The following is a 72,089-nucleotide window of genomic DNA, read 5'->3' on the forward strand; positions in this document are numbered from 1 at the left end:
AATAGTACAATGAAAAAGTGTCCTCTTATTTAGGGATTTTTCGCATTGGACATTTGCCTGTTTATTTTGACATCTCATACGCTAGGGGAGTTGAGAGGGAAATGGCCGCCAGTCAATGAGAGTTCACTGCGTTCACTATGCAGGCCATGAACCCACCGCCACCATCATCTGGAAGTAAAAGTGGTCGACAATGAGCAGCTTTAACCTAAAATAGGCCACATTTAAATGTATTATTCTCACATGACTAGCTGATGTAATTAAACGATTTTGGCAGAGATTGATAGCGGGCCACTGCATCGCGCCCACAGCGGAGCGCTGCTTGCCTACTGTTTAACTCTGGGACTGGATGAGAACGCTGTAGAAGATGAGGCTGGAACGCCCTGAGGGGCTGTAGGAGAGGTGACGGGGATAATAGAAATGCAGAGAAGTTATTACTGTGAGGAAAATGTTTGATCATGCGTACGGCCTTGATCACACTTTTCTCCTTGAGGAGATGTTTGTGATCCATGTAGCTGAATGTACAGCTGATGTGTGTGTAGGAGCACAGCGTGTGTGTGTGTAGCATCCGTTAATGTCACGTGTGTGTCTGGAGGAGAAGCTGCATTCCTGGTCTTTAGGTTTTCGACATTATTTCTAATTTCTCTAAAACCAACAAACAATTAAAATCGTAAAAAATATAAAAATGCGTCTCTTGTTTCATGGATGAGTTAAGGAATACGTTACAGAACTTAAAGATAAGAACATGTTTATTTGGTCTTTTTGAAAAGTGCATATTATCTTTGGTAAAAGCTGTACAGTACTGATGATGTGTACTCAATCTTACACACACGCACACACACACTCACGCACACGCACACACACACACACACACACACACACACACGCACACACACACACACACACTCACGCACACGCACACACACACACACACACACACACACACACACACACACAATCTCAGCTATTGTATATCTAATAAAAATGAAAAATAACAAGGGGTATAAAAATAAAAAGCTTATCCCAAAAATATTGCATCATCGGCAGCATCATTTCTCATCTGAAACATTACGCTAATGTGTCTGTGTACTACATAAGTATGTCTGTGTACTACATCACCAGCCTTTTCTTTGGAACATTCAACACATCCTGACGAAAATACATTCCAATTGTGATTGGACAGTCTGTCGTATAAAAAAAGTCACTATTTTATTTGCAAGTCTAAATATGTACACTTCACACAGAAGGGGTGGGTCAGGGAGGCAACAGGGGTGGAACAGGGAGGGTCAGGGAAGTGTTTGGGGGGGGGGGCGCGGTGGGTTGGGGGAGGACAGGGGTGGGATGAGGGGAGACAGGGGGTGTTGGGCGGGACCGGGGGGGTTGGGGGGGGGCAGGGGTGGGTTGAGGGGAGACAGGGGGTGTTGGGCGGGACCGGGGGGGTTGGGGGGGGGCAGGGGTGGGATGAGGGGAGACAGGGGGTGTTGGGCGGGACCGGGGGGGTTGGGGGGGGGCAGGGGTGGGTTGAGGGGAGACAGGGGGTGTTGGGCGGGACCGGGGGGGTTGGGGGAGGACAGGGGGGGGTTGAGGGGAGACAGGGGGTGTTGGGCGGGACCGGGGGGGTTGGGGGGGGGCAGGGGTGGGTTGAGGGGAGACAGGGGGTGTTGGGCGGGACCGGGGGGGTTGGGGGAGGACAGGGGGGGGTTGAGGGGAGACAGGGGGTGTTGGGCGGGACCGGGGGGGTTGGGGGGGGGCAGGGGTGGGTTGAGGGGAGACAGGGGGTGTTGGGGGGGACTGGAGGGGTTGGGGGAGGACAGGGGGGGGTTGGGGGGGGGGCAGGGGTGGGATGAGGGGAGACAGGGGGTGTTGGGCGGGACCGGGGGGGTTGGGGGGGGGCAGGGGTGGGTTGAGGGGAGACAGGGGGTGTTGGGGGGGACTGGAGGGGTTGGGGGAGGACAGGGGGGGGTTGGGCGAGCCGGGGAAGGGGGGTGTGTGTGTTGGGAGGACTAGCGAGCCGCCTCCCCTATCTCTGTCTCCCCCGGGGAGAACAGCAGCTCCCTGAGGATCGGAGCGTAGAACGGACCGAACACGGACCGGTTGAAATGGACCGTTCGGCCGAAGGACGACCCCAACTCCGCCAGCTCTGCACTCAGCAGCCCCAGGCCAGGGGGGGGTGCCGGAGTCCTCTTACTGCCCCCCACTTCCAGCAGGGAGCCCAGGTACGCCTGGATCCTTTCTCCTGAGGGGAGAAATGTTTCAGGCTGCTTTAGAACCAGGAAGGACTATGTTAGAACCATGGAGGACTATGTTAGTGCTGTCCTGTCAGATCTGTCTGGCCCTCTGATTGGTACAGCAGAGAGAATGACTGACCTATCAGAAGGCAGAGTGAATGACTGACCTATCAGAAGGCAGAGAGAATAATTGACCTATCAGAATGCCTGAGTGAATGACTGACCTATCAAAAGGCAGAGTGAATGACTGACCTATCAGAAGGCAGAGAGAATAATTGACCTATCAGAATGCCTGAGTGAATGACTGACCTATCAAAAGGCAGAGTGAATGACTGACCTATCAAAAGGCAGAGTGAATGACTGACCTATCAAAAGGCAGAGTGAATGACTCCTGGGCATCAGAAGGCAGAGAGAATAATTGACCAATCAGTATACCTGAGAGAATGACTGACCTATGAGAAGGCAGAGTGAATGACTGACCTATGAGAAGGCAGAGTGAATGACTGACCTATCAGAAGGCAGAGAGGCTAATTGACCTATCAGAATGCCTGAGAGAATGACTGACCGATGAGAAGGCGGATGGGGTTGTTGTCCCTGGCGAGGTCAGAGATCTGACCCTTCAGCAGGTCCTGGCTCTCCCGAGGTAGAGGTGCTGCTCTATGATTGGTCAGCGCCTCCGTCACCTGCCCCAGCACCTGCTCCCCAAGCCCCTGCAGTGCCCCCTGCAGGTCAAAGCCCCTGTGTGCACCAGAGAGAGCTGTCACTCATCCACTCACAGCCACTCACACAATCATTAGATATGGAATTAATAGTTGTTCAATTCTAAATATTCAATCTAAATACAGAGACATTTTGAGGTGAATATATTTCTTTGAAAAGCAGCTTCTTTTCTCAGCGTTGCTAATGACCAGCAGTTCTGGTTATCTGGTCGACATTTGATGATATCTTAAGAGCATTGGATTGAGTGATTACCGACTGCAAAGTTAGCATGATCCATCTCTGGAATCTGCCGAATCTGTCAACTGGCTTGTCCGTCTGGTTCTCTGATACATTACCTGCTCCTAGTGACAGCCAGACCCCCCCCCCCCCCCCCCCCCCCCCGCGCACCCTCCACCCCGCCTCCTCTTACCTGCTATGACTGCCCTCCAGCAGAGCAGCGATGGTCTGCTTGAGTTTACCTACAAACCCATGCAGGGAGAAAACAGCGCCCCCACACTGTGTGGAGGTCAACAGCAGTACTGACGCCTCCAGAACCAGCAGCCTCAGTTTCTGGCCCAGTGAGTCCAGGCGGGCCCGGTCCATCAGAACTGTCTGTGGAGGGAAGGGGGAGAGGGTCTGGCAGGGGCTAGAGACATCATACATCTCTATAGATGAATATAGTATCTAGTCTTTGTGTGTTCTGGTCTCAGAGATCAGAGAGCATAGATCATATGATTTAATAAGTGTAGATATATCGTGAGCTTAGAATTATAAGGTTCTATCTCCGTTTAGAGTAGTTCAGAGATATTGAGCGTCAAAGTTTTTACATTCCATTATGTTTTGTGAGATGGAACCTTTGTATTTTATTAATTACTAACTCAAACATTTAAACATTCGAAAAATAACACCACACAGGCATTAATAAACACCTAATGGATCAGATTATGTAAAAAACTCAATTTTGACAAAAATGGAGATAGAACCTTATAATTCTAACGTCACGATTTGTGTGTTCTGGTCTCAGAGATCATAGAGCATAGATCATATACATCATGATTTAATACGTGTAGATATATTGTAAATAGTTTTGATAATCCTCTCCCTGGATTCTTTTCCATACTAAACATGAACTCTACACTTTTCAGTGGAGGAAGACATGGGAGGACAGGCTCATTGTAATACATGGAATGGAATAAGGAATGGTATCAATCTGATACTAGCCTCCCCTGGTGTTCTACCTCCACCAGCCTCCCCTGGTGTTCTACCTCCACCAGCCTCCCCTGGTGTTCTACCTCCACCAGCCTCCCCTGGTGTTCTACCTCCACCAGCCTCCCCTGGTGTTCTACCTCCCCCAGCCTCCCCTGGTGTTCTACCTCCCCCAGCCTCCCCTGGTGTTCTACCTCCACCAGCCTCCCCTGGTGTTCTACCTCCACCAGCCTCCCCTGGTGTTCTACCTCCACCAGCCTCCCCTGGTGTTCTACCGCCACCAGCCTCCTCTGGTGTTCTACCTCCCCCAGCCTCCCCTGGTGTTCTACCTCCACCAGCCTCCCCTGGTGTTCTACCTCCCCCAGCCTCCCCTGGTGTTCTACCTCCCCCAGCCTCCCCTGGTGTTCTACCTCCCCCAGCCTCCCCCAGCCTCCCCTGGTGTTCTACCTCCCCCAGCCTCCCCTGGTGTTCTACCTCCACCAGCCTCCCCTGGTGTTCTACCTCCCCCAGCCTCCCCTGATGGCCCCCCCCGCTGTAAACTGACACACAGAGCAGAGTCCGGTTCTTTACCTCAGGATAGGTCTGGTCGCTAAGTGTGTCCCAGCTGAGCAGCCGTAGATAGGCTCTGGTCAGCACGGCTGCAGGGCTTCTGCAGGTCCCGGTTCTGAAGCCCCCGTCTGGGCCAGGACCCCCAGTGGGCCATGCCTCCTCCTGGGCAGCCAATCCCAGCCAGGCGCTGGTGTTGACCAGGGAATCTAGGAGGAGGAGGGACACATGAGATGGCAGGAAAGAACGGGATGATCATCAATAACATACATACCTCCCCCAGCCTCCCCTGGTGTTCTACCTCCCCCAGCCTCCCCTGGTGTTCTGCCTCCCTTGGTGTTCTACCTCCCCCAGCCTCCCCTGGTGTTCTGCCTCCCTTGGTGTTCTACCTCCCCCAACCTCCCCTGGTGTTCTACCTCCCCCAGCCTCCCCTGGGTCAGAGCCCATCACCTGGCTGCCTTTCCAGGATCTGCTGGAACTTGGCGCGTTCGTATTGGACGGCCTGCTGTAGGAGGCTTGGCCTCAGAGTCTGGACGGTGTAGTTGGCCATGTCCATCTTCATCAGACCCAGGACCCTGAACATCTCCCTGGCAACAACAACAACAACAACAACATTATTAGAAACCAGAACATCTCCCTCTGGTACCTGTCTGTCATGTACCTGTCTGTCTGGTGCCTGTCTGTCAATACCTGTCTGTCAATACCTGTCTGTGTGGTGCCTGTCTGTCTACTACCTGTCTGTCTACTTCCTGTCTGTCTGGTACTTGTCTGTCTGGTACCTGTCTGTCGTGTACCTGTCTGTCTGGTACCTGTCTGTCTTCTACCTGTCTGTCTGGTACCTGTCTGTCTGGTACCTGTCTGTCTTCTACCTGTCTGTCTGGTACCTGTCTGTCTGGTGCCTGTCTGTCTACTACCTGTCTGTCTGGTACCTGTCTGTCTTCTACCTGTCTGTCTACTACCTGTCTGTCTACTACCTGTCTTCTACCTGTCTGTCTACTACCTGTCTGTGTGGTGCCTGTCTCTCTCACCTGAGCAGGTCCACCGGGTCAGAGAGGGCGTGTAGGGCCCTGATCTCCGGGTCCCTGACCGGGGCGCAGAGGGAGGCCATGGTTCTGGTGACGTAGCCCGCCAGCGCCGGCAGGTCCAGGGCTCCGTGGTCCGCCTGCTGTTGGATCAGAACCGGGTCTAGAACCTCCTCCACCTGGGCCTTCAGACGGGCATGGCCCGGGAGCAGCAGGGACAGTAGGGTCTGAAGACACACACACACACACACACACACACATATGTATATGCATACACACAAACACACACAGACACACACACACGACGCGTGCGCCCGTATACGCATACGCATACACACACACACACACACACACACACACAAACACAAACACACACATACACACAACCATTTTAATATCAGACAGGATGTAGTGTATATGACTGTTTGATGGTGTGATGGAGGGGAGGAAGATGACAGCTACACAGCCACCTACCACTGGCCGACCTGACCTCTGACCTCTGGGCTGTACGTACCGTCTTGACCTCCTGCAGCAGAGTGACGGCGTGGGTGAAGTCTGGCGGCGTGGAGGAGAGCTGCTGCTGCAGACAGTCCCAGAATGCCCGGTGCATGACCTCCATCACCCTGCCCTCCAAGCTGACACACACACACAGGGAAGGAAGACCAGTCAAAATGGCTGACATGGTGGAGCAGGGATACATGTTGGGTCTTCTAGATGTTTCGTAAGATTCAGGGTTCCTACAAGTTTCAACAAGTAAGATTTAAGACCTTTTTAGTCCTTTTTTAGACCTCTTTGGATAGAATTTTAGCCCTATTCGTGACAAAATATGATAGCGGGAATTACTAGATTACTGAGATTACTAGATGTAATTCGATTTTTATTCAGTTTAGTTCGATTAGTATTATCATTATTATTATTATAATCATCATTATCATTGTCATGTAAATGTTGGGTGTTGTAGAGTGTTCCTTGCCTGTCTTTGGGAGGGTTGTTCTGTCGAAGGCGGAAGTCTCTGTTCACCACTATCTCGTGAGCGAGACTGAGATTGGAAACGCAATTGTTCAACTCCATCATGTCTGATAGGGAGGCTGGCGAAGGAGGGCTCCCTGACACACAAACACACAGACACATGAAAGCACACACACACACACACACCACACACACACACACACACGCACGCAGACACACACACACAGACCACACACACACGCACGCACGCACGTACGCACACACGCACACACACACACACACACACACACACACACACACACGGAAAAGGCATTCAATAATGAACTACCACGTAGCCTACACTATACGGTATGTCAAAACAAATCATTAACTGACACTTTGGTTGTCAATCAAGCATCTCATTGTAACCTGTATACAGCATTTTGCACTACTCATTTTGCACTACTCTTCTACTGCAGTACGACTGGTCCCGCTGTAGTACAACTACCATCACTTTATCACCTTATTCTACTACTATTAAAACATGAATTACCTTACTTATTTTTACTTTATTCTATTATTGTTGATTTTTTAAAAATTATTATTCTGCTGCAATGCTAATGTCGAAGAACCTGAGCCTAAGAATTTTACTTTTGTGTGTATAAGGCCGTACATTGGCATAGCACCAGAATATCTGAAAGACCTTTTGCTAGCATATCAGCCCAATAGAGCTCTCAGGTCTTCTGACGCTGGTTTTCTCTGTGTACCACATGTACAAAAGAAGAGATTTGGTGAGGCTGCATTCTCATTTTATGCACCCAGATTGTGGAATGCACTGCCAGTTTACATTAGGGATGCAACCTCACCTCAGCAAATATGTTCAAGTCAAGACTAAAAACCCATCTTTTTAATATTGCCTTTAAATGACTAAATAATTAAATTATGATTATATAATGATTGGGAGCACTTTGAGCTGCAACGTTTGCAGGAAAAGCGCTGTACAAATAAAAAGTTATTATTATTAGTATTGGATATAATATAATAAAAGCAATTCTGATTCTGATTCTGATTCAAACATCTCACCTGAGGGAGAGTCAACTCTCTGGAGACACGGTACGTCAGAGGGCGTGTCCCTGTGCGCCTCCTCGTCTGGTCTGTTTGCGTTGGGCATTCCAACTATACAAATAGATCAATATGACATATATTAATATAAGGAACATGTTTTTCTATACCAACATATCACCCTAGTACCCTAGGCGGTGTGTAGGCAGGCTGTTCAAACCTTTTTTTTTCAAGTATTTTTATTCAAAAGTTACACAATACAATATGATTAAACATGTTGTTTTTTTTATTTTTATATACACATTTCTGCCCACCACCCCCACCCAACCCCAAACATTTCCTGCAGGGCCCTAAAGTTCAAACTTTGTTGTTGCCTTTTAGAGAGAAAAGAAAAAGTGTTCTTACCAGCGCTTTGAGTTGCATTTCATGTACGAAAGGCTCTATATAAATAAAGCTTTACTTACTTACTTACTTACCAAAACTTGGTCTTCAGATAAATGTTTGAGGTTTGAAAATAAATCCAGATTAAAATATGTAAATGTTTAAAGCTTAAAGCACCTACAGCTGTTCCAGAGGTGCGTGTGTTTGAATGTGCTGCAGTGACGTCAGCGCTCTCCCGTTCAAACAGCGGACTGAACCATTACTGAACACGGGGGAGGACCTCCATGTCTCCAACGTCTATATGACACACATATCGATACTGTGTTCGTTTAATTACACCAAATATGTTTAACAATCTGACCATGCCGTAAACAATGCGCCGTATGTGTGTTTTTACTGTGTTTTATTGTTTATTGTGTCCTATTCGAGATAAGACACCCCCTGCCATGATGGTTCGTTCCAAACTTGAATCATAACAGAGGGGCGTGTTGCAGTAACCCAGCAAACCGCTCGTGCTGATGTTTTGACAGTCATTTGGACATTTTTTTTGGACCAATCCGTGACGTTAGAATTATAAGGTTCTATCTCCATTTTTGTCAAAATTGAGTTTTTTACATAATCCGATCCATTAGGTGTTTATTAATGCCTGTGTGGTGTTATTTTTAAAATGTTGACATTTTTGAGTTAGTAATTCATAAAATACAAAGGTTCCATCTCACAAAACATAATGGAATGTAAAAACGTTGACGCTCAATATCTCTGAACTGTCCTAAACGGAGATAGAACCTTATCATTCTAAGCTCACGAATCAGAATATCAATATTCTGGTAACATCACCAGTCTACCATGCATCCCATCCATATTAATAATATATATATATATATATATATATATATATATATAACACTATATGTAGTACTGATAGTTGGCTTACATGTAGAGGTAGAACAACAAGTCTATTGTACCAGAGACTCTTTGAATGTGGTATTGTTTGGTCACATTTCATTTGCTACAAAGTTCTCCTTTATGCAGAAGGTAAGGTTACACACAAGCCCACCAGAACCTGCACTGTTGTTCTAAACTTCTTTGCATTCTATGAAAACAGCCCCTCCGTCAAGCAACCAGAAATGTCCTTTTTTTTTTGTCCGTTTGAATGTTTTTGGAAGCATGCACGCACACACACACACACACACACACACACACACACACACACACACACACACACACACACACACACAATAAAACGTAGACTAAGTTAAGTTGCAGATTATTTATCATTGAAAAATGTTGCGTAACAAATTCGGGTTATGTGATAAATACAGGCATTTGACAAAAGCATTATTATCTCTTACAAACAATCCAAACACGACTGACCGTTCATCACAAGACAACGACGCACACGTAAACAAAGTCAGGTTTTTATAAAAACACTAGACCCTCCCCCCCCAAAAACATGATATTTACACATTTGCATATTTCAAAAATATTAAACAACTTTTATATTAAAAAAAATATTGTTAAAAGCAAAATCCAGGCATGTAAATTACTTACAGATGAGAGAGAGAAAGAGAGAGAGAGAGTGTGTAAAAGACACAGAGAGAGAGAGTGTAAAAGACAGACAGAGAGAGAGAGAGTGTGAAAGACAGACAGAGAGAGAGAGAGAGAGAGAGTGTGAAAGACAAACAGACAGACAGAGAGAGAGAGAGAGAGAGAGAGAGAGAGAGAGAGAGTGTGTGAAAGACAGACAGAACATCTAGGTTGTTGAGTCTACAGGGGACGATGCGATGAGCAGCTGCTGTGAAGACAGTCACACTGAGCTGAGAGGGACAGCAGAAATGAAGTCATGAAGACAGGCTGACAGGCTTTTATCTGTCCCCTGACGCACACACACGCACAGACACACATATTCATGATCACACTTAGGCATAAATTAAATAGGACAAACAGACATGATCACATGACAGAGTCAAAACTCTTCATTCAAACTCTTCTTCCACCACCGAGGCTGAAAGGTGGAAGTGAAGTACTGTCAGGTAGTCATCAGTCTCTCACACACACACACACACACACACACACACACACACACACGAGGGTCCGTCCTGGCTAAGAGCTGTCTCTGAGCGTGCTGATGCGGGCGTAGATCTTGAGGGCGGGGCCTAGTTTGATGTTCATGGTGCTCATCAGGTGGTCCTCCTTCAGCAGCAGCAGCGCCTGGCCGTCGATCTCCTGACTGCGGAACTCCTCCGCGATCTCCTGGCAGCCTGGCGGAGGAGGGAGAGGAGGGGTTACACCACCACACACTCACCCAGGACCAGAGATGGAGCGTGTGTGTGTGTGTGTGACAGAGAGAGAGAGAGAGTTTGGGTGTATGCTGGATGTGTGTGTTACACATGTGTGTGTTACATCACACCTAAAGCAGAACCCGACAGCAGAAGCTAACCCTAACACTTCTCTTGACACCCCAGCAGCAACGCTGAGAGATAGTAACAACTATAAGAGAGGATGGGAAGAGAGGGGAGGGGAAAAGAGGAGGGGGCGTGTCACTGACCAGGTGTAGAGCGGATGAACTCGTACACTTCTCCCACGTTCCACTGGGTGGGGTCGTTGGGCAAGAAGTGCTGGTTGAGGGGGGGCAGCTCCGGGTCGGCCCCCCTCCCTGGGCCGTGCTGGGCCGGTGGGGCCGGGGGTGGGGGGGCAGAACTGGCGGCTGACAGAGGGGAGGGGGGGTCCTCGTAGCTGGACATGTCAGAGCAGGGGCTGGACTCTCCCTGGCTGGGCTGGGAGGGGGGGGGGGACGCCGGCTGGGCTGGAGGAGACCGCTTCTGAAACACAAAACCAGTCAGTCAGTCAGCCAGTCAGTCAGCTAGCCAGCCAGTCAGTCAGTTAGTCAGTCAGTCAGCCAGCCAGTCAGCCAGCCAGTCAGCCAGCCAGTCAGTCAGCCAGTCAGCCAGCCAGTCAGTCAGCCAGTCAGCCAGCCAGTCAGCCAGCCAGTCAGTCAGCCAGTCAGCCAGTCAGTCAGTCAGTCAGCCAGTCAGCCAGTCAGCCAGTCAGCCAGCCAGTCAGCCAGCCAGTCAGTCAGTCAGCCAGCCAGTCAGCCAGCCAGCCAGCCAGTCAGCCAGCCAGTCAGCCAGCCAGTCAGCCAGTCAGTCAGTCAGCTAGCCAATCAGCCAACCAGGAACACCGTAGAGTCATACAGACTAGACAGCAGTGGCCCCTCTAGGTTTATAACTCTGTAGTCTTACCTGCTTCTTAGGCTCTGCGCCGGGGCGCTCGCCGCCATGTGACCTCCTCCGCCAGCCATTGGACGGTTTACTCCTCTCTGGACGGAACAGGCCAATCCGCTTGGTGCATCCGACATTGTACCTGTTCCACAACGAGGACATGGTTGTCAATGAATGAATGAATGAATCGTTTAATGACCACACGACCTAGGTCGGTGGAATTCGTTTTCGGTACAGGTGGAAAGCTCAATACAGCAGTGTCAAAAAAACATACACACATTGCACATAACTATCACATGGACATGTACACACATAACCACAAGACAAGAACATATTTACAATTTATAAAGTGCAGTACGTGGGTAGTACAGGGTTAGTGCAGTGAGTCAGGTGTTGAGAGTCCTTATAGCAGAGGGGAAAAAAAGGAGACCATTCCCCTTTGTGTACACACACACACACACACACACACACACACACACACACACACACACACACAGTACACCATGCTAACAGGCTGTGGGACCTGAGGGGACTGACTACTCCCTGGTAGTATATGGAATCATAACTAACGTGTGTTTATTAGAGATGTGATGATCTTGTGACCTACCTCTTGGCGCAGACCACGGAGCAGAAGCGTTTGGAGCCCTTGAACTTGTAGGCGTGGTCCACCCAGCCGCAGAACTCACACGTCAACTTGGGGGCGTCGCGCTCCTCCTGGTCCTTCAACTCTGTGGACGTAAACAGAAACATCCCTCATCATCTCCACGGTAACGAGGAGAGGCTTCTAAACATCTAAACTAACCTTAACCCTAGCCCAGAAACATCCCTCCTCATCTCCATGGTAACTAGGAGAAGCTTCTAAACACACACACTGGAGGAACCTGGAAGATCACATGACCTACGGAAGATCAAATGACCTATGGAAGATCACATGACCTAATGGAAGATCACGACCTACAGAAGCCCACATGACCTATGGAAGATCACATGACCAACAGAAGATCACATGACGTCTCAAACAACATTTATGGAGACAGACGTCACCAGATAGCAGAAGTTAATCACAGACTTCCATAGACCATGTGATCTTCCATAGGCCCAGGAACTATGACCTCAGAACATATTTACTGTTTGTTTGAACAGTAAATATGTGTGGTGGCCTGGGAAAACCCTTCACATGGTGGCATTTTGACATTTTCATTTTTTTATATTTCCATAAATTAGAAGTTATCAGCTATTCATAACTGGTTGAATGACTGAGATAGCCCTTTATTTTAAAAAGTTATGAGCATTTTAATGTAGCATGTCAAAAAAAGTGAAAGGGGAGAAATCCTCCCCTTTCTCCTCCGGGTCGGGGGAGGAGCCTATAGATCGGCCGGTCTCGTTAGTCTGCTTGTGATGCGGTGGTAGTCTGCTCGCCTCGTCGGTATGCGAGGGACAGATCCATTTGTGTGTCTTCTAGTTAAGATGTTATTACTTTATGCTTATTGTGAGCATCAGTAAACTGGCAATAACACAGGTGGAAGTATCGTCTCTCCTTTCGCTCATGTGTGCGTGCGTTGCTTAACTGAGAATGAGACACGTTCAACGTGATGTTGTTTCGCTAGCAAACTACCCGCCACAAAAACATAAAAATAAGTACTTTCTCTTTTGTTTTCTTAAAATGTGTATTCACCATAATGTAGTATGGAGTTCAAAGTACTAGAATACCACATAATATCAAAATCGCGATTTCCATCTATATTTGCTCTTTGCCACGAACGAACGCCAGCGACATCCGACGGGTTTTCCCAGGCCACCACACATATGTTCTGAGGTTTACTAAGCAGGCAGTTAAGGTACATTTCGAGTCAGCCCCCCCCCCCCCCCCCACCCTGGGGGGTCAGCCCCTCCTCCCCTCCCTACCCTCGGGGGTCAGCTCCTCTGTGTCAGAAGAGGAGTTGCTGGGCTGGCTGCCGGGGGTCTTCTCAGCGTCAGAGGAGGCGTGGCCGTCCTTCTTGGGGCTCAGTAGAGGCAGACGCTCCACCTGAGGACAATAACATGTTACTATGACAACATGTTACTATGACAACGACACGTTACTGCTGGAGGAGGTATAACCCCAGGGGAGACTAGGGGAGGTTGAACACCAGGGGAGGCTGGGGGAGGTAGAACACCAGGGGAGGCTAGTGGAGGTAGAACACCAGGGGAGGCTGGGGGAGGTAGAACACCAGGGGAGGCTGGGGGAGGCTATAGAACACCAGAGGCAGACGTTCCACCTGAGGACAACGACATCACAGTGACTCCAGCTGAATGTCCACTAGGGGGCAGACGAACACTGAGGAGCAGTAGAGCCATCGGGAGTCCCAACTGTGATGTCAGTGAGATGTCACCCAAGAGAAGAGGTCTGTCCCCTTCACCGGAGATGAGCTTGAACACAGCTACGGTGAGGGTGACGATTAGGGTTGGATTAAGGTTGGGGTTGTGTTAAGGGGCTGAGACAGATCCGGTAGCATCCAGTATATTAGATATATTTATATAAAACTAAAACTATATTTATATAAAACAATTGTTGTCGTTCTGCCTGCTGCTCTAATATCCCACAGCAGCACAGCATGACCGCAATATGACAACGCCATGATCGCATCATGACCACACCATGACCATGACCACGACATGTCACTGTGTAGGACAGTTTGTGACAGTGGAGGACACAGCTGTTTGTTTCCACGGCAGCAGAGAGACAGCATTGTCCCTGAGGCCACCACACCTTCTGGAGAGGGACAGGAGGGTGTTGTTTACAGACTGCTGAGGCAGGCTGCTGTCAGGGGAGACCAGGGCACCAGGGAGGCTGGTGGAGGCGGGAGGTGGGAGGACAGGCTGACTGTAACGCCGTGTCAAACACACCTGTCTGTTCCCTGTGTTACTGTGAGCCTCGGGCTGAGAGCTGCGTGTGTGTCTGGTGTACCAACTACCACACGCAGCAAATATCTAATGAACATCAAATCGTGAGCTTAGAATTATACGGTTCTATCTCTGTTTAGGGCAGTTCAGAGATATTGAGCGTCAAAGTTTTTACATTCCATTATGTTTTGTGAGATGGAATCTTTGTATTTTATTAATTTCTAACCAAAAAAATTCAAAGTTTTAAAAATAACACCACACAGGCATTAATAAACACCTAATGGATCAGATTATGTAAAACACTAAATTTTGACAAACATTTAGATAGAACCTTATAAATCTAACGTCACGAAATGTATCTGAGCACTGATATTGTCCTTGTACTGAAATATCTGTATCGACACATATTCCTCCCATAATGCACCAATGATGTGCGTTAGCCTGACATTCCAAAATGATCATCTGTGTAAAAATCTCTGTTAGGTTTCTCCAGAGGAGCAAAAGATATACAGTACATATTAGTGCTGTCAATCGATAACATTTAATGAAGTTAATCACAATAATAGGTTTATTATCATTAAACATGATAAAATACTAGTCTTTACTTTTTGGGGGGGGGGGGGGTCAAACAAAAAGGTGTGGTGTTGGAATAAAGAAATGCATGACAACATAATATTATCTGCAACATAATATTATGTAATAATATACTATAATAATATATAATATGTCATTAATTTATGAAAAATAGTATTAAATACTGTGATACTCGTTACAGTGATCTATTACCTCACATTTTTATTTTGAAGTCACAAAAACGTCTTATTGCTGGTTATTGTGGTTCAGAGAACACAGCTCCACTTTGACCCGTGAAAACCTGACAATGTTTGTAAACAGAGAACACAATGCTCGGACAAAACGTCTTTTCAGTCAGATTGTACATACTTTCTGCAACGTAATATTTCCTTAATTCATTAACGATATTATTAAATACTGTGATCCTTCTTGTTTCTTCTTGTTAGATAGTGATCTATTACCGTGCGCTTTTATTTTGAAGTCTCTAAAACCTCTTATTGTTGGAACATGCCGGTTATTGTTGTTCAGAGAACAAGCTACACTTTGACCAGTGAAAACCTAATTTACATAAAATAATAACAACAGGAACGAAACTTGTTCTTGAACATTAGGCAAGAACTTCGGTTTCAAATTTGCGTTAACATTGACAACACTAAAAAATATATAAATATATGTTTTTATGAATGAATAAGCAAAATGTTGTCACAAGCAGCTATATAACTGAGTGTTACAACAATAATTTAGTGGATGATCAAACTGTGTCACAACAAGTTAGATTGTTGTTTTTGTCCTTGTTGCCGTGGGGTAGTGGTGGTCTAATGGATAGTGAGTTGGAGTGGTGATCAGAAGGTCGTGTTCAAATTCCACATGGGAACACCACCACTAGCCTTGAGTAAGGCACTTCACCCTAAGTTACTCCAGGGAGACGGTCCCTGTAATCTCTCATTCAAGTCTCTTTGGATAAAAGCGCTGCTAAATGGTTAAACATTTGTTTTAAATGATTGAACAGCATCACCCATCAATATGTGGGGCGTTGAATATGTGACATCTCATCTGGCATAGTTCACGTAACTGCACATTAAATTAATAGATGTACTGCTGTATTAATCAAAAAAGATCATTTCTGCTCATTATTAAAATATGTTTGCCATTGTTATCCTGTGAAAATTGTGCTAAAAAGGAATTCTGTCCAAAAAAGTTAAGAAATAATGTTCAGAGATATCCGTTATCTGTGAACCCCATAACTGCATCGGTACCAGAACCAGATATCCAGTGTGGGTCGGGCTCTGACACGTGTGTCGCCTTCTGGGCCAGAGACCACTGGATACAGAGGTTTACATCTCAACGTCACTGTCGGGTTAAATAAATAAATAAATAAACCATGTGACCAACGTACAGGGAAGGGTTCCGCCCCCTCCTGGATGACGAACCCCTCGATGACGTGGGTGAGGACCTGGGGCTTGACGATGGCCTGGGGGGGGCCCGGGTGGGGCCGGGGGAGCTCTCCGTTCTGGGGGACGCTGCCCGTCACCGTGGGAGACGGTGCCTTCTCACTTCCTGAGGTCATGGCTGCTGGGGGCGGGGCCAGAGAAGGTGCAGGAGTGGCACTCACCGGCCTCTTAGTCGCCGCTTCTCCTGTCAATCAAACAAATGAAACAACCTCTTAGATTAACCATCAGCACTGAACACAGCTCCCTCCCTCTGTCTGTCTGTCCCCTCTCTCTCATCATTGCAGATTGATTACACACTGAATTATTTCCAGCAGCGTTGTTGTGTGTCCCCTGCTCATGTAATTTTAATCATTAGGCTACCTACTGATCAAATGGAGGCTGGTGGAGGTAGAAATCGGAGGACGCCGGGCTCATTGTAATGCATGGAAATTAAATACGGAATGGTATCAAAGCTTTTGGTTCCTCATTCCATTCCATGCATTACAATGAGCCAGTCCTCCGATGTCTACCTCCACCAGCCAGTAGTAAATCACATAGAACTGCTACTCAAAACCAACTCATTGATTATCTGTAGGTCATCATCTGCCCATGCACAACATATGGATCTGCAGAACGTTTAAGTCTTGTTATATAAAAATAAAAAAAATCACGGTCACCCATTCTGACAAGCCCGAGTTGTCTCAGAAATAAATAAATAAAACACCTTCATCGGGTCTCTAGAATGACGCTCTTTTTTGACGGTAACAGCAGTTCGTTTCTACGCTGTTTACAACATGACGCGCACACGCTACAGAGAATATCTGACACACGCGCACGCACGCACACACTCGCACACACACACACGCGCACACACGCACGCACGCACGCACGCACGCACACACACACACACACACACACACACACACACACACACACACACACACACAGCGGAGAGTATCCAAACGCGTAAAGGAACATAAGCTAAGTCGGTTGGGCTCACCAAAGTGTTTTACTGCCGCGCGTACTTGTTATCAAATTCAAGTCTATATATATATATTATTATTTGTTATCAAATTCAATTCAATAGTCTGCCGCTGTTTGAAGACCACAGGCTTATTGTCACCGGCGCTGCATCCGACACAGAGCCGCGATAACGATGATCTACGATCTCCCGGTCCAGAGCAGCCCGCCGGTAACGGGAGGAGGGCGGCACCGTGGGAGACCTAAGCCTCCTCCTTCACCATGGCACCGCTCCTCTCACTCCATTCATCACCACCAGACCTCGGCACCGTATCCAACGTCAAAAACGAAACCCAGGGTATATACAGGAATCTTGAGGTTAATTTCAATACCTTTCTAAGACTTTTTAAAGACCTTGTCAATATTTTTCCAGACCTCACCGCCACTTCGAGCTGTAACCGTTGACATCAGTGACACCTTTAACTTAACAGTTTTAGTTTGCAATAGACTAGACCCACTATCATACAACAGAATTTCCAGTTCATCTTTGTTTTTTAATAAAACTAATAAATTCACGAACTTTTACTAAAAGTGTTTAGGACTCAAACTCTTTGGACAGAGTCTAATTCAGAAAAACACCTACAAAATTCAAGACCTCATAAAATCGTGATAAGACTTTTTAATACTTAAGTCTTAAGTCTTGATTTTCCCAAAATTGATTTATCAACTTTAAATACTTTTCAAGACACCGCGGATACCCTGGAAACCGTTTCTCTCCCGGTGACTGATTACCTCTCAGACTCGCGTAATGATGGAAACTCGGAGAATCGGAGTCATGGCTCCGATCAGGACGACCAATTCAACAAGTGACACTGTGACAGATACGACTGCATTAAAAATCATTCAACTAATATCTTTGCTCCTCAAACTAGTCATGCTGTCTACTCTAGAGAACAACATGAATACGACCTAATTAAAACCGCTACCGTCTGACCGTTATTGTTCTCTGCCGCTTTGGGTCACGTTCAACCGCTCAGCGGGCCATGAATACGGTACCATCTGCTCGTCTATTTATAGACATTAAAAGACATCGGAGGGTTTGTTGTGGACCTCTGAGCACTGACTATGGTCCCGTTCATACCCGCCACCATCGACCAGCTGTGTGAATTTACAGATTTGCTTTGACCAGAATTGTGGCCAAGCTCCATCCTAATACGATCATCATTCTTCAACACTAAAATAAAAATACACATTGCGAGGAGACAACACTAGGAGACAAAACTACCCAACTACCCACCGACCCACCTGTGGAACCCTGCTAGGACTAGCAGCATGTTGATGATGAAGTATTCCAACACCAACAACAATGAGTCTCCCTCCCCCCCGTCCCCCCGTCCCCTCCCTCCCAGTCCTGTTACCTTGTGGTTGGGTGATGGGTGTGACAGGGACTGCGCCTGCCTTAGACTGCTGTGCTGGTCTTGGGACCAGGGTGGGCGTGGGGACCAGGATGGGGGTGGGGACAGGGACGGGGGTGGGGGGGGAGGGGCCAGGGGCGGCGGTGGGGATGGGGGCGGGAGCGGGGGCGGGAGCAGGAGGTGGGGGGGGCTGCTGCACGGCAGGGGGGCGACAGGTGGTGTCTCTCACCACCAACGAGGTGGGCTTGTCTTTACTGTCCTGCACCAGTCTGGACGCCTGAGAGATAGGGAGGAAGGAGGAGGAGAGAGAGAGAAGGAGGTAAAGGGAGAGAGAGGGAGGGAAGAAGAGAGAGAGAGCGAGAGGGAGAGGTAAAGGGAGAGAGAGAGGGAGAGGGGGGAAAAGAGAGTAATTGAAACCCGATGAACTCAGAGAGAAACAGAAAATGACACCAAGCAGCACCAGACTGGAGCGTCCTCCTGGCCAGGATCAGGCTCCCTGCCGGGGCTCACCTGAGACGCCGTGGGCTGGATCTGGAGGTTTATGGCCGTCAGCTGCACTGGCTGGGCCTTGGCCTGACCCAGGACGGAGTGGAGGACGTGGGGATGGGGGTAGGGGTGGGGGTGGGCGTGGAGGTGAGGGTGGGCGTGGGGGTGGGTGTGGGGGTGGGGGTGGGGGTAAGGGTGAGCGTGGGTGTGGTGGCTGATGGTGGAGTGGAAGATGGTGGCCTGCTGGCTGGGTGTGCCGGGGGGGGGGTGGCAGGCAGGTTTGGGGGGGCTGGGAAGGGCGGGGTTCTGGGGGGGGGCCAGGGAGGAGGCTGTGTGGAGGTGGGGCTGGATGGAGGCTGTCTGGAGGAGCTGGCCCTGGCCCCTCTGGTTCTGATGCTGCGTCACAAACTGCTGCTTCTGCTGGGCCAGGGGGTGGGGCTGGGCGTGGCTGTACGCTGAAACAACAGCAACAACAACAACAACAGAGGGTTACTAAATGCAATTCTGTACAAATGAATAAAGCAGCGTTCAGCGTTCTCCCCAGAGAAGAGGGTTTCTGCACCGCGCTGTGAACTTGGCAGTGCCACTATGTAAACATTACAAGGCTTTAAATTAAACTATGTTTAGTAAGGATAGAGTAACTATCTTTGAACGTTGTTAGAAATGAAAGCGTCATTGTCCTGCTGCATCACCCAACTTCTACTGAGCTTCAGCTGGCTAACAGCCACCCTGACGTTATCCTGTAGGATACCTTGATAAACTTGGGAATTCATTTTCCCCCTCGATGATGGCAAGCTGTCCAGGCCGCGAGGCAGCAAAGCAGCCCCAAGTCATGATGCTCCCTCCACTGTACTTCACTGTTGTGATGAGGTTTTCATGTTGACATGCAGTGCCCTTTTTACACCACATGTATGTAGTGCTGCGTGTTCTTCCTGAATTCAACATTAGTTTCATCAGTCCACAAAACATTTTTCCCAGTAGCGCTGTGGAGTGTCACGGTGCTCTTTGGCAAACTTCAGGCGCGCAGCAATGTTTCTTTCTGAGAGTAGCGGCTTCCTCCATGCCTGTTCAATGTTTTTACATTTCCAATGATTCCTTCAAGCCTTTAGCTGTTACTCAAGTTTTTATTCTTATTTTTTTTTTATCATTGAGCATTCTGCGTTGTGCCTTTGGAGTCATCTTGGCTGGGCACTTCGAGGGAGAGTAGCCACAGTACTAAATCGTCTCCATTTATAGACAATTTGTCTAACTGTGGACTGATGAATCTAATCTAAACTCTTTGAGATTACTTTGTAACCCTTTCCAGCTTTATCAACAATGGTTGATCCTAGGTCTTCTGAGACCTCTTAATTCGTGTCATGGCTCACATCAGCAGATGCTTCTTGTGAATAGCAAACTCAAGTGTTTTTTATAAGTCAAAGTATCTCTAACCCACACCTCCAAACTAGTTTCATTCACTGGACTCCAGGTTTGCGAACTCCTGCCTTTAATTAGCTTTTGTATAAGTCGTCAGCCTAGCCGTGCACATACTTTTTCCAACCTATCCTGTGAATGTTTGAATGATGTATTCAATATGGACAAGAACAATACAGTCATTTGTGTGTTATTCACACACTCACACACTCTCACACTCTCGCACTCACACTCACACTCACACTCACACTCTCACTCTCACTCTCACTCTCACTCACACTCACACACACTCTCTCACACACACATGCTCTAAACTGCTGTCAGAGTTGAGACTGTGCGTGTGACCACTCACAGACAGGCTGAGTGGTGTGTTACAGCGCTGGTGGAGACACACTGACAACCTGGATCTCCCCAGAGAACAGCCAGGCCCATCAGTCATCTATTACACACTGGGCTGTGTGTACCCTACACACACTAACAGAGGAAGTATACCCTAGCCCCTTTGTGTGTGTGTGTGTGTGTGTGTGTGTGTGTGTGTGTGTGACCTACGCACTAACAGGGACAGTATATCAGAACTTAGAGGGGAGACATGGTGATGGTTGATGACACACTGCATGTAGTCAACCCACACACGCTCACGCACACACACACACACACACACATACACACACACACACACACACACACTCACTCACACACTCACACACTCACTCACTCACTCACTCACTCACTCACTCACTCACTCACTCACTCACACCCTCACACACTCTCACCGTCTCGCAAGGAAACAGTGATGTCCAATTGAGTCATTATCATGGCTAAAAAGAGACTGACAAAAATGGGTTATGTGGTTAAATGGGTCCACCTGGCAGAGTTGTAGGTTATTAGTAGTAGTGGTGGTCAGACCGCAGGAAAGTCTGCAGGAAAACTGCTATGTTTTCACACGGCAGGAGAATGCCATGTCAGCCACAGACTATAGTTAGCTACAGTTTACAGTGGGAGATGGTCTTTGAGAAAACTGAGCGACATGTTTCTGAGGAGAAGAAATAGATAAATAAAACATATATCAAATATCTCTGACTAGAGTGACATGACTGGACTAGAACAACATACTAGTTAGTTAGTTAGTTAGTTATAACAACACACTAGGTAGTTAGTTATAACAACACACTAGTTAGTTAGTTAGTTAGAACAACATAAGAGGCCTGTAGCCAGGCTGAAGCTAGGTTCTAGCCCAGCTGAGAGGCCTGGTGTGCTGATGGACAGCAGGAGATTCTTTCCACCCCGGCGTTCTCAGGCTCCTAATGAGGAACAGAGGAGGCGCAGGGAAGAGGAGGGAGGAGAGGAAAGGGGGAATCATCTCAATGACTTTCTCCCCTCCAGGCCCCCCCACCCCCGCATTCACACACCACACACCCCTTCTATGTATGTGGCCCGGCATGGCTTGCGTGTGTATGGTGTGTGTGTGTGTGTACGGTGTGTGTGTACGGTGTGTGGGTGTGTGTGTGTGTGTGTTGTTACAGGATGTGTAAAGGGCATGTTCCCTACGGGGTTTCAACACCCGGTGCTGGAAAATCCCAGAGTTTCCTCTGAACTGTTTCTGCTGTAACGTCCCTCTGTGTACCAGACCACACATGTTGTATGGTGTGTATGTACCGTGTTAAGGTGGTGTAGGTACTGTGTTAAGGTGGTGTGTTAAGGTGGTGTGTTAAGGTGGTGTGTTAAGGTGGTGTGTTAAGGTGGTGTAGATGGGTGTTAAGGTGGTGTAGTGGTGTGTTAAGGTAGTGTAGTGGTGTGTTAAGGTAGTGTAGTGGGGTGTGTTAAGGTGGTGTAGTGGGGTGTTAAGGTGGTGTAGTGGGGTGTGTTAAGGTGGTGTAGTGGGGTGTTAAGGTGGTGTAGTGGGGTGTGTTAAGGTGGTGTAGTGGGGTGTTAAGGTGGTGTAGTGGGGTGTTAAGGTGGTGTAGTGGGGTGTTAAGGTGGTGTAGTGGGGTGTGTTAAGGTGGTGTAGTGGGGTGTTAAGGTGGTGTAGTGGGGTGTTAAGGTGGTGTCGTGGGGTGTTAAGGTGGTGTAGTGGGGTGTTAAGGTGGTTTAGTGGGGTGTTAAGGTGGTGTAGTGGGGTGTTAAGGTGGTGTAGTGGGGTGTTAAGGTGGTGTCGTGGGGTGTTAAGGTGGTGTAGTGGTGTGTTAAGGTGATGTAGTAGGGTGTTAAGGTGGTGTAGTGGGGTGTTAAGGTGGTGTAGCGGGGTGTTAAGGTGGTGTCGTGGGGTGTTAAGGTGGTGTAGTGGTGTGTTAAGGTGATGTAGTAGGGTGTTAAGGTGGTGTAGTGGGGTGTTAAGGTGGTGTAGTGGGGTGTGTTAAGGTGGTGTAGTGGGGGGTGTTAAGGTGGTGTAGTGGGGTGTTAAGGTGGTTTAGTGGGGTGTTAAGGTGGTGTAGTGGGGTGTTAAGGTGGTGTAGTGGGGGGTGTTAAGGTGGTGTAGTGGGGTGTGTTAAGGTGGTGTAGTGGGGTGTTAAGGTGGGGTAGTGGGGTGTTAAGGTGGTGTAGTGGGGTGTGTTAAGGTGGTGTAGTGGGGTGTTAAGGTGGTGTAGTGGGGTGTTAAGGTGGTGTAGTGGGGTGTTAAGGTGGTGTAGTGTTGTGTTAAGGTGGTGTAGTGGGGTGTGTTAAGGTGGTGTAGTGGGGTGTTAAGGTGGGGTAGTGGGGTGTTAAGGTGGTGTAGTGGGGTGTGTTAAGGTGGTGTAGTGGGGTGTTAAGGTGGTGTAGTGGGGTGTTAAGGTGGTGTAGTTGGGTGTTAAGGTGGTGTAGTGGGGTGTTAAGGTGGTGTAGTGGGGTGTTACGCTGGTGTAGTGGGGTGTTAAGGTGGTGTAGTGGGGTGTTAAGGTGGTGTAGTGGGGTGTTAAGGTGGTGTAGTGGGGTGTGTTAAGGTGGTGTAGTGGGGTGTTAAGGTGGTGTAGTGGGGTGTGTTAAGGTGGTGTAGTGGTGTGTTAAGGTGGTGTAGTGGGGTGTGTTAAGGTGGTGTAGTGGGGTGTTAAGGTGGTGTAGTGGGGTGTGTTAAGGTGGTGTAGTGGGGTGTTAAGGTGGTGTCGTGGTGTGTTAAGGTGATGTAGTGGGGTGTGTTAAGGTGGTGTAGTGGGGTGTTAAGGTGGTGTAGTGGGGTGTTAAGGTGGTGTCGTGGGGTGTTAAGGTGGTGTAGTGGTGTGTTAAGGTGGTGTGTTAAGGTGGTGTAGTGGTGTGTTAAGGTGGTGTAGTGGTGTGTTAAGGTGGTGTAGTGGGGTGTTAAGGTGGTGTAGTGGGGTGTTAAGGTGGTGTAGGTACTGTGTTAAGGTGGTGTAGTGGGGTGTTAAGGTGGTGTAGTGGGTGTTAAGGTGGTGTAGTGGGGTGTTAAGGTGGTGTAGTGGTGTGTTGAGGTGGTGTAGTGGGGTGTTAAGGTGGTGTAGAGGGGTGTTAAGGTGGTGTAGTGGTGTAGTGGTGTGTTAAGGTGGTGTAGTGGGGTGTTAAGGTAGTGTAGTGGGGTGTTAAGGTGGTGTAGTGGGGTGTTACGGTGGTGTCGTGGTGTGTTAAGGTGATGTAGTGGGGTGTTAAGGTGGTGTAGTGGGGTGTTAAGGTGGTGTCGTGGGGTGTTAAGGTGGTGTAGTGGTGTGTTAAGGTGGTGTGTTAAGGTGGTGTAGTGGGGTGTTAAGGTGGTGTAGTGGTGTGTTAAGGTGGTGTAGTGGGGTGTTAAGGTGGTGTAGTGGGGTGTTAAGGTGGTGTAGGTACTGTGTTAAGGTGGTGTAGTGGGGTGTTAAGGTGGTGTAGTGGGTGTTAAGGTGGTGTAGTGGGGTGTTAAGGTGGTGTAGTGGTGTGTTGAGGTGGTGTAGTGGGGTGTTAAGGTGGTGTAGAGGGGTGTTAAGGTGGTGTAGTGGTGTAGTGGTGTGTTAAGGTGGTGTAGTGGGGTGTTAAGGTAGTGTAGTGGGGTGTTAAGGTGGTGTAGTGGGGTGTTACGGTGGTGTCGTGGTGTGTTAAGGTGATGTAGTGGGGTGTTAAGGTGGTGTAGTGGGGTGTTAAGGTGGTGTAGTGGGGTGTACATCCTGTCTGCCAAACAGAAGGTGATGAAACTCTTAAGTACACAGCTGCTCCCAGCTCCCATGATCCTCTGTGGTTGGAAGAACAGACTCAGCTCCCTCAAGACCTGCCCCCCCCTCCCTCCCTCTCTCTCTCTCCCTCCCTCCCTCCCTCCCTCCCTCCCTCCCTCCCTCCCTCTCTCCCTCCCTCCCTCCTTCCCTCTGATGGCTCCATTACTACATACTGTAGTCCAGAAATAGACCCCAGTGGAAACTGAGCCTATTCTATTCTGCAGTGTTGGTCTTTGTACCCTGTTAGCATGTGTTAGCATGTTACTGTCTCACGCTAATGAAGCATCATCGGATTTAAACTGTGAGAAATCTGTTCAGTCAGAGACAGAGGGAGAAAGAGAGAGAGAGAGAGACAGACAAAGAGAGAGGGTGTGTGTGTGTGAGTGTGTGTGTTCCCCATGGAGACTACTCCTTACACAAGCCTACACAATACAAACAGCTCTGTTAATTCCTGCCACACATCACACACACACATCACACACACTCAGGGAGAGAGTTAGCAGAATGTGTTTCAGCTGTCAGAACCGCAGAGTCACTATCCATCTTCCGTCGTAGACTGAAGACCCATCTCTTCAGGTTACATCTTAACTGCTCCTCCTGAGACAACTACTGTCCCCCAGCACTGCGTCTCCTGAAGACACCCACTTTCCCCCTCTACTGTGTCCCACTAAAAACTTCTATTGACCCCCTTGTACTGTTTCTCTGTTTCTCCAGTGTCTATATATAAAAACAAAAAAAACAAAAAAAAGGTTTAGAAGAAGGTGATAGAAGAAGGTTTGTCCTTCTATCAATGGCCCCGGGCCTGAGCTGGATTACTCCGCCTGATACGACTGGTGGATTGATGATTCACTTGCTTAGTCTAATGTATTAATTGTAAGTCGCTTTGGAATAAGGCGTAGACCTGCTAAATGCCAAAAACTTTGTTTACTGGTCCAAACTGAGACGCTGCTGCCTCCAACTCACCAAGCAGCTGTGTGTGTGTGTGTGTGTGTGTGTGTGTGTGTGTGTGTGTGTGTGTGCGTGTGTACAGTAGCTACACACCTGGGCAGATGTAGGGCTGGGCCCCCATAGCAGCGATGGCGCTCCGGCTCATGTTCAGGGCCCTCACCTCCGTCACCACGGTCCCCCCCTCCCCCTTCCTCCCCCCCTCCGTGGGGGGTCCGTCCGGGGAGCCTCCCTTCCCCCCCGGGCCCTGGCCCCCCTGGCCTCCCTGGTTCCCCTGGCCGGGGCTGGCCTGGCTGGGGCTGCGGTGGAGGGCCAGGGGCTGGATGGGGGCGGAGGTCTGGGCGGGGGCGGGGGTCTGCTTCAGGCTCAGGGCCTGGAGGGTCTGTGAGGAGGACGTCGTCGCCCCCTGCTGGCGGCTGAGAGCCAGATTCTGGACCTGAGGAGACAGAGAGGTCGGAGGTCAGGGAGGGGGGGGGGCTTGAGCAGAGGTCAGAGGTGCTGTGGGGGGGGGGGGGGTGATGGGACCAAACAGACACCCTCTGACTGTTTCAACAGAAACCTGAAAAACATGTTCAACTGTTAGATCATCGTTCATTCAGCATCTCAGACATCTCTGCTTTCCTGTGCGTTTCGTTATCTTGTGATGCCCCATAGTGGAATGACGAGGTACTACAACCACTGCAGTGTATAATACGGAACGGTATTATGTATGTAGTACACAGGAACAGTGTGCTACATGTTGATACCATTCAGCATTCCATTCCATGCATTACAATGAGCCTGTCCTCTGCCTCCACCAGCCTCCCCTGGTGATCTACCTCCATCAGCCTCCCCTGGTGTTCTACCTCCCCCAGCCTCCCCTGGTGTTCTACCTCCACCAGCCTCCCCTGGTGTTCTACCTCCACCAGCCTCCCCTGGTGTTCTACCTTCACCAGCCTCCCCTCATGTTCTACCTCCACCAGCCTCCCCTGGTGTTCTACCTCCACCAGCCTCCCCTGGTGTTCTACCTCCACCAGCCTTTCATGGTGTTCTACCTCCACCAGCCTCCCCTGGTGTTCTACCTCCCCCAGCCTCCCCTGGTGTTCTACCTCCCTCAGCCTCCCCTGGTGTTCTACCTCCACCAGCCTCCCCTGGTGTTCTACCTCCCCCAGCCTCCCCTGGTGTTCTACCTCCTCCAGCCTCCCCTGGTGTTCTACCTCCCCCAGCCTCCCCTGGTGTTCTACCTCCCCCAACCTCCCCTGGTGTTCTACCTCCCCCAACCTCCCCTGGTGTTCTACCTCCCCCAGCTCCCCTGGTGTTCTACCTCCACCAGCCTCCCCTGGTCTAGATGTAAGATGTGCAATGAACGTAGATTTAATACGAGTTCACGCCAAAGGTGAAAAAAGTCGCCCAGATCGTCAACATTCCATAGTGCCGCCAGGGTGACATCATCAATGATGATGCTTCATGTTGTAGCCAATCAGAGTGTTGTTGCTAGGTAACCACCAGATATACCCACCCCTGGCCCTCTGGGTGGAGAGTGATTGAGTTAAGGAGGATTTTAAAGGTTAAGGGATGTCCTGCAGACCCAATTACATGGTGGACATGCTCATAAGATACACACCAGCTAGACCCCTACGGTCTAGTGGCACGGAACTTTTAATAGTGCCAGAGGCTAGGACAAAGAGATTTGGAGGATCAGCTTTTAGCATATATGCTCCTAGATTGTGGAACACCCTACCTGAGGGCCTGAGGTTGTCTAAAACTCAGGACATTTTTAAGCGTGACCTCAAAACCTACTTATTCAATGTCGCCTTTTGATACTAAGGGAGACATTGGACATTATAGAACTAGGATCACTAGGCCATTACACCATACTCGTGTTTTTGAGATTTGTGTTGACAGGAAAATGGACCCGGGTGCTGATGAGGCACTGTCAGCTCCAAATAGCACCTAGAGCAGTACTGGAACCGGTACAAGGGTGTACCAGGACCACCATCAGGTTGTATTGCTGTCATCTTTATTGTCTCTATTGTGTTGTTGCATCATAACTGTGCTTAAGTTTCTCTTTTGGCAGGACCTGTGACCATACTGGATGCAGAACGATGCAAATACAACACAAAATTTATGGACAGTGTGTACGCCGATAATATGCAAGGAATTTTTCCTGGATACATGGTGTACAGGTTTTTGCCCTTGCTTGCTTGCTTTGTGCCGGTGGTCCTGGCCTCCCCTGGGGGACCGCTGGGTACTGGTAAGCAAACTGGCTAGTAGTCGCTCTATTGGTAGAGGGCTGCAAGGGAATTTTTCCTGGCTACATAGTATACAGGTTTTTTACTTTTGCCTGCTCGCGGCTCTGTCAGTATTGATTGATTGATTGACTGATTGACTGAACATTTTCATTGTGTGAAGCGCATTGAGTTGCATCTTGTAAGAAATGCGCTATACAAATAAAATTTGATTTGATTTGATTTGATTTAGTGTTATCACAATTAGATTACTGTGGAACTATTAAAACAAATGTAGGGATTACGGGTTGAGAACAGAGCAGCTCAGCTTTCCCTGTAGAGCACAACGAGAGCAAATAGAAACGACATGCGTGACCGACTCTTCTGGCTAAAAGTTGATAAGAGGTTAAAAGCATCACTTCTCTCTTTTGTAGAGAAAAATATCTGTCTGTTTGTTTCTTAAGCCCAATGCACACGGTGTGCGATTTTGTCGCACCGCGAATTCGATTCCATTGTTTTGAATGAGACAATGCACACGGCGTGCGATGCGATATTATCGCACGACAATATTAGATTCTCCATTCACACACCAATTGAAATAATTCAAAGAATTGAGAATCGAATGTTGTCGTGTGACAAAATCGCACGCCGTGTGCATTGGCCTTTACACTTAGCTCTGATGCACACACATACCCCACCAGACATTCTACTTTTACTAGCTATTAAGTAAAAAAAAATCAAAACTATCACATACATCATCTCAAACTGGTTTCTTGAACATGACAATGAGTTCACTGTACTCCGATGGCCTCCGCAGTCACCAGAGCTCAATCCAATAGAGCACCTTTGGGATGTGGTGGAACTGGAGATTCGCATCATGAAGGTGCAGCCAACAAATCTGCAGCATCTGCGTAATGTGATAATGTCAATATGGACCAACATCTCTGAGGAACGTTTCCAGTACCTTGTTGAATCTATGCCATGAAGAATTAAGGGAATTCTGAAGGTGAAAGGGGGTCCAACCCTGGCCAGTGAGTGTATATACAGTTGGGTCTGGAAATATTATAATGTATAATAATACAAATATAATTAATATTTTAATAATTAGTATTTAATTATTATTTTAATAATGTTGGCTCTGTACGCCACCACAATGGATTTGAAATGAAAGAGATGCAATTGACGTGCAGACCTTAAGGGGTTGAACAAAAATATTGTATTAAACGTTTAGGAATCGTTGTGTGTTCACAGCAACAGTTTCCAAATGCAAATGCCACACTTAAATGCTACTCAGACCTTTTACCTGCTTAGCTGATAAAGAAATAACAAAAGAATAGCCCAGATCTGTCCATGAAACAGCTGTTGATTCAACTGTCCAAATACTTTTATTATTTTTGAGCATATTAAAGAGCTGTAATTCTGAAATCCTTCCTCCGATTTGGATGTGAATACCTTCAAATTAAAGCTGAGAGTCTGCACTCAGAGGCTAATATTATAGGGTAGGGTATATAATAAGGGTTATATAACTGTAACTTTAATATGTTTTGGTAAACAATAATATAACAAAAACTCTGTCAGTGTCGAAATATATATGGACCTAACTGTATATGTTTGTGTGTGTGTGTGTGTGTGTGTGTGTGTGTGTGTGTGTGGATGTGTGTCTGTGTCTGTGTGGGTGTGGGTGTGTGTATGTGTGTGTGTGTGGGGGGGGGGTTTCAGTACCTGTGAGGAGGCGGAGTGTTGAGCAGAGGAGTGTGAGGAGCTCTCTGATTGGACGGCAGCCACAGTGGCGGTGGGCGTGAAGATGAGCTGCGGGGACAAAGCAACAGGATGGCCTAGCACCATGGACAACACACTAACACACACACACACACACACACACACACACACACACACACACACACACACACACACACACACACACACACACACACAGTGTGTCGTACCATCTGGGCTCTCAGGTACATCTGTGCCTGGCTGGAAGTGAGGGCGGGGCTAGAGGGGCTGCCCAGCAGCACGGCCTGCTGGGAGATGGTGCCGGGGGCGGAGCTAACGCTCTGGGCGCGGCTGATCAAATGGGCGGCGGCTGGAGAGGAGGTCAGATTAATCTGGGGACAGGCGAGAGGACTGGTGAGTATGTGTGTGTGTGTGTGTGTGTGTGTGTGTGTGTGTGGGTTAGGGTTATGGAGAGAGAAGGTGTTACCTGTACCCTTAGACTCACACTGAAACACATTGAGCAACCGAGTGTCCTATGCTGATGCAGCTACTAATGTTTGTGTTCAAGAATTTTATTGTAAAATGTGAACGCAAATAAAGATACTAAACTGTGTGTGTGTGTGTGTGTGTGTGTGTGTGTGTGTGTGTGTGTGTGTGTGTGTGTGTTAGGGATGGCCCAAACTATTTGAATATTCGTAAAATGTATTGGTTGTATTGGTATTGGTTCATTAAGTTGGTGTTCAAATCTCAATTCAGTATTCAGAAGCTCAGTTTTTTTGTCGTTGTTGTTTTTAGCAACAAAACTATTTGCAGCAGTAGGCTTAACTACAATACATTTCGCCAGTTAAGGCCTATAATATAGATAGAGCAGTTATTGTTCATATTTAGAAAATATAAACATATACAGTATATAGCTGGTTTAGAGAGGCTAGAGAGGATAAAGAGGCTGAAGAAATCAGTGGTGAGGCAACATTTTGAATTATCGGATGATAAGAAAAAAGCTCAGTGCAAAAGGCAAGTTTGCTGAATCATGTCAAACATGTAAGTATAGAGATTCTTATCCGAGCATCGCTTGTAAGCCAAGCCTACATGCTCTAAACGTTATGCTAGACCCATTAGCATCAGGTTTAATAGTTTAATAATAAATATTATTATATTATAGGTGGCATCCCCAGACATCGCAACCATCAACCTCAAAAACAACACAAAGGACACTCGGGTTTGTGAACCCTATCACAGAGAAAAGAAAGAGAAGCATTACAGACAAGATAACAGCATTCTTGGCGACAGACATGAGGGGTTAGAAAGAGTAATAAAGAGACTGAGGCCTGGCTAAGCCTTCTCAGAAGCAAACACGCTTAGGCTAAGCTGCTTGGCCAGGTTATAATGCAGAGAAGGAGCTCTACCGCAGTGAGTTTAACAATGGACATTTGGACTTCCAGACATTAATATAAGTGTTTGTTTTTAATGGTTTTGTAGAGACTTTTAATCCTAATATCCTCTACTTGGGTGAGTCGGAGGTTCCAACAAACAGTTCCATACAAAACAGAGTGACGTATAAAAAAATAAACACATTCTTTTATTTTCTCAAAATCATATTGCAAATCACCATTATCCACTGTTATTGCTACTGCTGTTGAAATCCAGCAGACATCCCATTTCCTGTTCCCTTATATCCCTAATATCCATTCATCCAGCATTCAATAGGAAATATTATCTTCATTAAATCAAATCAATTAATATCATAAAGTCAATAATTCAAAATTAATATTAGAAAACTAACATAAATAACATAAGGCTAGCATATAACATAGGCCTAAATGGCTGTTACAGGTGTTTTTGAAAACGAGTATTCACAGCCTGTAAAATTGTATTCGGGTCAGCCCTAGTGTGTGTGTGTGTGTGTGTGTGTGTGTGTGTGTGTGTGTGTGTGTGTATGCATGTGTGTGTGTTACTCACGGTGGTCTGAGAGGTCTGGGAGGAGGTTCCATTCTGGGAGGTCTGTCTTCCTGCTGCGATGCTAGCCTGTGACCAGCAGGGGGAGCAGAGAGCAGAGCAGAGGAGACAGGGTTAACTGGCGTGTGTGTGTGTGTGTCTGTGGATATGTGTGTGTGTGGATATGTGTGTGTGTGTGTGTGTGTGTGTGTGTGTGTGTGTGCGCGCCCGTGTGTGTGTGTATGTGTGTCTGTGGATATGTGCGTGCGGGCGTGCGTGCGTGTGTGCGTGCGTGCGTGTGTGTGTGTGTGTACCAGGCTGAGGTGTTGTTGTTGCAGGGCAGCTGTCTGCAGCATCAGGTGTTGTTGCTGCGCTGCGTACATCTGCTGCAGGTACTGAGCTGCGGTGTTGGGCTGGCGGTGCAGGGCCTGCTGGATCACCTGGGGGGGGAGCAGAGATACCCGTAGATTATATACCTGTAGATGTTACAAGTGTCACACTGGCTGAGCAACTGGGTTGTCGGGGGTAACCAAGTGCCCGACTCTGCTACCGCTCAGGCACTTAATAAGTTGACTGACAGCTTCCACACACCGTTGCTAGGCAACAGGAGAGAGGGTTTCTGTGACCTACATCACCCTTGTGTGACCTACGACCCGGGGGGCGGTTGCACCCATTCATCCACTCCTCTCGTTGAATGTGTGTGTGTGTGTGTGTGAAAGAGAGAGAGAGAGAGAGAGAGAGACAGTGAGTGAGTGAGTGCACGTGTGTGTGCATGAGTGTGTGTGTGTGTGTGTGTGTGTGTTGTAGTTTTGATAACTCTCGCAAGATTTATGAAAATAAGCCTTAAATAATATTTTCCTTTAGCGACATTGATGGAATACCTCCCTAGTAATTAAATCTAATCTTGTTTAACTGTCTGTGTCATTTGAGCCCTAACTGGTATTGACCACTAACCCTCTCTCTCTCTACGGACAAATAGAGCAATGTGCTGTCTTCCCATTCCTGTTATTTCATCCCTCAGGAGGACACAGCGACGCTACACCCCCCCGCCCCCGGCCCCCTCACAACCCTTCCAATCAAATCTGTCCACCATGCTCAATTGACCACGACCTCACTGTCGTGGGAGGACTTTGAAAACGTCATATTGTCGTTATCTATTGTTCCCCAGGTCAGCTTGACCGCTTCCTCAGAGAGATGGACGTCCTTCTCAGCTGCTTCCCAGAGGACGGCCCGACGTTCCCACTACTGGGTGACTTCAACATCCGGTCAGAGAAGCTCCTCTCGTCTGGGGTACTTCACCTTCTCCTCTCCTTCGATCTCACCCTGTCCCCCTCTCCTCTGACTCATAAAGGCGGGCGATCAGCTCCACCTTGTCTTCACCAGACCCTCCCACACCTCCAACCTTACTGTTACCCCTCTCTTCTCTTTGAATAGAATTGTAGACCTATTTGCGCCGCCATATTTTTGTCGTCCTCGAGGTGATGAAATTAGGGATTTCACTGCCATACAGACAAAATAGGAAGCGAATTGCCATTTATTTGGTTCCAGCTTGATTCATTTCTGCGTAAATAGATGTGGTCGGACTGATTTCCTTGCAGGATCTAATTTTTAAGACCTAACACCTAATTTTTAGACCGAATAACTGAAATGTTAGACCTTTTTAGGCCTTATAAATCGGATTGCTGGATTTGAGACTTTACAGCTTTTTAAGACCAGCACGGGAACCCTGACCCTCTCCCCCACCGCTCTCTCTTCCTCTGTCTTGTCCTCCCTACCCTCTGTTGAATCCTTCTCCCTTATATCCACTGACGTAGCCTCCTCCACCCTCCTGTCCCCTCTTTCCTCATCCTTCCACTGTCTTCGTCCACTAACCTCTAGGCCGACACAACCCTCTCCACACGCTTCTTGGCTCTCTGAAACCCTGCACGCTTGTAGAATAGGGCTCCAGGCAGCTGAGAGGAAAAGGAGGAAAACCAACCTCCCTGATCACCTAAACCCTTATCTCTCTCTCTCCTCCTCAACTACACAACCCCTCTAACCCCCCCTAACCCCCACCTTTAACACCCTAACCCCTCTAACCCCCCCTAACCCCCACCTTTAACACCCTAACCCCCCCACCCCCTCCAGAGAGTGACACACAGCCGCTAATTTGATTGGAGCTGCAGGTGGGCGGGGAGGATGTTAATTAACTCGATTAATCTTGATTAATCTAATCTTTGTAGTTTATTGATTTAATGTTGTGAAGCTGATCTGGCCTGCTGGCTGTTATGACATAGTTAGTCATGATTATTATGATTATGGTTCTGGGCTGCAGAACCAGAATAAAGGAGCCCCTGTACTTCATCACACCCCTCAAACCTGCACCCTGATCTCCCGAGTCAGACCAAAGCCATGCATGCTGTAGTGCCTAAAGCCTCCACCAGGTGGTGGTAGCAGCACAGTAACAATCAGCAGACATTCGGTTGAAGGTATTTTGTTTTATGTTTTTAGGGCATTTCTGCCTTATTGGGATAGAGACAGTAGAGATTGACAGAAAGGATGCGTGAGAGAGAGGGGAGATGACATGCAGGATATGTCGATGGCCGGAATCAAACCCGGGACCCTGCGATTATATGGCATGCGCCGCAGTTGATGGTATTTTTAATGCAACTACCAAAGGAAAAGGCAAAAGCTGTATTTAAAAGCTGTGGAAAAAACCTGTGTGTGTGTGTGTGTGTGTGTGAGAAAGAAAGAGAGAGAACACCACGAGAGGCTGGTGGAGGCAGATATCACAGAGGTTTGACACCTTTCCTCATTCCATTCCATGTCTTACAAAGAGCCTGTCCTCCGATGTCTACCTCTACAGCCTGACTGTTCAGCTGTTTACAGCCAGACTGTTCAGCTGGGTAGCAGCCTGACTGTATGTCTGTCATACAGGCTTCCGTTCCAAACACAGCACTGAAACAGCACTACTACAAAATCACCAATGACATACTCCTCTCGACCCTATCGACCCTCCCTGTCCTTTTCCGCTGCTAAAACACTCATCCACGCCCTCATAACCTCCCGACTCGACTACTGCAACAGCATCCTCTACGGTCTGCCTAATAACATCCTAAACAACTTCCAATACGTCCAGAACTCTGCTGCCCGTCTGCTCACCTCCACTCGCCACCGTGAGCACATCACCCCTGTCCTCCAAAACCGACACTGGCTCCCGGTCAAATACAGGATCCACTTCAAAATCCTACTCACCCCTTACCTCGTCCCCCTCCACACCCCCCCCCCCCCCCCCCCGTTGCCTCAGGTCTGCCGACCAAACCACACCCTCAAGACCACCAGGACCAAGCTCCGGACCTGGGGTGATAGGGCCTTTTCAGCCGCAGCCCCGTCCCTCTGGAACGCCCTCCCCAACCACATCAGACAGGCCAACACCCTGCCGACATTTAAACAGGCCCTCAAACCCCACCTTTTCAAGCTTGCCTTCACCAGTTAACCCTCTCCCCCTCCCCTTCCCATGTGTCCTCAGCTCTACCTTAATTAGGTCCCTATACTTTCTTTTATTTATTTATTTATTTATTGTTTTGTTTCCTTTTATCATTACTACTCGACCTTTTCAGTTTGTAAAGCGTCTTTGAGTGTCTAGAAAAGCGCTATATAAATCTAAAGTATTATTATTATTATTATTATTATTATTATTAGTATTATTATTATTATTAATATTATTATTACCTGGACAGTCTGTCGGTCAGGGATGCCGCTGTAGACTGAGATGTGAGGCAGCCTCACAGGGACGCTACTGCTGCTGCTGCTGGCTGGACTGGTGGTGCTGGCCGTGGTACTGGTGGTACTGGTGGTACTGGTGGTACTGGTGCTGGGGGTGGTGGAGGGCGTGCTCCCAGTGCTGCCCCCGGTGGAGGCAGGAGGCGCCTGCTCATTGTCCATGGTGGCGTCCTCTCCTCGCTTGACCTTTGACCCCCGGCTGCCCTTCTGGATGGCTCTCCTGAACCTGAGAGAAGAAGAAGGTTGACAGTGACATCATCACATGATGTCAGGATGTGGGTGTGATAACATACTAGACACCAGGAGGTAGAACACCAGGGGAGACTGGGGGAGGTAGAACACCAGGGGAGGCTGGGGGAGGTAGAACACCAGGGGAGGCTGGTGGAGGTAGAACACCAGGGGAGGCTGGTGGAGGTAGAACACCAGGGGAGGCTGATGGAGGTAGAACACCAGGGGAGGCTGGGGGAGGTAGAACACCAGGGGAGACTGGGGGAGGTAGAACACCAGGGGAGGCTGGGGGAGGTAGAACACCAGGGGAGGCTGGGGGAGGTAGAACACCAGGGGAGGCTGGGGGAGGTAGAACACCAGGGGAGGCTGGTGGAGGTAGAACACCAGGGGAGGCTGGTGGAGGTAGAACACCAGGGGAGGCTGATGGAGGTAGAACACCAGGGGAGGCTGGTGGAGGTAGAACACCAGGGGAGGCTGGTGGAGGTAGAACACCAGGGGAGGCTGGTGGAGGTAGAACACCAGGGGAGGCTGGTGGAGGTAGAACACCAGCGGAGGCTAGGGGAGGTAGAACACCAGGGGACGCTGGGGGAGGTAGAACACCAGGGGAGGCTGGTGGAGGTAGAACACCAGGGGAGGCTGGTGGAGGTAGAACACCAGGGGAGGCTGGGGGAGGTAGAACAACAGGGGAGGCTGGGAGAGGTAGAACACCAGGGGAGAAAAACTGTGGTATATGGTATAACTGTATAACCGCCCAACCCTATTACAGAGGAAGGGAAGGTTCTGGAACACTGGGCAGATGGGATGATGGAAGCCTGGGAGAGCTACACAGATGGAGGGAAGGAGGGAAGAAGAGAGGGAAGGAGAGAGAGAGAGTGGAGGGTGTTGAGTGTTTGGATTGTGGATGTTACGTGTATGTGGTGTGTGTGTGTGTGTGTGTGTGTGTGTGTGGTGTGTGTGTGTGTGTATGTGTGTATGTGTGTGTGTATGTATGTGTGTGTGTGTATGTATGTGTGTGTGTGTGTGTGTGTGTGTGTGTGTGTGTGTGTCAGTGACATGCGGTGAGGTCAATGGTTGGGGAGGCACTGACTAGGAGCCAGATTTACACACATATGAACCTGACAGAGGTAGCTTCAATTCACCATTCACTTGGCAAGTTGCACAATACTATTGGTGACAGTATGCTTCATATTTCATATCAGCATTCTTTGCACACGCATACAGGTAACTTACGTATTCGATTCACATTTTATAGGCATACGCTTTCCAATTTAACACTTTCCATTTTTGCAGCACTATAGGTTTTAGGGGGGGGATATAAATAAAAATATGGGGATAAGTGATCGGTAGACATCTGAAAAAGTATAGAAGTTCACATAATAGATACTTTTTCAGATGTCTACCGATCACTTATCCCCATATTTTTATTTATATCCCCCCCTATTTATGTCTCATTCTTTTTTGTCTTTTTTATTATCTTAGGTCTGTGTTTGTTTGTTAGCACCTAGGGTTTGCATTTGAATTTCATTGTACCTGTTACAATGACAATAAAGATAATTAATTAATTAATTAATTAATTAATTCATCCATTCATTCATCCATCCATTCATTCATCCATTCATTCATCCATTCATTCATCCATCCATTCATTCATCCATTCATTCGTTCATCCATCCATTCATTCATCCATTCATTCATTCATCATCCATCCATCCATCCATCCATTCATCCATCCATCCATTCATTCATGGAATGGAATGGACTTTATTTGTCATTGCTACAGTACAGGTACCAAACAACGAAATTTAGGAGGGGTGGCTCCCCTGGTGTTAGGAAAGGAAAAAGAAAACACATTTTAGAAAAAGCATAGATGCATAAAATCACAAGAAGGTAAGGAGCTGGTTTACATCAATAAAGGCTATGTACACAATCCACTGTACTATACTGCACAGATAGTCAACTAGGATTGTCATATTGCACAAAAAGTATTTTTTCACATTATTTTAAAGTGTCACAGTTTGCAGGCTTGAAAATGTACATGTGCCTCAGCACTAGCTGCCATACAATCCGTCCGGACTGTCCTGGGCCCAGAACTTAGGCCTTTTCTGTGTTCAGGGCCTTGACGGCCCTGTGGTAGAAGCAGTCCTTCAGTCTGTTTGTCTTAGCGGCCGGGGTCCTGTACCTCCTGTTCGAGGGCAGCTTGACAAAGTGTACGTGCCCAGGGTGGGTCGGGTCCTTGGAGATCTTGGAGGCCCTCCTGAGACAGCGTGTGTTGTACAGCTCCTCCAGAGAGGGGAGGGGGGCGCCGGTGATCTTCTGTGCTGTTCTCACGACTCTCTGTAGCTCGTTTCTCTCCGCTGTTGTGCAGCTGTGGAACCAGTTGGAGATGCCGAAGGTGAGGATGCTCTCCACTGCGCCGTGGTAGAAGGCCACCAGTATCTCCTGCTTGTTGTGTTGTTTCCTGAGGCATCTCAGGGTGTATAGCCGCTGTTGTGCCCTCTTGATGGTGCCTTTAGTGTTGTCCTTCCAGGCCAGGTCATCCCGCATGTTGTGTCCCAGGAATCGGAGGGTTGAGACTCTCTCCACGCTCTCTCCGTCGATGAGCAGGGGCTGGATCTCTGACTTTTTCCTCCTGAAGTCTACGATGAATTCCTGGGTCTTTGACTTGTTTAGCAGCAGGTTGTTAACCTTGCACAGCTTGCTCAGTTGCTCTACCTCATCCCTGTACGCCGCCTCGTCCCCCCCCGAGATACATCCCACCACGGTGGTGTCGTCTGCAAACTTTACGATGTAGTTGCTGGGGTGGACGGGGGTGAAGTCGTGGGTGTAGAGGTTGTAGAGGATGGGGCTTAGCACGCAGCCCTGGGGTGACCCAGTGCTGAGGCTGAGGGCTGTGGAGGTGTGGGGGCCCACCCGCACCCTCTGGGGGCGGTCGGTCAGGAAGTCCTTGATCCACGCACATATAGAGTGTGATAGACCCAGGTCTAGTAGTTTGGTCACTAGCCTGTCTGGAAGGATGGTGTTGAAGGCGGAGCTGAAGTCCACGAAGAGCAGTCTCGCGTAGCTGTTTCCCCTCTCCAGGTGGGATAGAGTGGCGTGGAGAGTCGTCGCTATGGCGTCCTCTGTGGACCTGTGGGCTCTGTAGGCGAACTGGTATGGATCCAGGTTGGGCGGGAGGCGTGTGAGTATGTGGGCCCGGACTAGTTTCTCGAAGCACTTCATGATGATTGGTGTGAGTGCCACCGGGCGGTAGTCGTTTAGGCAGCTCAGCGTGCTTTTCTTCGGGACTGGGATGATAGTTGAGGTTTTCAGGCAGGGTGGGACGGTGGCCTGGGACAGGGACTGGTTAAAGATGTTGGTGAAAACCCCGGCCAGCTGGTCGGCGCAGTCTCTCAGCACCCGTCCCAGGACGCCATCCGGCCCCGAGGCTTTCCTGGGGTCCACCGCCTTCAGTACGCGTCTCACCTCGTGCTCTGTGAGGGTGAGGCTGCTGAGAGCTGGAGAGAGTGGTGTTTGTGTTGTGGTTACCTCCGTTCGCCCCTCGTCGAACCGGGCGTAGAAGGTGTTCAGCTTTCCCGCCAGCAGGGGGTCGTCCTCTGCGGCTGTGAGCCTGTTGGCTCTGAAGTTTGTCATCTGCTGAACCCCCTGCCACATCCGCCTGGAGTCGTTGCTCAGGAGGCATTCCTCAATCTTCTCTCTGTGCTCTGCCTTGGCCGCTTTGATGCCGCGCTTTAGGTTGGCCCTGGTGGAGCTGTACAGCGGTGTGCGCTTCCCTGCGAAGAAGGCGTTGTCCCTCTCATTTATCAGTTTTTGGACCTTCCCAGTCATCCATGGCTTCGTGTTGGGGTAGACCCGGACCCGTTTGTCCACGGTGACTGAGTTGGTGCAGTTCACTATGTGGTTCTGAACCGACGACGTGTACTGTTCCAGGTCCTCATGCTCATATTCCTGCCATAGGGTGTCATTTAGGCAGATCTGCAGTGGAGCGGACCCTTCTGGCCAGGTTCTGACAGTCTTAGTGGTGGTGGGAGCACTTTTCCCCATTGTAGTGTATGCAGGAATCAGGAGGATTGACACATGGTCAGACATGCCTAGATGAGCTAGCGGACTAGCCTTGTAAGCACGTTTGATGTTGGTGTATACCTTATCCAGTGTTTTTTCTCCTCTCGTTGCACATTTTACATGCTGGTAGAACTTGGGTAGTACTGCCTTCAGGTCGACATGATTAAAGTCCCCCGCTATGATGTGAATAGCCTGTGGATCAGTACTTTGTTGGCTACTAATGACGTCATATAGTCACGCCAATTCATCCATTCATTCATTCATCCATCCATCCATTCATTCATCCATTCATTCATCCATCCATCCATTCATCCATCCATCCATTCATCCATCCATTCATTCATCCATTCATTCATTCATTCATTCATTCATTTTCGCTAGCTAACGTAGAGGGAGACCAAGCGTCAATTACGTGGGCTCGATACACACCCCTCAGTGGACTCGACACACACCCCTCAGTGGACTCAACACACACCCCTCAGTGGGGTCAACACACACCCCTCAGTGGACTCAACACACACCCCTCAGTGGGCTCGACACACACCCCTCAGTGGGCTCGACACACCCCCTCAGTGGGCTCGACACACCCCCTCAGTGGGCTCGACACACACCCCTCAGTGGGCTCGACACACACCCCTCAGTGGACTCGACACACACCCCTCAGTGGGCTCCACACACACCCCTCAGTGGACTCGACACACACCCCTCAGTGGGCTCAACACACACCCCTCAGTGGGCTCCATACACACCCCTCAGTGGGCTCCATACACACCCCTCAGTGGGCTCAACACACACCCCTCAGTGGGCTCGACACACACCCCTCAGTGGGCTCGACACACACCCCTCAGTGGACTCGATACACACCCCTCAGTGGGCTCGATACACACCCCTCAGTGGGCTCAACACTCACCCTTCAGTGAGCTCGATACACACCCCTCAGTGGGCTCCATACACACCCCTCAGTGGGATCAACACACACCCCTCAGTGGGCTCAACACACACCTCTCAGTGGGCTCGACACACACCCCTCAGTGGGCTCGACACACACCCCTCAGTGGGCTCCATACACACCCCTCAGTGAGCTCGACACACACCCCTCAGTGGACTCGACACACACCCCTCAGTGGACTCAACACACACCCCTCAGTGGGCTCAACACACACCCCTCAGTGGGCTCATACACACCCCTCAGTGGGCTCGATACACCCCTCAGTGGGCTCAACACACACCCCTCAGTGACTCAACACACACCCCTCAGTGGACTCAACACACACCCCTCAGTGAGCTCGATACACACCCCTCAGTGGGCTCCATACACACCCCTCAGTGGGCTCCAACACACCCCTCAGTGGCTCAACACACACCCCTCAGTGGACTCCATACACACCCCTCAGTGGACTCAACACACACCCCTCAGTGAGGCACATGTGACAGCTGCCACCCTTGGTGCTTTTTCCATTGCAGTTTGGTTTGTAACAGACACGTTGCTTGGCCACGCTCCCTCCAGTTTCTGTTCTGAGGCTGAACTCGTTGCTGTCGCACTTCTCGTCTCTCCCTGGATTTGCAGCGGAGCTCCGCATATTTGGCATATTTGGCCGCATGTCCCTGGTGTGTGTGTGTGTGTGTGTGTGTGTGTGTGTGCGTAGTTGGGGCAGGGTGTGATGGAAGTAATTAAATAAGGAGCCATGGCGCTATGCTGCAATTGCTAAGCTATTTCCTTTCTTTCCTCCCCCCCTCCTCTAGACTCTATTTCCTCTCCCTCCTCCTCTCCCTCCTCTAGTTCACGAGAGTGCTCTACTCTGACCTGCTCTACTCTGACCTGCTCTACTCTGACCTCCTCTACTCTGACCTGCTCTACTCTGACCTGCTCTACTCTGACCTGCTCTACTCTGACCTGCTCTACTCTGACCTGCTCTACTCTGACCTGCTCTACTCTGACCTGCTCTACTCTGACCTGCTCTACTCTGACCTGCTCTACTCTGACCTGCTCTACTCTGACCTGCTCTACTCTGACCTGCTCTACTCTGACCTGCTCTACTCTGACCTGCTCTACTCTGACCTGCTCTACTCTGACCTGCTCTACTCTGACCTGCTCTACTCTAACCTGCTCTACTATGACCTCCTCTACTCTGACCTGCTCTACTCTGACCTGCTCTACTCTGACCTGCTGAGATGAGGACTGATGAGGGTGTTCAAATATCTTGACTCAGAGGTGGTTTTACAGCACCCTCCACAACATCCCCACCCCCCTCCATCATCCCCACCAACAACATCGACACCAGCCCCCATCATCCCTACCACCCCCCACCATCCCCACCACCCCCATCATCCCCACCACCCTCCATCATCCCCGCCACCCCCCATCATCCCCACCACCCCCCATCATCCCCACCACCTCCCATCATCCCCACCACCCCCCATCATCCCCACCCCCCATCATCCCCACCACCCCCCATCATCCCCACCCATCATCCCCACCACCCCCATCATCCCCACCACCCCCCATCATCCCCACCCATCATCCCCACCACCCCCATCATCCCTACCACCCCCCACCATCCCCACCACCCCCATCATCCCCACCACCCTCCATCATCCCCGCCACCCGCCATCATCCCCACCACCCCCCATCATCCCCACCACCCCCCATCATCCCCACCACCCCCCATCATCCCCACCACCCCCCCATCGTCCCCACCACCCGCCATCATCCCCACCCCCCCATCATCCCCACCCCCCCATCATCCCCACCACCTCCCATCATCCCCACCACCCCCATCATCCCCACCACCTCCCATCATCCCCACCACCCCCCATCATCCCCACCACCTCCCATCATCCCCACCACCCCCATCATCCCCACCACCTCCCATCATCCCCACCACCCCCCATCATCCCCACCACCCCCCCCATCATCCCCACCACCCCCCATCATCCCCACCACCCCCCCATCATCCCCCCCACCCCCCATCATCCCCTCCCACCCCCCATCATCCCCACCACCCCCCATCATCCCCACCACCCCCCATCATCCCCACCACCCCCCCATCATCCCCACCACCTCCCAACATCCCCACCACCCCCCATCATCCCCACCATCCCCCCCCCCCCCCATCATCCCCACCCCCCCCCCCATCATCCCCATCACCCGTCCCCACCACCTCCCATCATCCCCACCACCTCCCATCATCCCCACTACCCCCCAACATCCCCACTACCCCCCATCATCCCCCAACACCGTCCCCCACACTGCAACCTAGCCGACACACAGACACCCAGAGACAAACACAACAACTGTGTGGCTAATGTGAGGATTAGCATCGTCTGGAGGATGACAGATGACACAGAACCACCCCCCCCCCCCCCCTCACCGACACACACACACACACACACACACACACACACACACCATAACACATCAGCCACACACTTACACCACAAACACAAACCACATCGCGCACACACACACACACACACACACACACACACACACACACACACACACACACACCATAACACATCAGCCACACACTTACACCACAAACACAAACCACATCACACACACACACACACACACACACACACCATAACACATCAGCCACACACTTACACCACAAAAACAAACCACATCGCACACACAACACACACACACACACACACACACACAAACACACACCATAACACATCAGCCACACACTTACACCACAAAAACAAACCACAGCACGCACACACACACACACACACACACACACACCACATCAGCCACACACATAAAAACACATCAGCCACAGACACGCTGACATCAATAGTTAAAGAGCATCAAGTCCATTAACGTCTTTGTGAGAAGCACCAAGCGCTCCCGGAGAAGAGGAATAGAAAGAGAGGGATGATGAGGAGGAGAGAGAGAGAGATTGGGGATGAGAGAGAGAGAGAGGGTGATGAGGAGGAGGAAAGAGAGAGAGGGGGATGAGAGAGAGAGAGATGAGGAGGAAAGAGAGGGGGGGATGAGAGAGAGAGACAGAGGGATGAGGAGGAGAGAGAGAGAGGGATGAGAGAGAGAGGGATGAGGAGGAGAGAGAGGGGGATGAGAGAGAGAGAGGGATGAGGAGGAGAGAGAGAGAGGGGGATGAGAGAGAGAGATGGTGATGAGGAGGAGAGAGAGTCAGGGGGGATGAGAGAGAGACAGGGATGAGGAGGAGAGACAGGGATGAGGAGGAGAGTGGGGGATGAGGAGGAGAGAGAGTCAGGGGGGATGAGAGAGAGACAGGGATGAGGAGGAGAGACAGGGATGATGAGAGAGAGGGGGATGAGGAGGAGACAAAGCCCCCTGCTGCTCCTACCTCCTGCGCCCCCCCCAGCGGGGTGTGAGATGCCCCATCCCCCGGGATGCTGGTCCTGCAGGACGCCGCTCCTCTTTGTCTGCCTGCCTGCCTGTGTATGTATATGTGTGTGTGTGTGCGTGTGTGTGTGTGTGTGCGTGTGTGTGTGTGAGAGCGAGAGAGAGAGAGAGTGGTGGTGTATCCTGTCGTCCCGACACCAACACACACCAGCCAGGCCCTGCCCTCCTCCTGATTATCTGGTAACCTAGCGACAGCCAACGGGGTGCCTATGGAATCCCCCTGCATCGCTACGAGCCGATTGGACGGCAGGATGCCTCCATAATGAAGATGGTGGTAATGATTTTACCATTTTACCATCTCCCCTCCCCCTCCCTCCCTCCCTCCCCTCCCCCTCCAGAGATAAAACCATCACCATAAATGCCAAATTTCGTTGTATGGTACCTGTACTATATCAATGACAATAAAGACCATTCATTCATTCATTCATTCATTCATAAACACCATAGAACCACCACCATAAACACCATAGAACCATCACCATAAACACCATAGAACCACCACCATAAACACCATAAACACCATAAACATCATAGAACCATTACCATTAGCACCATAAACACCATAGAACCATCACCATAAACACCATAGAACCATCACCATTAGCACCATAAACACCATAAACACCATAGAACCATTACCATAAACACCATAAACACCATAAACACCATAGAACCATTACCATAAACACCATAGAACCATCACCATTAGCACCATAAACACCATAGAACCATCACCATAAACACCATAGAACCACCACCATAAACACCATAAACATCATAGAACCATCACCACTAGCACCATAAACACCATAGAACCATTACCATAAACACCATAGAACCATCACCACTAGCACCATAAACACCATAGAACCATCACCACTAGCACCATAAACACCATAGAACCATCACCATTAGCACCATAAACACCATAGAACCATCACCATTAACACCATAGAACCATCACCATAAACACCATAGAACCATCACCATTAACACCATAAACACCATAGAACCATCACCATTAGCACCATAAACACCATAGAACCATCACCATTAACACCATAAACACCATAGAACCATCACCATTAACACCATAAACACCATAGAACCATCACCATTAACACCATAAACACCATAGAACCATCACCATTAACACCATAGAACCATCACCATAAACACCATAGAACCATCACCATAAGAAGAAGAGCTCATATAACTCCTATTTTATATTTTAGAGACTCTACACTGGCTTCCTGTTAAGTTCAGAATATATTTCAAGATCCTTCTGCTTGTTTAAAAAGCTCTCACTGGCACAGCACCAGAATATCTGAAATACATTTTGCTTGCATATCAGCCCAATAGAGCTCTCAGGTCTTCTGACGCTGGTTTTCTCTGTGTACCACATACAAAAGAAGAGATTTGGTGAGGCTCATTTTATGCACCCAGATTGTGGAATGCACTGCCAGTTTCCATTAGGGATGCAACCTCAGGACATAATTATGTTCAAGTCAAGACTAAAAACCCATCTATTTAATATTGCCTTTAAATGACTAAATAATTAAATTATGATTATATAATGATTAAAGCACTTTGAGCTGCAACATTTGCAGGAAAAGTGCTATACAAATAAAAGTTATTTGTTATTATTATTATTATTATTATTATTATCATCATTATTATTATAAACACCATAGAATCACCACCATAAACACCATAGAATCACCACCATAAACACCATAGAACCACCACCATTAGCATCATTGACACCATAGAACCGGCAGTTGATCAGTAGCAGCAGGTATTGATCAGGGTCAGGCAGATGGGAGTGTTTTAACATTCTAATCATCTCATTAGCATCTACCTGTATATGAGTCTGGGAGGCAGAGGCAAGAGAGGGTCAGGGATGGGAATTGGGCCACAGCGCCGACCTCTACCTCAGCAGCGCGTGTGCGTGGCGGAGCTGTTGCGGCTGTCACGTTTGCGGTGTCCATACAGACAACGTTTCAGGCACGCGGGAAGGTATTTTGACTGGGGGTGCTGAGGTGCTGTCTATATACGCTACAGGGAAAAAAATTGCCAGGGAAAAAATTATAACGATTTCTCTCCCTCCCTCCCTCCCTCTCGCTGATTGCTCGTTCGCTCACACGCACACAGTGGCATAACGACGGGCCCCAATGCACGGGCAATAATAGTTAAGCACGCACGCACCCACACACTACAACGACGTAACGTTAAATATTTTACCAACAATGTGTTGGAATTTACAGTAATTTCCACTCAGCTCACAGTGTCCCACAATGTCCACAAACATGATGTTGACCATTATTACAGACAGCACTCCATGTCGATTGTTATTGCCTCTTAATGGAAGCCCTTCGCTGCCGAAGAATCGGATGGATCTGAATATCAGTTCTAATACGTTTCTGGCCGTCTGTTGCTCTTTCACAACAACGTCCGACAGTAGAGCATTAATGGGAGTGTTGTTAAGCGAAGCAAGCAACTGCATCAGCATCTTCTTCCAACTCCACTTCAATTGTTCTGGCTGATTTAGCATTTTTGCTAAAGAACTCAGAGATTCCCTAGCAAGATATGACCATGTGATCACTAACATTAAAACTAACACATTTTTACATTTATTACAAAAAACACATTTATTTTTATTCCCAAAAGCAACAATAGTTATTATATTGTTTTAACTTATTGTTTGAATAATATTTTTATTTTTTTAATTCAGGCAGGAGGAGCTCCTTCTGCCTGCCGCTAGGGGGTGCTGCAGCACCCTCAGCACCCCCCTTCCCGCGTCCCTGTGCGGAGCTGCTACTGCCAGCCGTATCTTTGTACGTTGAGTTTGCTTTCGATAATGGCCATAGCTAATGTTTAATTTCACTTCATTATAAATTGTTCTGGGTTCAGTCTCTGCTGTCATCCATCCTTAATGAGCGGTTTTCGAAAAGTGAAATGGTTATAGGCAAGAAGCAAAATACTGCCCTTGTGCTGCCTAATGTACTGCCTAATGTTCTTTTAACTTATTAGCATAATTTGTTAATTATGGGCTTTCTGCTATGACTACCGTATACATACAACAGTTACTGTAGAAAAGGCTCTGACATTTTTCGGTGCTTATCACTTTAAGACTTTAACATTCTCTGGTTATATTATAGGAAATCACCCCGCCAGCTTTGTATTGCATATATTGCATACAGATGTGCGTTTTAAGAGACCTGCCCCGGAACACACTCATTCTAGATGTGAAAATACGGTGGAATTCCCTCTATTCGATGGTGGAGAGATTCTTCAAGCAGTTCCCCGCCCTTCGGGCTGCAGTCATGGACCCATGGCTAAGGAAGCTGAGTGAGAAGGAGTAAGGGGTGGGTTATGTGACTATTTCAATATGGCTTATTTAAAACTTGGTGGATTAGTAAACTTATCCCATATCCTTTGTTTATAAAGCTCTCACTGGCATAGCACCAGAGTATTTGAAAGACCTTTTGCTAGCATATCAGCCCAATAGAGCTCTCAGGTCTTCTGACGCTGGTTTTCTCTGTGTACCACATGTACAACAGAAGAGATTTGGTGAGGCTGCATTCTCATTTTATGCACCCAGATTGTGGAATGCACTGCCAGTTTACATTAGGGATGCAACCTCAGCAAATATGTTCAAGTCAAGACTAAAAACACATCTTTTTAATATTGCCTTTAAATGACTAAATAATTAAATTAAGATTATATAATGATTAAAGCACTTTGAGCTGCAACGTTTGCAGGAAAAGCGCTATACAAATAAAGTTATTATTATTATTATTATTATTATTATTATGGAAGGACTGTGTTAATTTGTGTTAAGAAATATAAGTATTTACTATTACAGGCTGGTGGACAAATTGGACACTGATGACTTCAGGAAGGCAGAGGAGTTTGTGCAGCTAATGCGTGTGCTGTACACATCCACCCTCTGTGTCTCAAGTGACACAAGTCCAACCTGTGATCAGATTCTTCCCATCCTACAGAAGGTTGAGGGCCGTTACTCAGCACAGGTGGAGGACACTGCATTTGGGAAGAACATCAAAGGTGAGGACTTGGACTGATCTTTCCACACGTTACCAGGTACTGTGACTGACATGTATTAATTTCACCATGAATATGGCAGATATATCACAGACACTAAAAGAAGTTCACATTCAGTCACATTTCATCCTGGATTGTTGAACATGAACGTGTCTTCCTTTTTTAAATGAAGGATGATGACGTCAAGACCTTCCTGGAGGAGGCCACAGTGATGGACCCGAGATTTAAGTTGAACATGGATAGGAATAACACAGCACAGCAGCAGCCAATACCTCAGTGGCAGTAGAGGCATTTGACTGACAATCCCTTTGATCTTTATTATTAGATAGATATGGATTATTATTATTATTATTATTAGATGGATATGGATTATGATTAGATAGATATGGATTATTATTATTAGATAGATATGGATTATTATTATGATTAGATAGATAATAGAATGTTGGCATAGCAGGGGTCCCTCCCTCCTCTGACGCTGCCAGCTCCTCTCTACCACGTGATGTGAGGAAGGAGGGGAACTGTGTTCCACTGCAGCTAACTCAGTCATATGTGGAAAGGAGTTAATCATCACATCAGTTTAGAATAGTTTCCAAAGCGTCTGTGCCAATGTGCCATGCCCCTGAAACACACTGACACATGCTGGAGAACAGCCTGGCTGTCCAGCTGGTTTACAGGCTGACTGTTCAGCTCAGCCAGACTGTTCCTGACACGTGTGTAATACCATTCCTCCGATTTCTACCTCCACCAGCCTCCTCTGGTGTTCTACCTCCCCCAGCCTCCCCTGGTGTTCTACCTCCCCCAGCCTCCCCTGGTGTTCTACCTCCCCCAGCCTCCCCTGGTGTTCTACCTCCACCAGCCTCCCCTGGTGTTCTACTTCCACCAGCCTCCCCTGGTGTTCTACCTCCCCCAGCCTCCCCTGGTGTTCTACCTCCCCCAGCCTCCCCAGGTGTTCTACCTCCACCAGCCTCCCCTGGTGTTCTACCTACTCTGAACCAGACAGCGTGTAACAGTCAGTGGCCCGGTCCATCTGGGCCGAGAGGTAATGAACACATCTGACACTGATGGACGGTTCTTACACACCTGAGTAGATGTGGACAAAGAGACCATGGTCCCCTGCCATCTGTGTGTGTGTGTGTGTGTGTGTGTGTGTGTGTGTGTGTGTGTGTTTGTGTGTGTGTGTGTGTGTGTGTGTATGTGTGTGTGTGTGTGTGTGTGTGTGTGTGTGTGTGTGTGTGTGTGTGTGTGTGTGTGTGTGTGTGTGTAAGTGAGGCAGGTGTGTGTGTGTAGTTTTGTAGTGGCATCCCCGCAGCGTTTGGCCCACCCCCAGCTGGCTAAGCTCAGCACTACGCTGTGAGGTTAAGGTGACCATATTTCTGAAATTAAAAGCGGGGAGATTTCCAGTTCTGCTGTGAATATATAATTAAAATATCCAATGTTATTATCTATGAAATAAAAAAGGGTGATAATTCCGGGTTTCATGTATTTTGACCATGGTAACTGTGACCATGGTAACTGTAGTACTGTAATAAACAATATGGTGCAGGTAATCATATCATTTACCTTTCCTCCTCTATCTCCTTCACTCTTTTTCCTATCCTGTCTTCCTCCTCTCCTTGCTCTCCACTGTCTAACACAAAACATTATGCTAATGCTATCCATGAAACATTCTAAATATATTTTCACACCACTTATTATAATGCCAAACCAAAATGGTAATCTACGCATAAATATTCTCAGAATTAATTGTGCATTCAGTTGAATATAATAATATTTTCAAAATAGTCCGTCCACTGCATGTTTACATGTGAAGGTTACCACGACAGTAGCTAAGCTAACCTGGCTTGAAAAGCCATTTGTGGTGATGTTGTGAATTCACCTGACATCTGCCTGCTTCTGTTTGTTTTCTCCAAAACTGGCACAAGCAAGTAGAAGGAGAAGGGAGATATGAAGCTGCTCTGTTGGCCAAAACAAGCGATTGAGACATCAACCGGTAGGCTCTGCTGCCCGGCCTTTCTTCTTTCTAAATTACTTTAACACACAATAAAAAACAGGGACATTTCCAGGGTTAGCTTCAGCCTGGGGACAGGCCACCAAAAATGTGGGCTGTCCCCAGAAAACGGGGACATTTGGTCACCCTATAACCTAATAAAACCCTGATACGTCGCCTCATCTGGAACACTGCTCTGACTCTGCTCTATAAATACCTCCATGAAACACTCCTGAAGCCTGAGATTAGCAGCCTGCTGCAGCCACACTACGGGTCTTTATTCCACTGCCTTCAGAGAGGAACGGAACTGAACTACAAAAAGGAGAAATGTGTAGTAGCCTAGTAGTAGTAGTAGTAGTAGTAGTAGTAGTAGTAGTAGTAGTAGTAGTAGTAGTAGTAGTAGTAGTAGTAGTAGTAGTAGTAGTAGTAGCAGTAGTAGCAGTAGTAGTAGTAGTAGTAGTAGTAGGCGTAGTAGTAGTAGTAGTAGTAGTAGTAGTAGTAGTAGTAGTAGTAGTAGTAGTAGTAGTAGTAGTAGTAGTAGTAGTAGTAGTAGTAGTAGTAGTAGTAGTAGTAGTAGTAGTAATAGTAATACTGAGCTACTCTTCATCCCTGGGAAAGCCTGCCCTCTCCAAGACTTCTCCATCACAGTGGAGAACTCTACTGTAACCCCCTCCCTGACAGCCAAGAACCTTGGAGTGATCCTGGACAACCGACAATCCTGTGCAGAGAACATTGCAGCAACAGCACGTTCCTGCAGATTCTTCCTTTACAACATCAGAAGGATACGACCATTCCTCACCAGAGAAGCAGCGCAACTCTTGACCCAGGCACTGGTCAGCTCCCGCCTTGATTACTGCAACGTACTCCTGGCCGGGCTCCCCGCCACCGCCATCAGACCTCTGCAGCTCATCCAGAAAGCTGCTGCCTGTCTGGCGTTCAACGTCCCCAAATGTTCTCATGTCACCCCTCTCCTTCGCACCCTGCACTGGCTCCTGATAGCAGCTCGCATCAGATTCAAGACCCTGGTGCTTGCCTACCAGGCAGCTAAGGGGACAGCCCCTGCCTACTTGCAGGCAATGGTCACCCCCCAAACTTCAGCCCGTTCCCTCCGCTCCTCCACCTCTGCTGGCCGACTGGCCCCACCACCTCTACACCTACATGGCAGTCGCACTGCCCGATAGGGATGCTCCGATCTGGATTTTTGGGGCCGATACCGATCACCGAATTTGTTTCCTCAAGATCAACCGATACCGATACCGATTTTAAAAAAAATACATAACTGTAGGCCTACTGACTGGATAGCCTACATATTTTTTGCTTTTTAGACAAAAGTTTTGAAGTTTTCCATTAGGCACCAAGCAAACGCAGACCCATTTTTATGGCATAGTAAAGGTCTGGCCTATCACCCAGTTAGGGCCTGAAGCCCAAGTCAGTCGATATGGCTGTATAAAAGACATCATAAACGTGGCCTTCATGGTTTACATACTGTTACGTCCTCCTATGTTTTCTGTTCAGTTATCTGTCTTCCCCAGGGAAAAAAAAAAAAAAAAAAAAAGATCGGTTTTTGCGATCGGCCATTTTTGCCGATCACCGATCGAGTCATTTGGAGTGAAATCGGCCGATTTAAATCGATGGCCGATAAATCGGAGCATCCCTACTGCCCGATCACGTCTCTTCACTACACTGGCTCCCCTCTGGTGGAATGAGCTTCCCACGGCTGTCAGAATTGCAGAGTCACTACCCATCTTCCGTCGGAGACTGAAGACCCATCTCTTCAGGTTACACCTTAACTGCTACTCCTGAGACATCCACTACCCCCCAGCACTGCGTCTCCTGAGACACCCGCTTTTCCCCTTTACTGTGTCCCCTATGACTGACGTTTTCCTTCTATCACTGACTGCCAATGGCCCCTGGCCTGAGCTAGATTACTCTTCCTGATACGACTGGTGGATTGATGATTCACTTGCTTAGTCAAATGTATTGATTGTAAGTCGCTTTGGAATAAGGCGTCTGCTAAATGCCAAATATGTAAATGTGAAAATGTAATAGTAATAGTAGTAGTAGTAGTAGTATAGTAGTGGTAATAATAGCAGTAGTAGTATAGCAGTATTAGTAGTTAGTAATTTAAAACTAATTAGAATAGCCTACATAATGTGACGTATTTTTGTAAATTGTGTAAAACATAAATTAGGCTAAGTCAAGGTTGCACTACTTTGTTGAAAAAACACTTTCATTAAATTATTCATAACTGTGTCAAGATTATTTGAAGGTTTCCAAAATAAAACAATTAGTAGGTTAATTGTTACTGGTGTAATACAATTGGTTATGAGAGATAAGGACTATACATGCTTAAATGGGTTAACTGTGTGTGTGTGTGTGTGTGTGTGTGTGTGTGTTTTTCTCATCCCTGTATTAACTTGTATAGGAAGCATTAGGTCAGATGCCGCCATTGGTGTGGGAATGGGTGTGTGAATGGGTGAATGAGAGGCCGTTGTAAAGCGCTTTGGAGCAGCGTTGGAGCAGCAAAAAAGGCGCTATATAAGTGCAGTCCATTTACCATTTACCATTTAGATGTTAGTGTAGGCCCCACAGTAGCACAATATGATTATCCAATCACAGAGCAGCGATACAGCATGTTGGTGATATGTCATGTGGAGAGGCCACCTCAGGTCATCTCTGTCCTACACTGGTCCACTAGAAACCTGCAGCTCGGCCTAAGGAAAGAGATGAATAGCAGCTAGTGTAGACAGACAGACAGCTAGTGTAGACAGACAGACAGCTAGTGTACAGACAGACGGCTAGTGTAGACAGACAGACAGTGTACAGATAGACAGCTAGAGTAGACAGATAGCTAGAGTACAGACAGACAGCTAGTGTACAGACAGACAGCGAATATAAAGGCAGACAGCTAGTTTACAGACAGACAGACAGCTAGTGTACAGACAGACAGACAGCTAGTGAAGACAGACAGCTAGTGTACAGGTGGACCTTGAATCACACACACACACACACACACGCACGCACGCACACGCACACATGAATGTAGTCGTCCCGCCGTGGTTAGGTGACAGGATGAGGTCCAGCAGCAGTTCTGCTGCTCAAATGTTTTAATAATTAAATCATTGTTTGATTAGTTGACAAAACAACCGTTGCTTATTGGTCGGCCACGCGGTGCTGGGAGTGGCGGCCCGCTAGACATCTCTGAGACCTTCGCTACAGCGGCTGTGTGTTACACATGATGAACAGTCTGGTCATGGAGCTCTATGGAGAACAGCCTGGTCATGGCGCTCTATGGAGAACAGCCTGGTCATGGTGCACTATGCAGAACAGCCTGGTCATGGTGCCCTATGCAGGACAGCCTGGTCATGGTGCCCTATGCAGGACAACCTGGTCATGGAGGTCTATGGAGAACAGCCTGGTCATGTTGCACTATGGAGAACAGCCTGGTCATGTTGCACTATGGAGAACAGCCTGGTCATGTTGCACTATGGAGAACAGCCTGGTCATGTTGTACTATGGCAGCGTTTCCCAAACTGTGGGGCGCGCCCCCCTAGTGGGGCGCGGGGGTACTGCAGGGGGGGCGCAGAAATAAAATAATAATAATAAAAAAAAAAAAACTGTGGGAATACTGCTGCCTTTTGCAACATCGTACATGTGTGAGATAGGCTTTTCTGCTGTTGCTGCTATCAAAAGCAAATACAGGTCGAAGTTGAACATTGAGAATGAACTGAGAGTGGCAGTCTCAAAACAACAACCCCGCTTTGAGAAGATTTGCAAGGCAAAGCAAGCACACACAAGTCATTGATCGTAATTGTGATAGGAATGTGTAGAGTAAGAATAGTGATGCAGTAGAAATTAGTTAATGTTGATATGTTGAATATTTCAGTGGCACAGGATCATTTGCCAAGCACTTATGTTCCTTTTCAACCCATAATAAAATATACAACTATAGTTGGATATATGTGTCTTGTTATTATTAGAAGAGAAAATGTAATGTTTGTACAACTTTATACAATTAATTATATCAATCTAGGTGGGGACCGGGTTAGGGGGGGCTCGAAAATATTTCCAATTACCCAAGGGGGGCCTGATTGAAAAAGGTTGGGAACCGCTGCACTATGGAGAACAGCCTGGTCATGGTGGTCTATGCAGAACAGCCTGGTCATGTTCAGTGCTGAACCATCATCTCCCTGTCCAGTGAGAGTCAGGTGGTACGAGGGGGGGGGGGGGGCGTTCAGCTAGACCTACTGTAATAACTCGGCTATAACTACTGTTAGAATAGAACTAGGCTATAACTACTGTTATAACTAGGCTATAACTACCGTTGTAACTACTGTTTTAGCTAAGCTACAACTACTGTTTTAACGCATCATTCGGAGGTGACAGACTGAAGGTCCAACACTCTGAACTAGACTTGATATAAACACACCACACACACACACACACACACACACACACACACACACACACACACACACACACACACTTGAAAAGTTCTATGGAAGTCTTCATTATATCCATTTCAATGATTCTGGTTGCATTTAGGTCACAGAGAGCTAAAGGCACTTCTTCCAGACAGACAGACAGACAGACATGCTGAATAACCATAACCCCCTCCCCCCAACACCCTAAGGGTCACGACCCCAGGGGATCCAGTCCACAAATCTCTCCAAAGGCACCCCCCCCCCACTTCCCCCTCCACCTGCCCCCCCTCCTCCTCCTCCCGAAGAACTCTGTTATGTCTGGGTTCTAGAATGTACTCATGCATAGGCTGTCTGGGTTCTAGAATGCACTCATGCATATAGGCTGTCACTGTCTGTGTGACATGCGCGGGACAGTGACATTCTTATCCATCTGTCAGACACTGGAATGCTGTTGTCGTCTGGTCTCGAGCGCTCGATACGGTAGCATGCATGGCACGCTCCGAACCAATACGGTCCTTGACCCTCGAGAGCAGCACAGTTGACCATCCAGTTCACGACCATGCATACATACATCCACTGTCTCTCTGTCTCAATGCATACATCCACTGTCTCTCTGTCTCAATGCATACATACATCCACTGTCTCTCTGTCTCAATGCATAGTGCATACATACATCCACTGTCTCTCTGGAAAAGCACCATTGGAGGAGCGAGACCATACGACCCCGATTCGGGGACCCGGAATAAAACGGTTGTCGTCATACCTTCCTGTCAGCCGCGCGCGTACGTGTCTGTCCGGTCTCTCTCTTTCTCCCGTTATCCTTCCGGTTATCCTTCCGGTTGCCCTGGCTCACTCCTTCATTTCTCTCGGTCTCGTTTTTATCCCAAGACCGTCTCGGAACAGAGCTGCGCGATTTTAGCGTTTCCAAAACAGATCATGTGAATATGTGTTCAGCCAATGGGCGGACAGATGTGAAATGTGTTCAGCCAATGGGCGGACAGCGCTGGCTCTTTAACCACGCCCCCCATCCCCTCGTCTCTGGTTCCACGCCGCGCCTGTCAAGTCGGTACTACGGAGCCTGTCATGGTCTCCATGGCAACACAGAGAGGATTTTAACCCTTGCCTGGATCTGATTGGTTGATGAGTTTGGTATGTAGCCCCAGAATTATAATGAGCAAAATAACACCATGTACGCATGCGTCACAAGCTCTCTAGGGGAGTGGGAATACTTATAATTAATAATAATAATTATTTTATTTTATTTTATATTTTTTATTTTTTTATTTTATACATTTGTTTATTTTATTAATAAAATTAATAGAAACATATGGATCAATTTAATGTTGTTGTTAATGAGCAGGAAGTCGCTGGGACAACAGTTCGACCAGTGCGGGACGTTATTATCTTATTATCTTTATTAGCGGTGGGGGATGTGATGTACTACAATTAATGCAAATATATTCGGGGGGGGCGGGGGGAGGACGTGTGTGTGTGTGTGTGCGTGTGTGTGTGTGTGTGTGCGTGTGTGTGTGTGTGTGTGTGTGTGTGTGTGTGTGCGTGCGTGTGTGTGTGTGTGTGTGTGTGTGTGTGCAGGCAGCTAGAGCATGGAAACGAGGGTTGGGATCAGGGACAGTTCTGATTGGTCGAAGGTGTAATGGGCTAATGGGAGTGTGTAGCTACTGTATGCAATTCAATTTGAGAGGTTTTGTTATCAAGGCCATGTGAAGGAGGAGGGGAGGTAGTTTAGCTCGGTGTGTGTGTGTGTGTGTGTGTGTGTGTGTGTGTGTCTGTGGTGTGTGTGTGTGTGTGTGTGTGTGTGTGTATGTGTGTGTGTGTGTGTGTGTGTGTGTGTGTGTGGGGCATCATCAGACTCCTTTGAATCCTCAGAGCGCCTCATCAGATTACACACCCACCACCATCTTATTCTCATTAACCTATAAATTAAAAAAAATCATGAATCTCATTTGCTATATAAATATATAAATGAATCTCCTGCAGCAACTGTTCATTGTTACAATTTGAGCAATTAATCGGAGGTTCAAATGCTTAGAAGCATATTCAGCACAGCAACACAGCATTTGATTGGAATGAAAACAATTTTCCCTTTTCTAATGAAAGGCATGTTCTCTCACTTTGAGGAGTTCTGCCGTGGCCCCGTAGGGACCGTCTCTGCCTGGATCTGAAACACATTGTCCTTTTGTCTTATTCTGAACCATTCTTCAAAGCCGCACACACAGAGAGAGAGAAACCCCTCTATGGTAATAATGTAATAAGCACCGCTATGCTAATGTCCTAGAGAGGCCCCCAGCCGGTAATATGAGCAGGAACTGTATTCATCGGCGTGCAAATACTGAATAATTGATATCAGAATATGACTTGTGTCTGTTCGGACGCTGAGTTCATGATCCGGTCTTTCATAGCCCCCCTGACACCTGGCTTCCAGGACCAGAGCAAGCAGGACGTTTCGGTAACCTGCTATTCCCTGTAGACCCGTTACAGCCTGGCGGACAGCAGATGAGGCTGACTCTGTTTACACCGTGGCACGAGTCGCATGTAATGGAGCGTGTATTTATTCATGAATATCTTAATGAAATATTAATTATGACCCCACACACACACACACACCACCCCTTGTCCTTTGTCTCTCCAGTAACACCATGAGCTGAGTATGCAAGCTGTCAGCGTATCACTATACAGAGGAATGCTGTTGGCTTTTGATACTAATACTAACCCATGAAGAGACTTGGTTGTTAAGTCACACACTGATCATGAAACTGGGAGAGAGTGTCTGTAGACTCTACAGTGTGTGGTAGGCTCTGAAATTACAAGTACATCCATGTGTGTTTGGCTTGTTTAATAAGTGTTGTTGTTGTTGTTGTTGTTGTTGTTGTTGTTGTGTGTTGCATCTCTTCAGGTTACACCTTAACTGCTCCTCCTGAGACATCTTCTGCCCCTCACCACTACGTCTCCTAAAGACACCCGCTTTCCCCTCTACTGTGTCCCTAAGAACTGCTATTGCCCCCCTTGTACTGTTTCTCTGTTTCTCCAGTGTAAAACAAAAAACAAAACAAAAAACAACAACAACAACTAGGTTTTAGAAGAAGGTGATAGAAGAAGGTTTTTCCTTCTATCAATGGCCCCCGGGCCTGAGCTGGATTACTCTTCCTGCTACGACTGGTGGATTGATGATTCACATGCTTAGTATTCAAATGTATTGATTGTACGTCGCTTTGGAATAGGGCGTCTGCTAAATGCCAAAAATGTAAATGTAAATGTAAAAATGTTGTGTGTAGATGTGTGTTTTGGTGTTTCTGTTCTATGAAGTCTGTCCGACTGAGGGACTCATCCCTCCTCTCCTCCATCATCCAGAGTTAAGAGTCTCTCAGAGTCGCCAACGGAGGATATTGAATCAGTTTATAACTTATTAAAACCCTGGAAATGAGATCCATAGATCACAGTCTCTGAAAACACAACACCGCCACTTGGTGACAGGAAAAGGAAGCACTAGCCAGTGGGAGATAGCACTCTCAAAGGATGTTACATTCTGCATGAAAAAAACAAATAAAACGAAAACACAAAAAAATCTGTTTTGAAATGTAAAATCTGCATGATAACATTCACTGTCCAGACCGAATCTCTGCCTCTCATTGAGTCTGTCTCTCTCACACAGTCACAGTCACAATCACACTCACACACCCAACTGACAATGTAATTCATATTAGTTTTACATACCATCATTTACAGCCTACAGAATTATTGTTCTACTGCCTATTGTCTTTTTAAACTATGTTTGCTTATATATTGGTGTTTAATGTTTATTACACTGTTGTTTTGTATTATATTGTTTGTTTATTTCTTTATGTCCTATGCACCAACCACACCAAGTCAATTTCCTGTAGGTGCAAATATACGTGGAAATAAAAAGAATTCAGATTCATACAGAACCTCAAGTTAATACCTCAACAAAGTTAATACCTCAAGTGAATATTCAATTCCGCCCACATGTTGTTGCTGAGCTGAGCTGTGACTTCATGAGGCCCATGGCTGACCATTAGATCCACAGATCTGAAGCCCAGTTGTGAATTCAATTATAAACCTGAGAGCCTGAGAGCCTGGGAGGCTTGGGGAGGCTGGGGAGGCCTGGGGAGGCTAGGAGGCTGAATCATCCATCCATCCCTTTTCCAAGAAAAGAGAAAACAGGCGATGTGAAACCTCATGACAGTCCAGCGGTCCAGAGGAAGGAAGCTAATGGCTTCATAGCATTAGAGCATCAGGTGATGGAGGGAATGAGAGAGGGAGTGTTGTAGATGACTAAACTATCTGTGGGAGCGGTCAGAAATGACAGGGATCCTGCTACTTCTTTCTTCCATCGCTGCTTCTGCTCTCTTTTCTTTCCATCTTGCTCTTATCCCTTCTTTCATAGTTGACCTCTGGACTCTGGTCTGCACTCTGCTGTGTCCGATGCTGGCTGGAACGTCTCCTGGAGTTCAGAGAGTTCAGGATGACAGTTGTCAACGGGGTCAAGCAGGCCCTGATCGCGACCACAGAGAAGACAGCCTTAGTGAGAGATAAGGGGCCTTATGACACAGAGGTAAGCTGCGTTTATGTTTTGTTATCATACAAGCATGTATTCACGCTTATGTTCTCCTGTTATGATGAGGTGATACCAGAATGAAGTCTAGCAACAGCTAAGGCGTAGTGACTTGGCATGGCGAGACTTCAACGTCTTGAAAGACGTGATTCTTATCTTCAGCTTTGTCATTGCGATCCCTAGCAATAACAGTCCAAACTATTTTCTAGGTTTTGGAGTGGATACATACACTGTTGTATTGGCTTCAGCTTTGTCATTGTGATCCCTAGCAATAACAGTCCAAACTATTTTCTAGGTTTTGGAGTGGATACATAATAATAATAATAATAATAATAATAATAATAATACATTTATTTTATAAGGCACTCAAGGTCGCCGTACAACAAATTTAAAAACAGTTGCAAAATTCAAAATACAGAGAAATACACAGTATAAACATAGCTAGCAGCAGAGCAGCACGGGAACAGTAAATCAACGGGGATACGCCTGCGTAAACAAGTGAGCTTTGAGGTGAGTTTTGAATGTGGAGATTGAATCAATGTTCCTGATGTACACATACACTGTTGTGTTGGCTAATGTACTGTAGGCCAACACCCAGATGAATAAAAAGGTATTTATAGTGTTTTATTGGATGAGTAGATTAACATGATATGAACACGTGGAGGCAGTGCCCATGCTGCAAGTCTGCTGTCGCAGCAGAAGACAAAGATCACTGTGTTGACGGAAGAAGGTCACGGTTCGTATGACGGCCACATGCCAGCGTAATACAATGATGAAATAATATGTATTTCTTGGTATCAATAATGACCTTCCAGAAATTATTTATTTGTATCAGTTAGTATGGCCTTCCATTTAGATCAACATTTCTCAGAGTTGCTTGGTCTTCATAAAGTAAGGAAAGGTAGAATGATTTGCTTCAAATTGGTTTCTTTAATTGTACCTGATCCGGGACGCTTTGAAGGCCATTTTGAAAAGGTGGCCATTGCTCAACTGTAAGATAAACGCTTCTGGGCAAGGAAGAATTTGGCCATCTCCCCTCTCCTCTCCTGCCAGTACATGTCAGGCTGTCCTCCTTTCTGCCAGGAGAGTCAAGGCCGCTACAGACAAGCAGATGGCAGGAACACATTGCCTGGTGATATGCTGTTGTTACCCTGATAGAGATGGACCTGATTGAATGGTGATGATGGTGTTGAGGTGGTGATGATGAAGGCGGTGATGATGATGATGATGATGAAGGCGGTGATGATGATGATAAAGGGCTTGTTAATGATGGAGGAGGAATGAGTCCTAAGAATGTGACAAACTATAAACTCTATCAGGAGAACACAACACCTCTGATCGTGAGAAACGTTGCTGCCATCACTCACACAACATGGCAACCGACCAACCGCCACCCCTGTCACTCACCTCCGGGTCCCACAGCCACAGACCAGGCTGAGCCAGGGATGCCCATGTTCTCTGGGAGCTGATTGGGTGAGAGGGTGGGCGGAGTGGCTGAAAGGCCGGTGTGAGGTGATCCGACACGTGTTTGATATCGTTCCTGATTCCGTTCCATGCATCACAATGAGCCCGTCCTCTGATTTCTACCTCAACCAGCCTCCCCTGGTCTCCTCTCTGGCCCATAGGGCAGTAGAACTGAGACATCCCTATCAGTGTGGAGATGATAGATGATGGCTGTTGCCTGAGGATGGTTGTCAATTGATCATGTATTATCAGTCTGCAGTGATCCAGTGTGTGGCGTCATTTTTAGGAGGAATACATATGAGTCTGAAGGAAAATAAAATCGAAGTTTTGCAGTACAGTGTTTATAGAGGACATCACCACCAGGGGACACTACTGTGCTACAGGAACAGCTCCCCTACCAGTAGGGAAGGCTATGCAGTTACAGGAAATGCTGGTGGGATGCTTGACAAGGCCCTACGGCCTACGCTGTCACTCCATTCAAGTTGAGATTTAAAACAGTTAGGAAAGGTAATGGTTAGGGTAAGGTAAGGGTTAGGTCAGGTAAGGGTAAGTTAAGGTTAGGTAAGAGTTATGGTTAGGTAAGGGTTAGAGTTAAATTAGGGTTAGGGTTAGGTTAGAGTTAGACTAAAAGACTCACAGAGAGAGAGTCACCAGACCACTCCACATCCACACTCCACTGTCATAATACAGCACTTAACGACCCTAACTAAAACCTAAACTCTAACTCTAACCCTAACTCTAACTCTAACCCTAACCGACCAGTCAACAGTAATTACTTGACTGTGTTGTTTTCTATTAAAAGACACTAAGAAGATCAACAATAACATTGACCTGAACAAGAGAAAACCTGTAAACCTCTTTGCCTCAGACCAGAGATCAACGTACAGACCACACCAACCTGCTGGAGCTCATTACCCAGAATTACAGAATTAACTTCATGCTTGATTGGTCAGCTGAAAAACAAAAGTGTTATATAAGTTCAACGGTGACCAAATGAATGAATGAATGAATGAATCGTTTAATGACCACACGACCTAGGTCGGTGGAATTAGTTTTCAGTACAAATCAAGAGTAAATAGCTTCCATGCTATTTGCTGAGGAGGAGGTGGGGGGGAGGGGGAGGCTCCTCAAAGGTATTTAAAAATAGAGAGTAGGGACAGGGCTAATTGTTATCTTTAAACAACTAAGAATTCCTGAGGTAAAAGCTGTATGCGGATATTTCCTGTCTTGAGGGTTTGTCAGGTGTTTTCTTAAATGCTTCAAAGTGACGCTACTAGGCTTCAGTCACTTTGTAAATGTTCCTGAGTGACCGCAGCTCTGGGACTGGCTTTGTCGCAGCTCTGGGACGGACGTTTTCTTTCTTTGTTTCTAGGAGAAATCCTCAGTTCCCTCTTTATTTTTACAAGCGTTCTTCAATGTGTCTCACCGAGTGTTTGTACAGGGGGATGGCTGAGTTGGAAGGAAGGATATTTAGTCTAATCTCCCCTGAAGAGTCCAGACTTCACAAAGCCTCAAAGACTCAACCCCAACCCTTTTCTGTGACAGGCATCCTGTACATTGATTGCATGCTGTACGAAATAAACAAACAATCTGTGAATTAACAATATCTCTAGGATATGACGTCATAGCTAAAGCAGGACCTGCTGGGCCTTGTCTGGGTGGGTTAGGCATCTCAGGCAACCTGACTGACCAGCAAACCATGGTAGCATTTCTGAATTGGTTAAGAGGGGTTATGGGAATGTAGTTGATGTGATGGTTAAGGTTAGGGTCAGTTCTAAACCAGGCAGTCAGTTCCAAATCAGTCATTTCTGAATTGACAGTAGTCAGTGGGATGCGGGTCAGAAAGGTCTCTTTAGTCTTTCTCTATCCTGGACGTGGTCTGCGCTGAGCTTGAGCCCTCACATGAGGTCTAGGCCAACCTGAGTTTGCAAACAGCAGCGGCTTAGAGGGGCAGCCTTAGAGGGACAGCCTTAGAGGGACAGCCTTAGAGGGGCAGCCTTAGAGGGACAGCCTTAGAGGGGCAGTCTTAGAGGGACAGCCTTAGAAGGACAGCCTTAGAAGGACAGCCTTAGAGGGACAGTCTTAGAGGGGCAGCCTTAGAGGGGCAGCCTTAGGCTTAGAGGGGCAGCCTTAGGCTTAGAGGGGCAGCCTTAGCAGGGCAGTCTTAGAGGGGCAGTCTTAGGCGCAGCGTTAGAGGGACATGTTACAGGAGCAGCCTTAGAGGGTCAGTCTTAGAGGGGCAGTCTTAGCGGGGCAGTCTTAGAGGGGCAGCGTTAGCAGGGCAGCATTAGGCTCAGAGGGGCAGCCTTAGAGGGGCAGCCTTCGGGGCAGCATTAGGCTCAGAGGGGCAGCCTTAGGGGCAGCATTAGGCTCAGAGGGGCAGCCTTAGCAGGGCAGCATGAGGCTCAGAGGGGCAGCCTTAGGGGCAGCATTAGGCTCAGAGGGGCAGCCTTAGAGGGTCAGCCTTAGTGGGGCAGCCTTAGAGGGGCAGCCGTAGGGGCAGCATTAGGCTCAGAGGGGCAGCCTTAGCAGGGCAGCATTAGGCTCAGAGGGGCAGCCTTAGCAGGGCAGCATTAGGCTCAGAGGGGCAGCCTTAGCAGGGCAGCGTTGGGCTTAGCGGGGCAGTCTTCTCCTACTGCGAGGCGCCTGACTGAGCCCCCCACACTGTACACATTCATTACTGCCATTCCTTCACATCCAATCAAAACAAAGGGATTTGGCCTGTCAGATGTACAGTGTGGTTCCAATAACTGACGCTAATCCGCTCCGACAACGTCACAACGCTGGGCTCGGCAGGGAGCTTCTGATCTCCACAAACACCTACTGGACGTCTGGTTCTGATCTCCGCAAACACCTACGGGACTGGTTCAGATCTCCACAAACACCTATAAGACTGGTTCTGGACTTACTCAACTGAAACCAAGTCGTAATTACATTTTCGGTCGCAATTTCAGCTCACAACACCGACAGAAACCAAAACAGTTTCTGAAAGTGTGATTGTCCTGTCAATGCGTTTCATTCCCTTAAGTTGATGATTAAATCATAAGCCTCAAGTAATGACCTTCCTGGAAAGCCTTAAGGCTGTCTAAGCAAGAATGTGGCTTTAACATGTCAAAGGCCTCTGCCACTCACAGTGAGGAGGCTGAGGCAGGGGTAGGTGAAGGGGGGGGGGGGGCAGGGGTAGGAGAGGGAGACAGCCAGGGGAGGCGAGGGAGAAATCTTACAGTAAAGATTATGTTCCCTAAACCAATCCCTAGTCCATCTTTTCTCTTGGTCTAAACTCTAAAGGATCAGGCCTTCACTGTATAAACCCCTAACCCACTCTGAATACCTGAGCCTGTCTACCTTTCTCTACTACTGTGACTGCTGATGGCATTTGTCCTTATAGATGGTTTTACTGAAGACTTACTGAGACAAATGTACCGATTGTAGATTCCTTTGGATAAAAGTGTCTGCTGCATGACTTCAATGTAATGTTTCATTTGACAGTAAAAGCTGTTCAGCTGAGATGGAGAGGCTCTCAGCTGCTCCTCCAGGTTCACTTGATGGATGATGGCAGAGCTGTGTTTATCTGAGGTAAAATAACAGGAACAGCGTGGGTGGAAGCAGCGCGCTAGGCCACTGTGTGTGTGTGTGTGTGTGTGTGTGTGTGTGTCTGTGTGTGCGCGCAGTGATGATGAGGCCTATATTCAGGTTGACTAAACCTGAGCCCTTCCCCATATAACAAGCTAGCATTGCATTAGCGGTGTGATGCTAGTGGAGGATCACCTAACCTTCTCTGCTGTGGTTAGGGTTGGGTTAGGGTTAGAGACCGCGTGTGACATGTGACATGCCCTCAGGCACGCAGCTTCTGTTTCCACTGTGTCAGTGGGAGGTGATGAAGACGCGTAGACAGAGAGAGAGAGAGAGAGAGAGAGAGAGAGAGAGAGAGAGAGAGAGAGAGAGAGAGAGAGAGAGAGAGAGAGAAACTTCATCTGGTACACAAGGTGGAAATGTGCCAAACATTGCCAGTGAGAGAGAGAAAGGGGAGGAGGGGGCTGAGAGGGAGAGAGAGAGAGACGTGAGCAACAGCACGAAGTCCCAGCTTAGTGTGTGACACCTCAGCCAAACCGACCAGAGTGTGAGTCACACATACACACACACACACACACACACACACACACACACACGTACACATGCACACACACACACGGCGAGAGTGTGCCGGCTGAATTCCCCTCACTCATAACAATAATGCATCATCATCATCATCCACACACACAGGCGAACATTGTGACTCACCCTATGCCAATGTTTACTAGTAGCTGGGTTTCCCACACACACACACACACACACACACACACACACACACACACACACACAGCTAGGATCAGTTACACACACAAACACACAGCTAGGATCAGTTACACACACACACACACACACACACAACCAGACAAACACATACATACACAGCTAGGATCTCTCTCCCTCTATCACACACACACACACACACACACACACACACACACACCTAGAAGGATCAGATGGACAAGTGATCACACACCCCCCGCCCCCTTCTGCTGTTCCTGCTGCCGGCTGTTCCTCCCGCCTCTGTGTAGAACAGCTGATGTGATCCCGGCTGACAGGCTGTTGTTGGAGAGGCAGAGCGCCGTGCGCTGATCGGACGTAACGAACGAGGGATTCCGGAGGCCTGTCCGAACGGCCGCGCAGCGGGGAGCGTGTGTGTGTGTGTGTGTGTGTGTGTGTGTGTGTGTGTCCAGCTCATAATGGGCTGATCCCGGGCAGAGGTCACTTACAATATTAACCCACTCATAACACACGTTACTACATAACACTACCTAACAGTAACTACCCTAACCACCCTAACACTAACCACCCTAACCCTCCCTAACCACCCTAACCCTAACCACCCTAACCCTCCCTAACCACCCTAACCCTAACCCTCCCTAACCCTCCCTAACCACCCTAACCCTCCCTAACCACCCTAACCCTAACCACCCTAACCCTCCCTAACCACCCTAACCCTCCTTAACTACTCTAACCCTCCATAACCACCCTAACCCTCCATAACCACCCTAACCCTCCCTAACCCTCCGTTACTTACCACCCTAACCCTAACCACCCTAACCCTCCTTAACCCTAACCACCCTAACCCTAACCACCCTAACCCTCCATAACCACCCTAACCACCCTAACCCTCCATAACCACCCTAACCACACACACACACACACACAGACACACACACACACACACACACACACACACAGACACACACACACACACACACACACACACACACACACACACACACACACAGAGAGACAGAGACGGAGACAGAAGGGGGCGGGAGGGGGGTGGGGGTGGTGCCAGGGGCTAAAGAAAGTTTAGGAGCTTATTCCCAAAGTCTGCTTGGCATGGCACCCTGGAGGGTCAAAGACACGCAACAATACAACTACATTCCTCTACAGGAACACTTCCCAGAATGCAGCAGAATGTCTCTGTCTACTCTGTCAGGAACAGTTTGGTTCTAAACTAAAGAACCACTTTCAGCAAACACACACACACACAAGTCCAAGTCCAGAGGTTGCTAAGCTGCTTACCAAGTCCTCGGAGAGAAGGCCGTTTGTGACGGAGAAGTACAGTTGGCATGGTCCCTCTCCCCTCCCTCTCCCCTCCCCAGAACACACATACACACACACAGAACCCCTAATAGACATATCTATCACAAAGAGACGCCCTATATGTCTTAACCCAGTGACTAGGAAGCCTTGTCTGCTTGAGGTTCATCCTCCGGGCGTTTTGTTCAGCGTAGACGTGAAGTTCAGCCTCCATGGGTTTTGTTCAGCATAGACGTGTCCCTAGTAAATGTCCACATTCCTCCTCGCAGGCTGGGGCTAGTTTAGGTGTCCATTCATATTGAAAGACCTTCATCCGAACACTACCACTTAACCTTAACCCAGTGATGGACCATTATACCCCACAGATGGACCACTATAGTCCAGAGATTGACCAGTCTCCCAGCCTCACCCTAACAGTCCAAATGTTCCTGTCCACCGTACCCGGTGAGGAGCCTGGTGATGAGGGAGGATGAATGTCTAACCCTCGCCCTTAATTCTATCCCTAACCGTAACCCTAACCCCTAAACCCTAGCCCACAACCTTAACCTTAGCCCCTAACCCTGAGGGTGAATGGTGGTGAATGGTGGGTAAATGGTAGTGTGTGTGTGGACACTGGAGCCAGCACTATGTGAGGGTGTCTGTGTTGGAGAGAGTGTCTCATTTGTCAGGAGGTTGAGGTGATTAAACCGACGCTGTTAGAGGTGATTACGGCGTTAGTTTAGAGTCGAGGGGGAAACACTCCAGCTGTTTCATAAACATGGTCACATGAGAGGCCTGCATTCACTCCTTTATAAGGACATAAACACCAGGGGAGGCAGTGGAGGCAGAAATCACATGTTTGATACCATTCCTCATTCCGTTCCATGCATTACAATGCACCCGTCCTCCGATTTCTGCCTCCACCAGCCTCCCCTGATAAACAGTGACTCAGGAGAGGCTGAATGAATGCAAACAAACAGTAGGGTGTGTGTGTGTGTGTGTGTGTGTGTGTGTGTGTGTGTGTGTGTGTGTGTGTGTGTGTGTGTGTGTGTGTGTGTGTGTGTGTGTGTGTGCGTGTGCGTGTGTGTATTAGGTTGGGCAAGAACTCAGGGCACTTTGCCCAATCCACATCCACAAACATAATCCCCAACATAATATGCTCCATAAGGCTGGTGACAATCTCATTGTTGTTGTGTGTGAGTGGTGCGCACGCGCCACGCGCACATTATCATTTACATTTAAATTCCATTTGAGTCATTTAGATGCTTTTATCCAAAGCGACTTACAGTAAGTACATTGGTCTCAGTAAGTGAATCAACTTTACATTACAGTCGAGTAAGTAAAACATTCAGTAAGAACAGTGCTGGAGGAAGGAGGAAGCGGCGGTTCTTCACCTCCTCTCCTCTCCTCTCGTCTGTCACAGCAAACGTTACAGAGTCCTCCTGCATGTCATATACATCGGCAAATCTCAGCTTATGAAAAAGAACGGTTTGGGTTGAGACACAGTGTACACGCGGAAACACACGCGCATTGTTTGGCTACATGTTTACTCCAACGTCTCCTGAGCTGTTACTTAAGACAGGACGCCTCTGTCCTCAACTCACCAAGTAGCAGAGGCTTGGGAGTAGCAGTAGAACATGTCTCCTGTCCTGTGTGTACCTGGAAGCTGTTCCCCAGCGGTTGACTAGTGACGGGGTGGCTGTGGCTCAGGAGGTAGAGCCCGGCGTCTAATCGGTGGTTCGCAAGGGCAGTGGTTCGATCCCCAACAGCTCCTCCTGTCCACGTGTCGAGGTGTCCTTTGGCAAGACACTGAACACCCAAATTGCTCCCAATGAGTGGGCCGTTGCTTTGCATGGTAGTTTGCTGCCATTGGTGTGTGAATGTGTGTGTGAATGGGTGAATGGGTGAATGAGAGGCCGTTGTAAAGCACTTTGGAATAAGGCGCTATATAAGAGCAGTCCATTTAGAGCAGGTGCAGCGCCACATGCTGGGCGGAGGGCGAACACCAGGGGAGGCTGGGGAAGGTACAAATATGAGGATGGGCATGTTTGATACCATTCCTGATCATTTCTACTTCCCCCAGCCTCCCCTGGTGTTCTACCTCCACCAGCCTCCCCTGGTGTTCTACCTCCCCCAGCCTCCCCTGGTGTTCTACCTCCCCCAGCCTCCCCTGGTGTTCTACCTCCATCAGCCTCCCCTGGTGTTCTACCTCCCCCAGCCTCCCCTGGTGTTCTACCTCCATCAGCCTCCCCTGGTGTTCTACCTCCCCCAGCCTCCCCTGGTGTTCTACCTCCATCAGCCTCCCATGGTGTTCTACCTCCACCAGCCTCCCCTGGTGTTCTACCTCCATCAGCCTCCCCTGGTGTTCTACCTCCATCAGCCTCCCCTGGTGTTCTACCTCCCCCAGCCTCCCCTGGTGTTCTACCTCCCCCAGCCTCCCCTGGTGTTCTACCTCCCCCAGCCTCCCCTGGTGTTCTACCTCCCCCAGCCTTCCCTGGTGTTCTACCTCCCCCAGCCTCCCCTGGTGTTCTACCTCCCCCAGCCTCCCCTGGTGTTCTACCTCCCCCAGCCTCCCTTGGTGTTCTACCTCCACCAGCCTCCCCTGGGGCCTCATTTATAAACATAAATGTGCATACGCACAAAAGAAGGCGTACACCACTTTTACGCAAACTTTGGGATTCATAAAAAACAAACTTGGCAGGAGAATGTGCAGTCCTTCACGCACACTCTGATCCATGCTTACGCACAAATGAGCTACTGCGACTCTGATGGCAAACACATGAAACCCAAGAAACACTTTGAAATTTAGACCATTGTGTAAAATAAATCGAAATATTACCTCGCAATATAAATAAAGAGTTCCCTGGAGTGCGCGCAAAAAAACATGATTTAGGATAATAAAAACAAACGAAGATATCTGTTTTTGCAAAACAACCCCTCAAATACCTAACTCCTAAACCTGTTGCCTTATTAGGGTTGGGATGAGCATATGAGTCTCTGAATGATCAGCAGGGCATTGCATAGCAACTTCATAGTTACTGTAGATCAATGTCCTCCTCCACAGCAACACCTCTCGTCATGGCTGATCGTCTCTGAGTTTAGATTACAGATCTCATACTAACCCCTGTGAATGTGATAAAGCATGCCAGCCATCAGTAACAGGACAGAGTTTCAATGCTCTGTGGTCTATTCACATTTCACACAAAGAAAAAGCAGCGAGGGTCTGTATAATCCCCCATCGGCCACTAAGGACGCCAGATACCTCGCCAAGGAACAGGATCAGGACTGTTATGTCATAATAACCTACTTATTTTTGGCACAAACAAATCAGAACTAAAGCCTTGGTTCTCTCACACACAAACTCTCCCTCTAATCCCCAAACTGCACATCAGAGAACGACGACTTACTCAAATACTATTTGGTGTGATACTAGAATTGTGTGGATATTGAATTCCTTTACGATTAGTGCTGAGAAGGTATAAACAAATGTGACAGACTATTAGAGACTATCGGAGACTATTTTAGAGACCATTAGAGACTATTGGAGACTATTAGAGACTATTTTAGAGACTACTGGAGACTATTGGAGACTATTGGAGACTATTGGAGACTATTAGAGACTACTGGAGACTATCAGAGACTATTTCAGAGGCTACTAGAGACGATTGGAGACCATTGGAGACTATTTTATATAGTCTCACTGGTCTCTAATATAGTCTCTGATAGTCTCTAATAGTCTCAAATAGTCTCGAAACTACTAGAGACTATTGGAGACTGTTAGAGACTATTAGAGACTATAACCACCTGCCTGGAGGAGATAGAGGCGTGGATGAAGCTCAACTTCCTACAACTAAACAGCTCCAAGACCGAAGCCATCCTAGTCGGCACACCACACCAGGTCCGGTCATCCACCATCACCAGCATCACCTTCTCTGGCCAGAACATTCCCCTCTCCTCATCTGTTACCAACCTGGGTGTCAAAATGGACCCTCACCTCACCTACGAGACCCACATTAAACATATTTCCAAAACAGCTTTTTTTCACTTAAGGAACATTGCCAAACTCCGTCCTGCACTCACTCTGGCAGATGCAGAGAAGCTCATCCACGCCTTTGTCTCCTCCAGACTGGACTACTGCAACGCACTCCTCATCGGGATTCCTAGCAGCTGCCTCCAGAAACTTCAATACATCCAGAACAGCGCTGCTAGGATCCTGATGAGGGTGCGCAAATATGATCACATCACCCCCATCCTCAAATCACTTCACTGGCTCCCCGTCTCCCTCAGAATTGAATTCAAGGTCTCCCTCCTCACCCACCAGTGCATCCATGGAACTGCCCCCCCCCTACCTCAAGGAACTCCTCCATACCCCTCAGACCTCCTCACGCACCCTCCGTTCTACTGGCACCAACCTCCTCAAGACCCCCAGGACCACGCTCCGCACGATGGGAGATCGGGCCTTCTGCTCGGCTGCTCCCAGGCTGTGGAATGCTCTCCCTGACCACCTAAGGGCACCACAGTCTGTGGATGCTTTTAAACGGGGCCTTAAAACCCACCTTTTTAATAGAGCCTTTTTTTAGCCTTTTAATTGAATGTTTTTATTGCTTTATCTACTGTGTTGTAAGCACTCTGAGATTTTATATGTAAAGTGCTTTTATAAATAAAATGCATTATTATTATTATTATTAAAGACTGATATTAGAGACCATCAGAGACTATCTCAGAGACTATTCTAGTCTTTTGGTCCGCATATCGGCAACCAATCAAAATGTTCAGACTTTTCTTTTGAAACATGGAACTACATTTCAACGTTGTTGCCAATCACAACACAAACTCGCTAGTCAAGCCAAAATACTGCAACACAATGGATTGAGGTGAGTAATCCCCACTCCTACCTAGTTAACTTTAACACTACTTTACATTGTTGGCAGGCTCACAAAACAAGCTGTGTTAGTTGACTAGCGATGTGTCGTTGATTTTCAACAACGCGGAAATGTATTCACATTTTTCCAATAGAAAAATTACATTCATTACATCAGATCCCGATATGCAGACCGAAGCATTAGAACGTGACACAAATGTCCTTGGATATAACTGGCCAGTATTGTACAGCTCGACACCTTCTGGAGCTGAGTGTTCAGGCTCTCAGTAGAGGGTCACCTAATGTCTCAGTAGAGGGTCACCTGCTGGTGGGGGTCTTTCATCTCAGAGAAGCAGTAATTAACCACTGCAGACGGAGCAGCATGACCTGGCTTCTGTGACCTCGCCAGGTGAGAGAAGCTAATCTTCCCTGTGCCCCTGATTCCATTCCACTCTACGGGGGGATATGAGGGGACTGGTCCATTATAACATCTCTACGGGGGGATAGGAGGGGTCTGGTCCATTATAACATCTCTACGGGGAGATATGAGGGGACTGGTCCATTATAACATCTCTACGGGGGGATATGAGGGGACTGGTCCATTATAACATCTCTACGGGGGGATATGAGGGGACTGGTCCATTATAACATCTCTACGGGGGGATACGAAGGGACTGGTCCATTATAACATCTCTATGGGGGGATATGAGGGGCCTGGTCCATTATAACATCTCTACGGGGGGATATGAGGGGACTGGTCCATTATAACATCTCTACGGGGGGATATGAGGGGAGTGGTAGGGTGAAGAGGTCACACTGTGCAGCAGAATGTTAACACGTCACCTGATTATGGTATCAAAGGTCTTCATTCCATTCCACGCAGTACATTGAGCCAGCCCCTCCTCCGATTTCTGCTTCCACCAGCCTCCCCTGACTGAGGCTAGCTAACATGGCTGGGAAAGGATTCTTGGAAGTGGGCCACAATGGGCCATAGTTCGTGACGTTAGAATTATACGGTTCTATCTCCATTTTTGTCAAAATTGAGTTTTTTTACATAATCTGATCCATTAGGTGTTTATTAATGCCTGTGTGGTGTTATTTGTAAAATGTTGACATTTTTTAGTTAGTAATTCATAAAATACAAAGGTTCCATCTCACAAAAGCTCCATCTGTAAAAACTTTGACCCTCAATATCTCTGAACTGCCCTAAACAGAGATAGAACCTAATTCTAAGCTCTCAAGTTGTAGTTGGAGGTTCAGGAGGAG

General features: G+C 48.0%; 2 protein-coding genes across 2 annotated transcripts; both read right to left on the reverse strand.

The window, feature by feature from the left end:
- Nucleotides 1-2,000: 2,000 nt before the first annotated feature.
- LOC308170945 (T-complex protein 11 homolog) lies at nt 2,001-6,333 on the reverse strand (the record flags this gene model as incomplete). The annotated part of the gene is made up of 7 exons (XM_080545799.1): nt 6,213-6,333; nt 5,705-5,925; nt 5,127-5,263; nt 4,701-4,885; nt 3,355-3,536; nt 2,791-2,963; nt 2,001-2,233 (listed from the first exon to the last, which is right to left on the reverse strand). Exons 1-7 carry the CDS (start codon nt 6,315-6,317, stop codon nt 2,001-2,003), a joined length of 1,236 nt encoding a protein of 411 aa, XP_080401925.1. The 5' UTR covers nt 6,318-6,333.
- A 3,859-nt stretch (nt 6,334-10,192) lies between these two features.
- Nucleotides 10,193-60,350, reverse strand: phc2b (polyhomeotic homolog 2b; the record flags this gene model as incomplete). The annotated part of the gene is made up of 16 exons (XM_080545800.1): nt 10,193-10,350; nt 10,638-10,911; nt 11,332-11,452; nt 11,918-12,038; nt 13,216-13,336; nt 16,163-16,401; nt 18,575-18,848; nt 19,082-19,512; nt 25,618-25,957; nt 29,451-29,583; nt 29,655-29,836; nt 31,404-31,469; nt 31,694-31,819; nt 35,091-35,367; nt 58,735-58,786; nt 60,305-60,350. The coding sequence occupies 16 exons, from the start codon at nt 60,348-60,350 to the stop codon at nt 10,193-10,195; spliced, it is 2,961 nt and encodes a 986-aa protein (XP_080401926.1).
- Between the last annotated feature and the right edge of the window lie 11,739 nt (nt 60,351-72,089).

This window comes from Nansenia antarctica, assembly GCF_963989245.1.
Source record: "Nansenia antarctica genome assembly, chromosome: 15".
In the NCBI taxonomy this organism is placed as follows: domain Eukaryota; kingdom Metazoa; phylum Chordata; class Actinopteri; order Argentiniformes; family Microstomatidae; genus Nansenia; species Nansenia antarctica.